This window comes from Pleuronectes platessa, chromosome 1 (genome assembly GCF_947347685.1).
Source record: "Pleuronectes platessa chromosome 1, fPlePla1.1, whole genome shotgun sequence".
NCBI lineage: Eukaryota > Metazoa > Chordata > Actinopteri > Pleuronectiformes > Pleuronectidae > Pleuronectes > Pleuronectes platessa.
The window spans coordinates 10073638-10145726 of NC_070626.1; the positions used below are offsets into that span (position 1 = coordinate 10073638).

The window sequence follows — 72089 nt, forward strand, 5'->3', positions numbered from 1 at the left end:
CCGACCCAAGCCCGATGTTTTCCATTTAGAGGCACGCACAGCATATCAATCAACATGACCCAACCTGACGCGAACCCAAACATTATTCCACATTTGTGTCCATCTTTACATATTTTTGAACCAGTTCCTGCACATAAAAAAGACGAGTTTGTGGTCTCTGAGATCACATTTTATTTTCCATTATCCCTCTCTCAGTATTGTGAATGAAATACTGTGAATTCATTACACAGCAGAGCTCAGTCTGGTGCGATCACACTGTAGAAGTTTACTGAATCAAGTTTTGCACATTCCACCTCTGACATCTCTTTGGAGAGCGTTTCATTTTTTTTAAGGGGCATTTTTAAGAATTATGTCTTTTGCAATAGAAGAAGATTATTTGATTCACCTTTATAGGTTGTTTTTTGTGCTGTGGCTGTTTCATCAAGTTATAGCTGCTTCAGCTACAGGGTAGAAAAACACAGAGAAACACAAATGTTTATTTATGTCTTAAAGTCTTTACACACTGTGTTCGCATTTTTCAGGTGTTTTTTTAATCCTTCATCCAAAAAAACCTTGCACACTGAGTCCCATGCACTTTATTATTCCATTCGCTCTGAAAATTCTTTTTCTGAATAAGGAGCAGCGAAATGATCCCAAACGCTTCCAAGTCTGTTTCAGGATGTGATCGATCCAGTTTGGTATGCTACGAGCACTGAGGCCACATTTTGGAAAAAAGAAAACACATTTTGTGATCATATTGATCATCAACTCTCTGGAACGCCTTTGATGATTGCGAAAAACCTGCTCCGAATTAATGAGGGACAGAGGTTTTGGAGTCAGTGTGTAAATGTTATGGACACAATATGAGGTAACTAAGTTTTGTATATTCCTGCACTAGACTGAGGATACAGCCTCATCGTCCTTACCAAAGATGAGAGCCCACCGTTCTGTCTTGTCTGTTCCCAAACTCTTCATTCAGCATGTGAGTCTAATAGAGTTATTTTGTTTTACATCATATATTGTGTGTAGTGGTTGCACTTTTAAAGACTTGACTGAGACTTGTGTAAAAGTGGTAAAACAGCATCAATGGCATATACAGTGAAACCTCAGCGATGGAGGCTTAACCCAGCCAGACAAGCCTCCTGCCCGTGCACAGCGCGGTGCATGTAAGGACTCACTCAGACTAACACAGCTCGTATCACTCGGGGCAGACAGGCAGCAGATAGACTCTCACACCCCTTCACTTTCAGTAGAAAAAGCCACAGTGCTCGCTTGAAATTGCCCGGTGTCCCTCTCTCTCTCTCTCTCTCACCTCCCAGATGGGTAATCTGCTCTGTGATGGCGGCGAGCATGTAGCGGAGGTTGGCCCTGACACCTTCTTGGCAGAGCAGCAGAGCCTGGCTCCCAATCCCATTGTCAAAAGCCAAGATGCCCAAAAACCTCTCGACACAGTGTTTTGCTTCGCAGCCCCTGCTGAGTGCCTGGGATCTCGTGTCAATGAGCATATCAGAGGGTTTGACATGAACAGATACATACATAGAGTACACTCCAGATATGACATGTCTCACACTGAATATCTGGCAGATAAGGTGTCATGACTCTATGAATGCGGCTCTAACAGACCAGTAGAAGGAGAAGCAGGAGGAATGCACATGTAGAGACTATTTACCCTCATGCAACGATTATGTTTCAAATCATAATATGCCGCTGAGTCTGAAGTGGTCATGTGATATTGCGGTTAGTTCAAAGCAGAAAAAGTGTGCTTTTGTTTGATGAGCTAAGTAGTCCCTGGCAAAACTTAAGAGCCATCAACTTCATGCATGATATGAGTGTTTCTATGCATGTCTATGCGTGTGTGTGTGTATCTCCATGCGTGTGTGTGTATGTCCATGCGTGTGTGTTTTTGTAGTTCCTGGCTTTTGTAAAGGCACCGGGAAGTTTGAGCCGTGCACCCAGGCATGCCTGTGCAGTGTAACCAAGGCTGACTGGCTGACCTCAGACTGTGTGGGCCCTTTAGCTGAAGATGAAGGAGCTTTTTCAGTGAGACAGGAACAGGAGGTATCGCCTTCCCTTTGCAGCAGCACTCATTCATGCCAGACACAATGCGTTATTATTGGTTTTGAATTGAAATGTTAATTTTGGGAACTGGGCAAGTGGGCCTGAGAGCTTGCCCTCATTTCTCATTTTTCACTCGGCTGAGGTGGTCTGTTTGGATGGGGGAGAGTTAACCCTTCACTCACCAGGTACTGCAGGACCTCGGCTACAGAGGACCAGGGGCCTGTGGTTTCAGAGCCTGCACCTGACCCGCATGTTTATTTTTTGTTTTACCAATTACAGAATGGTTATAGATTATATAACCAGTCTGGAGAACGTGGCCAACCCACTGATCTGGACCTGTTCAGACCTGACTTGCTTGGGTCGGGTGTCCACACTCTACTGTGGACTTGGCCACACAAACGTTTTAGACATTTAGAACTGATCCTGGAAGTTGACATTGGCTCCATCATCACTAACACGTAGGAGCTGAAAGGTCAGGGTTAAGAGGTGATATATGTAAAACACTGTTACATACCCACAAAGCAGCCACTATTGATCATGAGGCCATGGAGGTAAAAAGCAGCTCTTTCAGTGCGGCTGGCGTGAGGCACGCAGGTCAGCACTCTGCTGTACAACCTCACTGAAACGAGTGCATCAGCAGGGCCCGGCAGATCTATATGACGGGAATTAAACAGCATAATCAAATTGTTTGCGCAACCATTTAGCATCTCATTCCCCTGCTGCCCTGGGCCAGACTGACCACTGGAGACGGGCCATCCGCAGCAGTAACAAAGTGGGGCAATAACTAACAGCGATTAAAGGAATATTGATGGCCTGTGACACACAGCATCCTGAAAAATGCTATTTGGTCAAATAGCCGCAATAATTAAGTATATGAGGGTCGGTCAATTTTATCTGCTGCTTTTATTTGGATCGATTATTTAGTAAACTGGCCGGACCTCCGAGAGCATTATTGCTGAGTGGGGTGTTGATTTCATAGAGCGTGTGCTTGAGCCAAGTCACAAAGTGGCAGTAGAAGCTTTCAGTTATTACTCTTTTTTATACTTTAGATTTGATAGATCATTTTAAAATGTATACAGTCACACAGAACAACAAGACAAACTGTTTTGTGTGTCAACTGGTGACAACTGTCGTCCTTTATCTGTTTTCAGACAGGACGTCCGGAGGAAGTCCAGAGAATTGGATCTGGACTTTGTGCAGAGTTTGCCTTTCACACAGAAACATTCACAAGAACACAGAAGTCTCCGGAGAATAACAATTTTGATATGAGCCGAAAATGACCTTTCATCTACTGTTGACGTCGACCTTGTTCTGAGATATATGAAATCGCTTCTACACCATCATATCCTTTAATTTCAGAACATTATGTTCCTGAATCCTTTCAGATTTTTTTACAGACAGCAAAACAAGCAGGCCTGGAGTCAGATGTTCTAACCGCGTACTGATAAACATTAGCTGAGAGCAAAAATAAGGAGTTCTGGCTGCATAAACCCTCTGTGCATTTAATGTGATGCAATGGTTAAAAATCAACTCGGCCATTTAGACTCTCTGCCAGTTAATTGATTAAACATTAACCTGCAGGATATGGGATATTTCTTATTAATCACAGGTGGCACTGACTTAACTGAGCATGAGGGAGGAGGGCCACTCACACTCCCCCACACACACACACACATACACACACAAACACCCTTTTACATGTGCATGACATTGTGTAATCATAACATAAGCCATTTAGTAGCTGCTCTAATGTGATGCAGTCTAAGCGCTGTGGGAGTCAGACGTGTAAGTCTGGTGGTGCAATTGAGTTATACACACACACGTGCACACACACATCTCCATATCAAACAGCACATTGTGGGAATTGCCATGACCTAATGCATTGCTTATCTTTCATTTGATTGCAGGTTTCACGGAGGGGAACCGTTTTCCTCTCGCCTGTGCAACATGACGTCCTATGAGAAAACCAACCTTGACCAAAGGAGCGAGGAGTCTTTAAAGGAGTGGGTGGCAGATCTGTGATCCTGACCCGTCAGATACTGTACACTGTACAGCGGCGCGAGATCCCATGAAGACAGTAGGACGGAGCAAAATCTCTATCAGCCCGTCTTTATTTTCCCACAGTCAGTGACTGGGTAGGAGAAGCTATCGCAGTCCAATAACGTCACTGAATATTCAGCTTCTGTAGCAGGCCATTGCTTTGATCTCTCACTGATGTGGGTGGCCAGTATCCACAGCTACAACAGTCTTCAATTTGAGTCTGACAGAGCACAGAACCTGCCTCTTCATTAGCCACGTTCTTCTTGCCGTAACCCTGGGTGACTTTTTTGTGCTTTTTATGTGAAAATTGACAAAGTAAATTCCCTTTTCAGCCGTTTTTCCTGATGCCTGATGAATAATGTACGCGCAAGCTGAAGGACTTGCTGCTTTCATAAACTAAACAAAATTCTAGAGCTTCAGGGTTGTCCCTGCCCATCATGTGTCATTGCGTGATGCGAGTGGCGGTCCTGGCGTTGGGGCTTACGGCAGCACACAGGTGCCCTTTTCACTCCCAGGCCAAAAATGACAAATTCAATAAACTCAAGACACATCTCTGCGGAGCACCTATGGAATCCCACACACCTGACAAGGGGCTGAAGGGCTTCTCCGGAGTCACTCTGACATCCCATCTTGATGCCCAATATCAATATCTCTGTCCGCAGCCATCGCAGTGGAATATCTTTCCATCTCACTAGCATGCTTTGACACTGTGAGAAAGAATACGAATAAGTGTCAGAGGTTGTGGGACTGGAGGTAAGACTGTGATGAGGAAACAGTATCTGTGAGATGACATTAACAGAGAGTGTCCCCAACTCTGTGTGTGTTTAAGCCCCCGAGCAGACAGGCCTGGCTAAGGTTACCAACCGTAATTCTGATGGTGAAAGGGCTACAATCAGCCTACTTAATCTCAAAGCTGTTCTTTAAAACCAAAAGAAAGACGATATGTCTCCATTCTACTGTACGAAACAAGGAAACATGTGATTCATCTTAAAATGGAAATGCACATTAAATTAAATTTGCCTTCAGGGGCACTGAGGACAACCCGTGACTCCAGTTTTTTTTTTTCCTGCGATAACAAAAAAGGTGCTTGTACTCCCGTCAAAAGAGCCAGTCTCATAAACCTACTCGGACCTGAAAGAACACACCCCAGACATCAAATTTTAAAGAATTAGCATCACAATGGGCTAAATGTCTCCCCTGTAGTAAAAGCCCAGTGAAACGGCCCTGCAATTTCAGTGGTGATGATAAACTGGGGGACGCTGATAGCGGGAGCACTGTGCGTGAGACAAACCCTCACTGTATGTTCATTAGCATCCCTGAAGGTTCCCATCCGTCGATGAGGGAACCAGAGCACTGTGGCCGCTCTGCAAGCATGAGTGCCTTATTTAAGAGTTTGGTGAGTCGGCTCCACCAGGAGCTCGCATTAGGGCTCCCACCTGTTTGTCTGGGTACTCCTTTGACACAATAGGTCATGAAACGCAATATGGGCCTGTGCCTCTCTTTCTCACCACACAAAAGGCAAAGAGCGGATGAACTGCAAGATAAATGACCTTGACATTTGGACAGTCTCCAGATTGCTGCTCCATAAAAATAAACCATGCAAAGACTATCTCCAAACCCTCATAAGACCAAAGCATAACTTAGAGGGAGAACAAACAGGAGCAAAGTGAGGTCAAAAAAGAAGTATCAGGTTTTTGGGGCTGGATGGATATTTCCTAAAAGACTTTGATTACTGGTGTGTGATAACTGTGAGAGTGTACAGGCCGTAAAAATCCTACTTCCATGTTTGTACTTACAATCTGGAGGTCTTGTCTTCCATCCAGCTGTGTACACGCTGCAGACAGGCTCCATTTTCCACAGGAAGCACAAGGAGAACCACAGGAAGATAAAACCAGCATGAAATGGCTGGAGGAGAGTGACGACGCAAATTAGAGCAATGCTTACGGAAACATAAAATAAATCCAATAATCACATTTCTGTTCAATAAACTGCGATTTCAAGGCATATTAGAGGGAATTAAAGGCAGCACAAGCCGGTTAACTCTCAAAGATAAAAACACACTAAAGAAAGAGAAGCAAAATCTGTGTTTCATTGGACACGTTAAGAGTAGACGACACTTGAACATGTTTTCTACTTGTTTTTTTCCATAAAAATATGTATAAGCACCAAAGAGGTATGTTCCCACAGAGAGGAGGCCTCTGAGCGCATCCATCACCTGAGCATGACTGACAGTGTGGGCAGGTGTGGAGGGGCTTTAAGGGAGTGGGAGCTCCGGCCGCCATAAATGAGGCTCACCATTGTTCTCGGCGGGTCTTTTGATCTCCCAGCGGTGGGCCGGAGCCTCAGTGGGGAGTCCAGGCCAGGCCCGCAGGCTACAGTTTGTATCGACTCAGGAGGGCTGACAGCACAACGGCGAGCATGTGGGAGGGGGGGCGCCGGCTTCCCAAGATCGCCTCTGTGCAGCCCAGCTTCATCTCAACTTGACCTGCACATTGAGGAACCGCAGAGGGAAGAAATAGAAAATAAACAGATTTTTACTCCTGATTTCAACTAAGGCTGATGCTGCTGAAGAGCTAAGGAGATGTGTGTTTTATTTCTACTTTATACTTTCACACTCACACACACACACAAACTGTTTGTCAGCTTTTTATTTTACTAATTGTTTTTTCAATCCTCATTTGTCCTTACATAACATGCACTATAATTTCAAAATACCTAAATAATTAAATATTTTTGACAAATAGCAAAACAGAAAGAAGCTCATCCCCTCAAGTTCTGATATGACTAATATTGTGCAAGAAAATAATTCCCACCACACGTGAGCTCACACTGGAAACAAATGGTCTTATTTTTGCAGTGTGGCAGCTGTGCATACAGCCCTCACTAAAGGCCAGGCCTGTAATGAACCTTCAAGTGTACAGTAAGTGGACAGGAGTGGCTTACAGCTAAAGAGCATTATGTTTCTCTGCTGATGATTACAATCCTACCCAGACGCTGCAGAAAGAGCCAGTGAAGCCTTTTAACCCAGAGTCAAAATAACTTGAACATTCAATACAAATTCAAGATTGAATCCAAATATGCAAGTGCGTAAAGTAGTGAACAATGTGTGTGTGTGTGTGTGTGTAGCCCTATGTTCATCTTGCCTATGAGTGTTTTAATGGGTAGTGTGTAGAATCTCTGTACCCTGAGAAAACACTCTCAGGGCCACGGAGGAGACTCGCAGTGTTACAATAAATAGTGACAGCGAGCAGGACAGACTGGGGACAGCCCCTCTCGGTCTGTGGCGATTGTGTTTCAGCGTGTTCGCCCCGGCTCTTCCTGTGGTGTTCTGTGTTGTGGAGCAAAAAGCCACTGCTGGGAGCCACAGTGGAAGAGATCAATTGTACACATTCCTGCCACCTGAGATTCGAGTGTTTCTGTAATACTGCACAGCTCAATCGATACTGGAGCGAGGAGCCGACTGGGAAGAGCCCACACCAATGATGCTTACTGCTGGGACCACTCACACAAAGATAAAGCTTGTATTTATACTCCTGTATATATATACACACCTACGTATATGTATGTATGTATGTTTTTTTATTAATTGATCTATATACGAGGAGAAATTATGCAAGCAAATAATGTCTTACTTAGTAATATAATATATATATATATATATATATAGTAATATATAGTAGTACGTATAGAACAAGAAAATACACAAAAACACTATTAATTAAATGTGTTATTTTCTATAACTCTTATATAATTCAAATATTTGTTGTGCATTTTCTTTTCTTAAGACATGTAAACTAATATTAAATATTAATAAAATATATAAATTATAGTATCCACAATTATGACAACTGCATAAATAGGCAAATTTAAAATATTTAATAATATTTAATAAACCCCTTTATATTCTAACGAATTAAAGTGTATTATTATTATATAATTAGCAATAATAAATGTTGTAGCACCCATAGCATAGCTGCATAAAATGAACGTTTTATTATTTTAATTAATATTTGATAAATACAGATATATATGCAATTAATTAAAACGTTGATAATAAGAAAAATAATAATGTGTATACGTGCAGCAGTTGTATTTTAGTCCTCTGCAGGAATGTGTGAGGAAGAAGCCGATGCGCAGCACAAAGCAGCAGCAGCATAGCGAGTGAGTGTTAAAAAGAAAACAGGCTCTGTGGGGAAGGATCATTTAGCTCCGATGTTTTGAAATATAAAGCGTAAATATTGGTCAATTCGGCTGCATGCGAAGGAGGAGGAGAATGAAGAGGAGAAGGGGAAGGAAGAGGGGGAGAGGAGGAGGAGGAGGAGGAGGAGGAGGAGGAGGAGGAGGAGACCGGCCGGGCTGACATGAACAGATCCTGTGTTGCAGGATGTGCAACGATGTGTTAAATGAAATGCAGCTGTTGAAATACAAAAGAAGAGATTTCTTCAGTTTGAATAAAATATAAGAAGCGGATGCCTTCAAAGGTTTGATCCGCTGTAAGCGTGTGATCGTTGTGACAACTTCTTTTCGAGCTTTGTGGAGACGTTAACTAGATCGTCGCTTTCTTCAAGAAAAGTAATTACTCAGAAAAAAACGATCACACAGCGGTGCCATCACAGCGAATTGTGTCAGCATACGAAAATATTATTTGTATTACTTTCCCCGTGGAGACTTTTGTATTCTTATCTATTAAACACGTATGGATGATGAGAAGAGGGACGCTTCTCCCCTCCGTCTTAAATCAACCTGATTCACATGATCAGCGATTAACCGGTGATTTCAGGGAGATTATTTGGTTAAAACTGCGAAGGTTGGAAATGAAGGAGCAGCTGAATCCTCCGTCTCCGCTGCTGCTGAGTGTCGGTGCTCACAGAGCTGAACAGCGGCCACCAGCACAAGTCAGTCACCAGGAAAACTTTATTTCACTTTCATTTTGCTTTAAAATGCTTGATGAGTGAAAATATATATTTACATATATTTCAATGATAAGACAAAAAAAAAACTGGGAATAAAAGCACACAGACACAACCATGACTCTTTTGGAAAACTGATGTATTTGATTATTAGAGTAAAGAATTACAGTATCTTAGTTGTTAGTAGGTATTAAAGTGTAGAGAAACTGGACCCATAAAGATCTTCCAACTTTCCAAGAAAGTGCATGTAACAGTCCGAAGGTTTTCAAACCCAATATATATTTATATTTATAAAAACACTATCATTTTGTCCCCAGGCCTTGATGGACTTCTCTTGCGTGAGTTATATGTACATTTTTCTTGCAAGGGAGTTTGCATTTCCACATCTGAATGGATTTACCAGAAGCTTCGACACAATAACTTTGCACTTGATGTCATTGAGGATGCTGGGACTTAGCAGCAATGTGGAAATCCAGCTAAGAAAAACAAAACTAAAGGAGAATCCTGCTCATTTGATTGGCTGTATCAGCTCCAAAAAACCAGGAAATAGGCCAGGCCGAATGTTCCCCTTTTAGCAACTGTCTTGCTTTTCAACAACACCAAAATACGAGCCACAGAAAAGAGAGAAGAGATCAAGGGGAAAAAATGGAAGTAAACAAAAAAAGTAGAAAGTACAATACACAGAAACAGTAACAACAAAACAAGTTAACACTAAAGAAACCCTTGAAACATAGCAAACTTCAATGTTTTGTCTTCCTTAAATAAAATACAAGTAAATAAGATTTGGAAAGAAAGGAACTACAGCATAATTTAGTCCCTTGCCTGATTTTCATTGTTTTGTTTTGATGAAGGGCGGGGGAGCATGAACACACAGATGTTAGACCATCTACAGAAGATCAGTGTACATTATTTACAGCAAAACGGTTTGCTTATTACAGGGCTAATGCATCACATGAACATCAACAGTTCGGTTATAGCTACTACAGACAGAAAATAACTTAATGCCAAGGTAAGGATATCTACCCAGATATTCTAAGTTTCAAAAGCACATTTTTAATCCCCATACATACCCATTCTGTCTTTAAAACAAACAAAAACCTAACTGTTAATGCTGCCACTTGGTTTCAAGCAAGGTTATAATCACTAATAAATAAGCTCCTTAAACTATAACATGTACATTGTACAAAAAAGCAACATGTCTTCACACTTGTGTTCGTAAAGATTCAATGGTCAGCGAAGCAGTTCGGTTGATTCTGTCCCAGTCTTGTTCTCTTTTTTTCCCTCTTCTCTGTGTGTCTACATGTGTGTACAGTATGCCCTCAGGCATCTTCACGTGTCTGTGTGCGGCTCAGGACAAACACTCTAACTGGTGACGATTTCTTTATTGTCCTCCATGAACCGTGTGAAACGGAAGTGGGACCCGTTCTCTGTGTTGGCCATTTTCTCAAGACCAGCGAGAGCAGCGTTGGGCTCCATGCTGTGTAGCTTGTCTAGGCTGCCTGTCAGGCCGCCGATGGGAGAGCTACCCCCATTTCCCAATCCACCTGACATCGGTGGCATGCCTCCATTCTGGATGACCGAGATTTCATTTGTCTTCATCGCAAGGCCGTTGGAGAAGGCTGCAGCATACTGGTTCCAGAAACTGGCCGGGTCCCCGTGGCTTGCCCTTGATACCATGTCCTTCTGGAAGATCTCTGGAAACTTAACTGGGTTGGTACCCAGGAAGGCCATTGGGCCGTCCACAGAGAGCCTGCGGCCTCGTCTGGCAGGAGCGCTGTTCCACATGTGTGTGCCCATGTGAACCTAACCAGAGTGAGACAGAGGGAGAATAAAGGGGAGGGAGGAGAGAGACAGAGCAATGAGAGGGATGTAAATTAGTGATGTTTTCAAACTTAGCCACAAGAGCTTGCCATGAGATGATGCAATGGAAAAAATAATAATAATGCTTGAGTCTGAATTAACAGCTTCACACCCTGTATGCAGCGGACTAGAGCGGTACCGGCATGATGTAAACATCTTATTTTGGCAAGACCGATACAGGCAGTTTAATCTGAGCCTTAATTTGCTCATCTCACAAAGGGACCAGGGGCCCCGGGGGTAAAAAAGCTCCGGCCAGGGTTTCATCTGATATCAAACATCTGCCAATATCCATTCCTTGATAAAAAAAAAGTACAATGACAGACTCACAAAAGCTCAGCTATTTCTGTGTAGAATTAGTATCAACTAACAGCTTGATTTAAAGCAAAATAATAATAATAACAAAACACATGTCTCTCAAATTCCTCACTATAGATACATATTGACCCAGTCTGAAAAAAAGTCACCTTTTTCGTTTAGTCAACATTATTTTCATAAGTTTTAGTAGATCACTGAGCAGATGGGTTTCTCAAAGATTTCGACCTGCAGCATTTTTTCTTGAAATCTGATATGGCAAAAATTTCGATTGACTTGCTTACATTGATTGCCTGTGATACTTAATTCTGAGAGGTGAGTCATTACCAGCCAACCACACTCTGGAGTTTCTATCCAATAATCATATAACTTGTGATTCAGCCTTTCCAGTACGGCAATTTTTATCACAGGGCTGCTCCTTTAATTAATTATACAACATTACCACCTCTTGATGCCTAGTGCACTGACACGACATATGAATCTAAATAGCAGCTTGGAGACACATTTTTCCTAAACATTCTCAGGCACCAACTTTAAGGAGACCAACAATTTTCAAGACTGTTTCGACATTTACCTTGAGGTTTCCTTTGGTGGTGAAAGCCCGACCACAGATACTGCAAGCAAAGGGTTTCTCTCCTGTGTGAGTTCTCTCGTGGATCTGCAGAGCACTGGAGGAGGAGAAACACTTTCCGCAGGTGTTGCAGAAGTGTTGTTTGGGTGTCCTGCGTGGTGGAGCACCGGAAAGCACTGGGGAAGAGGAGGCAGATGATGTGACCAGTCCTGGTGGCATTTCCTTGTCAGGTTGGAGGCAATGGAGGAAGCCATTGATCTCAGGCTTGTTAATAGAGACAACAGAGAGGAGAGAAGGGGTTGGGCTGCAGGACAGGCTGGTGTTTGACGGCTCAAACAGCTGTGAGGGCAGGTCTCTCATTTGATGAGTCAGCATGTGCTGCTTGAGGTTGCCCTTTGTGGAGAACCCCCTGTTACAGGCCGTGCAAATAAATGGTCGTTCTTTGGTATGGCTTCGATAGTGAATGTCCAAGGCACTCTGACAAGCAAATGTCTTCCCACAGATGTCACATGATGTGTTCTTGATGATGCTACGCTCACGAAAGGGGAATAACATACCCATGGGGTCTTTTGAGGGATTGACAGATGTCAGGTCCAAGGCTCCAATGTTAGAGGGATGAGAGTGCAGGAAGTTTGCACTTGTGTGCTCAAAGGATAAGGCCCTCTGCTGCCTTTCTTCAAGGCTGGGGGATTTATGTGGTTGGGGGTGCATGTTAGTGGGGGATGGCGCCTGCATGGAGGAGGTAGATTCTGACACAGCTGGACTCCCGACGCTTTGATTTTCAACATCCCCTCCCAGTGACGAGGAGTCATTGGTGAGGCAATCCCCCTCGACTAAGCCATTTGCCATAGCCTTCATGTGGCTGGCATGTAGCTCCTCTGTTTCATTACTGTGAGCATTACCATTTCTTGCCTCCCCCTCCTGGCCAACCATTTCAGGGGGAGCTGGGGAGTTACACAGACTGTCATGGTAGGCATCAGCTGACCTGGGTGTGTCTGGCACACTGCTATCAGGGCCCTCCTCTAATCCTTCCATGTTGTCATCAGAGAAGTTGTCCAAATCATCAAAGTTTCTCTCCTCAAATGAGCCAGTGTCAGAGACCATGGACTCCGGGTAGCTCTCTGGCAGAGGGGTGTTGGGGATATGTCCCCCCATGTGCATGCGAATATGTTGCTGTAGAACCACAGCATTTGTGAACTTCTTCTGGCAGATGGGGCAGGAGTGATGGACTCTGAGAGGAGGCATGGCCCTATGGACACTGTAGTGGGTCTTAAGATTCCCCTTGGTGGTAAATGCCCTGCCACAGACTTTACACTTAAAGGGCCTTTCCCCAGTATGAGTGCGATAGTGCATTTTCAGAGCACTCTGGCAGCTCAGCACCCGGTGACAGATGACACATTCGTTTGGATCTGTCACCTTTCTGTCAATGTTTTCCACAAGCTGCTGAAGCTTGGAGGTCTCTGACCCATGGAGAGGCTCCAGAATGCCTCCAAAGGGGAACTTAGCCCTGAACTGATCAGACATAAGCGGCATAAGTGGGTTGGTCATCATGGGCGGGCTGTTAGACGTGGTGTACTCAGCTGTACTTTCTGAAGCAGAGCTTAAATTTGTCATGAAGCATGAGGAGTGGCTGCCTTCTTCGGTTTTCTCATTTGAGGTAGGCAGAGTCGCACCTTCGCCCTCTTCAGACACTCCATCATTACTTTTAGCCGAAGGCTCAGCAGAAACTGAGTCTCTCTTTGCAGTAATAGAAGGGCTAGTTATGGCTATTGAATGATCTTCCTTTTTGATGAAATGTGGAAGGCTCGGCATGGTTGGTGGCAGCAGCATACCGACTGAGGAAGTCAGAGTGGGCAAAACTGGTTTGCTGTCCAACCAGCTGGTGACAGGTTTCTCAGGGGGCATAGACATGCCATATGGAATGCCAGTGCTGGTCGGTATGTTGTCTAAATGCTCAGGAACAGGGTAGGGGTTCATCTGGATGTGTGGGTATTTTTCTTTATGACGCTGGAAATGTACCTTCAGGTTACCACGGGTGGAGAAGCGGTTGCCACAGATATTACACTTGTATGGTCTCTCGCCAGTGTGGGAGCGCAGGTGGATTTGCAAGGCACTGTCACTCCCAAACACCTTGCCACAAAACCTGCACTTATGCTTGAAAAAAGATTCCTCAGAGCTGCTCTTGTGTTCAAATGAGGTGACATTTGGTGGCTTGCCTTTCCTCTGCTCGGCCAAAGCTGCTAAAGAGTTGAGGTCCTCCACAGTGCTGCCCACACTTGGCAGAGAGCTGGAGAACATGGAGTTTCCAGAAGGGGGCTGAGGTAGAAGGGGATTGACTGCAGAGCTTAAAAAGCTACCTATTCCAAATGCTGGCTTGGATGACTTAACTAGTGAGGAGTTGCTGAGCTGAGAGTGGAGGCTACTCATATGACTCGGCCTCTTGTCAGAAGACTGGGCATTGATTGTTGATGGCCCCAGTGTGCTAATGCTTTGAGATGTCTCACTGGTTCTTGGGTTGGGCTGAGGTAGCTGTGCCGCTGCAGCCAGTTGCTTTAAGCTGCTAATACTTGCTGACTGACTAGCCAGGTTCTGCGCTAGGCCTGCGGCTGCAGCCAGCTGTTGGGAGAGATGTGAACTGAGTGTGGTCAGTGGGCTGGCAGCAGGCCCCATTGTGCCTGGAGCAGAAGTTAGGGGCACCTGCATTTCTGGCGACTGGGAGGCCAGTAGCAGTATCTGATGGCGAATCTGCTCAATAAGCTGCAGCTGGTGAATCTGTTGCTGTTGTAGGGCCATGAGTTGCTCCATCAGTGCTGGCACTGGCACCCTGGGGCCCACAGTGGAACGGGCCTCTTGGGAGAACTGGGCCACAGCCACTTTGGTGCTCTGAAGATTTTCAATTATGACATTGCTGTTGATCATGGAGAAGTTTCCCAGTTCAGTCAGGTTACTGAGCTGAGGTAGAGGGGCAGAGATAGCTGAAGTACCTACTGCAGGGCCAGAGGTGACATGGCCACCATTGATGACTGTGTTGATGGGACTCCCACTCTCTGTAAGACTGCCATCCTCTTCATGGCCACTGCTCATCCCGGAAATGTCCACGTCCATGGATTCTTCTCTTTCTAGAGGGTTATGCTCCAAAAGGTCGCTGTACTCTGTTTCATCAGTGTTATTAACTGTGTCATTCATCTGGTCATCGGGATTATGGGGAGGAGACCCAGGCGAGAAGGTTCCGGTGGGGGAGGCAGGATTTTCATTCACTATCAGAACTAACTGATTCTTAGTGCAATTCCTCTGGTGTTCTTCAAGATCTGATAGTTCAAAGAACTCAGCACAACATCTGCTACAGACGTGGGCGTCTGACTCCTTGCAGGGGGGGTCCTCTGAGCAAAGTTCTGTGTCCCCTGAAAAAGAGGAAACAGAGGATTAGTGATTAGAAATGTTTTGCAGCTGAAAAAGCAGCTTTATCTCCTCAAATTCCATTGTTGTTAATCTTAAGTTAATCAGTTTTACACTTATCCCCTTGATGCGCTCACAAAAACAACGATCGAAAGGCAACAATAAGCCAAAAGAAATGTGTAAAAGCCTTATTCAATGCAGTGGCCTCTTGAACATGATAAGAAGGGGTACAAAATCAATGGGAACTACTCAAATATTGCTTAAAAGTGATCTTTGAAGGTGTACACATCTGGGTCTCATCAGTCCAACCAAAGGTAATCATTTTCTCCAGATAATCCATCAAAATATAGAATGGAGTGAAGTGAGGACATTGGTCTTAATGAAATTTCATAGAAAGGCATTGATTTCCTATATTCCATGCCCTTCAAAGTCGACTTGTCCACTCGGCGCAAATCAAGCATTTGAAGGACTTATTAGACTTTCAATTTGCTGTCAACTTTGCTCATTTTCAGCCAACTATGGGCATCTTGGACAGGTTATCTATGTCACTAAACTAATTTGTATCCACTCAGGCTGCAATCACAGTGAGACATGAACAACAGAGCCTGTGGCATCCAGACTGTTAACTCAAAAACTAAACACCAGCTGAACAAAAGAAGAAAAAAAAAAAAGACTTACAAAATAAATAGTGACTTATTAAGTATTTATGACATGGAATCCTTTTCACAAATTAAAATGTTTGCAATATAATTTTAAAAAACAACAAACATTTCTTTTGTGAAATTGTGAGTAAACTTTGACACCCAATCCTTCATCAAATACAATAAAGCACTCATCAGTAAATTATTCGAGATAAACAGCAATGGAAAAAAAGTTTGAAATAATGGCTTAATCAAAACTAAAGAGTAGGGTGTTTCATCAGAGTGCAGACATCACAAACTGATAACTGGACACACCAGCTCACAGATCACGAAATACAGACACAGCAGCTTCTGTGGTCACAGAGATGAAGATTCGAAAGTGGTCACGGCATTAAAATGCACATTCTTATACACAGGACGAGTCAGGGAGTGAAAAGGCAAGACGACACCCGGCCCCCAGAGCCACTGCTGTGCTCCAGAGTTTCCTTATTCTTTCACCTCTTTGTCACACTAAAATCTTGCTGTTTAACATACAAGTTGATTTACAAATTGTATTTCTCTATGAATCCCTTTCATTGTGGCTCTGGCCCCTCAACACTTTCATCAGAGCCAAGAATTCATTTGCAAATGAAACCCAGAGAAGTGCAGCCCTGCCCCACAGAGAGACAGGATGCCTTCCCATTGTTCGCGCAGCATGGGAGCGGCGGGGATCGTCGGCACAGCCTGGCCCTGCTCATCTCAGTCGACTCAAAGCAGATCCTGTTTAATTCAGGGATTATCTCCCTCAATGTTTCTCTACTCAGAGACATCAGATAACGCAAAGTTGCCATGACAGTAAACCCTGGCCCTCACACCACCAAACCATGCAAACAGGGAAGACTCCACTTTAATGATAACTTTTTATGTTAAATCCCCCCTGCCACCCACCCACCTACCTACACCCAGCACTAATTTTGAAAAAATGTGTTTGATTCCTAGTGTGAGATATCTGAGGATTAAATACATTTTTTTGCCTCTTTTCTCAAGATTGACTGTGAAATAAAAAAGACAGTGAGTGGGTGAAAATAGCAGACACACAAGTAAGAAGAGAACAACTTTTGTCAAACAAACTTTAAGAAGAAGCCACATTGATAAATAAAAAAATATGCATATGTGTTTCTGAGTGTGTGTGTGTGTGTGTGTCTGTGCGCGTGTATGCTTCAGTATATGCAGAGCATTGCAAAAAAATTATCATGTTGCATATATTTGAGAAACAGTGGTGAACGATGATATGAAATTAATTTACAATTTCATTTCTACACTACAGGGCATACATTTGGGGCTTTAGTTTAAACAGTTTCTTAACAAAACATTTTTTTATGTGGCGCACATTTTCAAAACCCTTAAAATCAATCATAGATTTTCAATCGTGCTATTATTGACATGAAAGTGCCAAGAATTCCAAAATTAAAACTATCGACGAAATAAATAATTACAGGAAAACAAATTAAGAGAAATCAGAATATTACTGAGATATTTTGTGGATGTCTGTTTTAATAATTAACTGGAACTCGAGCGAAACATTTTCCTCAAAGTATTGTAATGCACTTGTGTACAGTCTCCTCTTCAGACACTCTATATTATGTTTGAAATGTGAGAGAAGAAATTAATAACTAAACTCATGTTACTGTAAAAAACGATAGCTGACAATGTCTGGACGAATATCTCACAAAATAACCTAAATCTTTACACCGCTACAGATTTTCTAATCTAACTGTACAACACAGTGTTTTCCTTTATCTGACCACGAATAAGGATCGAAATGAAATTCATGCATGTCTGAAAATCCACTGTCCACATAAGACTATTAAAGCAAACAGCGCAGATGCTGGCAATAGGCTTAATTCCAAAAATAGCAAGGATTAACTTTGTATTAAAATTAAGTTAAAGTCAAGCTGGTATGAAGATGGTGTCTGTAAATCTTCCATAGAATCTCTATCAAAAGCACAAGGTAAGCAGTGCACAGGGCTTCAGGAGAGACAAAGAGCAGAGGACAGAGCCTAGAAAAGATTGACCAAAGTTTGAATATGAGAGGCGAGAAAGCGAGGATTAGTCCAAAAAGTTGACGGAGAGCTTTGAGAGTTCCTACATTCTTTTTTCTGTGAGCCTCTTGACACTTGTAACTTCAGGAGGATTTCTGCTCACATCGTCTCCAGCCCTCAGGACTCATCCCAGTGAACACTAGATGGGGTTCCACTAAGCTGCCGTGGTCCAGGACAAGACTCCAATCTCAGAAGCTCTGCCCGGTGACACGCTTAAAGCTTAAGGGGAGGGAAAGAGGCGCGACGAGTCCCTCCGGCTACACCTGGACTCAAACCACATAAACACTGGCGTAATGACGAGCAGAGCGCACTCTGTTTGTTGAGAGCATCGGTGCAAAGGGGGCTGCCCTGCCAATCTCCCCTGTAGGGGGGCCGCTCTGATAGGGTGAAAGGGGATGGCCACAACATTGATAAGGCCTCACACTTACACACACACACTTGAATAAAAAGCCGGGGCCTTGCTGGGCCGCCTGCAGCTCTGATCAGCAGGGTCAATGGCGTGGTGGAGAGAAACACACTGGGCCCTGAACTCCCATCACCTCTGCATAGAGGGACACTGGCAAAGGTTAAAACAGCTCAACATCCCACCCTCTGTGGCTCGCACTCCGACTTCCTAAAGTAACTACAGCCCTAAGCATCACTGACATTCACCTACTAATACAATGACTTTCTGTTTTTCATTTCCGGGCAACCACAACCCTCCAGAAGCCAAACACAGCACTGTCTCGGCTAGAACACTGCCAATCTGAGGACAACGTGTCCCTAACTTTATAATTTCACACACACAAGAGACATTGAACACTTTTAAAATGCAGCTTTGTTTTGGACACAATATATCATTTTGCAATCTGCAGTTTAACAGGGTTGGTGACGTAAGTAACAGTTGATTAAGTTGATCAGATTTTAAGGAAAATGCAGACGAAAACAAGTCCAAGGGAAAAAACTCGATTTTTGCATTAATCAAGTTCCAACACAAATCACGTGAAATGGGCAGAAAATACCTTTCTATGCAAGGCTTTCCCCTGAAACACACCAGCACAGGCTGTTCAGGCTGCACTGAATACACTGTGACTTTTACACACATTTACATCAGATTTATTACATTTACAGGCCTTATCCAATAAGTGTATAAGCCCAAAAAAAAAATCTGACTTGAGCTGGATTTTTTATGTATTGCATATTTTATATTATTATTATTATAATTCTATGTGTGGATATATTTTTTCTGGTGACATTTAAAATACTTGCAATACAATTTGATCCCATTGCATGACAGACCACAGAGAGGCCTTCATTCAGGTAAAGAATAGTTATTTAAATTGCAGACATTTTTAATAAGTATTATTTTCTTGGTGATGAGTAGAGGAGTCGGTAAGGCAATGTAATACGTAGCAACGCAACGTCGTGTTACGAAATTAAAGGGTTATTAATGTTAACCTACAATCTATTCACACCGTAGTTTTGTTGACGTTTTATTTTCTACTTTTTAAATAGACGTGATAATTTACCATCTCGCTGAGCCTCGCCTGTGTTTCGCTGGCCTTTGTAAGAGCTCCTGCATGGATTTCCAGCTCTGAATGGCACTTTGTACAAACTGATTTCACATTTTAGGCACAACAGCACCAGTAAAAGAGAGTATTGTTCACTTTACCAACAAAACATCGCACAGTGTTTGAATTTACAGCAGGCGATGGCTCATCCAAAAGAGTGGAACTCCTCTAAAGTTACTTTAAAGGAAAAAAACGAAAACGTCTATTTTAATTTTGGTGTAGGAAACCACACATTATTTTGTAATGAAACAAAAACGGTTAGTGTGTGTATATGTGTGTGTGTGTGTGTGTGTGTGAGAGAGAGAGCGTGTGTGTGTGTGAGTAAGACGTGACTTCTCTAAGCTGCTATAACAAAGTTGAGCAAAAAACGTGTAAACGATGAGTAAACCGAGCGGATATTTCCAGGGTGTGGAGAGGTTGTGTGTTTATTTGCGCTCTTCGCAACACTTTGACCTCCTTTCATCCAACTTGCAGCAAAACAACTCAGCAGTGTGTAAACAGCGAATTACTAATAGGAGCGATTTCTTGTAAAACACGTGGGGGGAGATATTGTAGGATTTTCTACTTGACAAAAATGCGGATGGTTTATCTGTGGGTCCGAGACCCAGGAAAAGTTGGAGAGTCCCCGACAGGAGCGACAGGGTGGTCCGTGTGGACGCACCGAGAGCGAGCACCGAGCGCAGGGAGAACCTCGGGGAGGACCGCGAGCTGAACCGGCTGCTGCTCGTAACTGACTTTATACATGACCTTAAAAACACTATTTCAAACTGAACCGAAGTTTTGAAACTTTTTTACTCACACAGTGCGTAAAACTGAAGAGAAACACTCCCCGTACGGTATTTATTATCTTTAATAACTAATTTATCTTTTATAGTAAAGTTTGTATAAAAGCGAGCATAAAGGTTTAATTGTGGGGTAAATAAAATAAAAGCGTTAAATCATCTTCTTATCTGAAATACTGTACATTTATGGGACATCCTAAAGTTTTCTGAAAAGTGGCAAAGACTTTTATCAGAAACACGATGAAATTTGGAAAGAAATAAAACCAATGCAGACAAGTATAAAGCTCAAGACTTAAAGGAGGAACTTTTACGCTCGTGTTTCACCTCAAATAAGCTGAAACAGTTTTTAAAAGTGTGTAGAATTCATAGTGGAGGTAGAAAAGGAGCGAGAAGCAGCTTGGACTCACCATTGTGTTCCGATAAAGGCTGATGAGGTTCGGATTGGAAGTGTTGCGGCTTCGCTTGTTTCCTCCGCGACATGCTGGCTGGCACATCAGCGAGCGCAGAATAAAAAAATGACTACAAAAACCCTGCTCAAAAAATTACGTACAATCGAGCCCATCCACCGCGCATGTGCCGCGTTATGATTATCAATAATGCTCTGCGATTAATCATACAGGAGGGGGCTTCTTTGAAAGGCGATTGGCACCTCGCCAGCCCCCCTCCTATTCAAATGAAGTCTCTTTAATCAATTAGCTCCTGATTTGCTGGGGACTCTTGTCTCTCTCTCAGCTCCCACCCAATGAGTTGATCCGTACGGGGAAGAAAGGCTGGCTCTTCCAAACTCCCTTTGGAAACGGGTTAACCCCTTGTGTTAGCCCGAGTCAACGCTTATCTCGACTACTACAGGGGAATGTCAGCATCTCCAGTCCATGCCTGCGACAGTATCTTTCAATCTCTCACATTCATCAAGCAGCGATCACACTTTTTTCTTTCTCTCTTTCTTCTCTCCTCCTGTAGATGCGGACCGACCGGACGCTCCGTGCGCTCGAGCCAACTTTCTCCTCTTCTCGCAACTCGGTGTAGTCCGTCCTCCGTTGAACTCGCTGTGCGCGGTGCGCGGACACCTACTCTGTGAAGAGTTTCGAGCGGAGGTCTCGGTGCGCCGAAACGCAGCGCCGCGCCAGCATGTCCCCGTGCGTAGAATGGCACCGGTTCTCGTCCCCTTCGTCCAGGAAAAAGTCCACGGTGCGATCCGACGTCCCAATCAGTTGCATTTGATCATTATTAGTAAGAAAAAATACGTGGGGGGGTCACTTACTAACACGTTTTCATCGCGCACTGCATTCCGCGAATAAACAAACTTTGCGGGGCCCGTGCAGCGCTGGGACAAATGTGGAGCCCGGCCCATCGAGGGTCTGATTGGTCACAGGGCTATTCAGTCATGCTGCCATTCACCTCCACCTCCTCCCTCCCTCGCTCCCCTCCCTTCCTCTCTCTCTTGCTCTCTCTCTGATTACGCACAGCAGATCCAAACGCTTTGTGCGCACCAGGATGAGCAGTGGTGAAGAGAGCGGAGAGAGGTCTGTTTGTCTGAATAGGGATAAATAAAGCTTTCACCTTTCTGCCTTAAACATTTATTTCCCCCAGCAAATGGAGGCCTCACACACACACACACACACACACACACACACCTCATGTGAAACATTTACACCACCTTTTTAACTATTAAATAACAACTTTAAAAAGCCTAAATGTCGTCGCCATCAAGTGGGATGTTTGTACAGTAAAACCAGTTGGAATTGATAAACTGTATTTGTATAAGTTGGATGCGTTGTGGGCCTGTAGATGCCTTCTTTTTAAAGGCTTTGATAGGTTTTCAAGGCAATGCTCCTGGTAACTGTACAGCCAATAAAACAATGTGTCCATCAAACCTGTAAATAAAGTTATGGGCCTGTGCACCACGACACACTATTATTATAATAATTATTGTTTTAATAATAATAATAATTCTTATTGTTATTATTGTCACCTGACTAAATAATGCAGACTAACAGTTGTGCGCCTTCCTTCAGTGGGCTGGGATCTTTGAAGAGGGCAACATGTCCCAGGAGCCTGACTCCCTGTGAGTCGAGTAGATTTATTACGTGAAAAAGATAAACGAAGCTCTCAGTCGGCTTGATTTTGAGAAATGAAGATAATAACGTTACTATAGGTGATGCCTCGGATGCCATTATTTTTCACTGAATATTTAAAGAGCAGCTGCGGGCTAGATGGATCTGGTCCTCTCTTGTGTCAGCTATCTTTTAGTTTCGACGAGCCTCACTATTTACTTATTCATGAAAAAAGGGAAAGAGCAAGAGGAGGAAAATCAAATACTTCTGATGGCTCTGAGTGATCTGCTTTATCAATGCGTTCTGACAAAATCATTTAAGAATTTATGTGTGTGTCTATATATATATATATATATATATATATATTGTGTGTGTGTGTTTGTGTGTGTGTGTACATTTTTATATACATATGGTGACAATTGATATTTGTCAGGACAGTTTAAAAAACTGTGATGGATCGAAACGTGGGCTTGGTCTAAACAAAAATCTAACAGCAAGTGATCATTAATAGAGGAAAACGTGCGCGTGTGGGTGTGTGCGCGCGCACGCGCCGTTTAAAAAGCCCCCCCCCCCTGCAATTACGTGCACCAATTTTGAAACTGCTGGGAGAGGAAAAAAAGGGGGTCTGCAATATTGTAATGTCCCGGGCGGGAAAATCAATGGGCAGTTAATTGATGTGAGTGTTGGTGTGAGATTGTAAACAGGGTGATTTGCAGCCCAGCCGAGCGGGAGACATTTTAAATGGGATTCACTCGGGACGGTGAGGATACAGTGTTAACAATCATGGGCTGAATGACACGGCGGAGACGGACACAGTTTGGAGACCCAAGCACACATAAGTCACACCCAGCAGCGACTGGGAATAAATAAAGTTTCAGCTATGACTGAGGAGATTGTTCAATTGTTCATTTTGCAGGATGCAATATTAATGATGAAATATGAATTATAATATCCAGCACATAATAATCTGTGAATTATTTATTTCATGCAAGATATATATGGTGTCAAAAACCAGCAAATAATATACATTTAGAGTATTATCTGAAATTAACAATTATTTTCAATTGAAAAAAATATGTATTTTTTTATTAATATAATTATGAGTTAATTAAAAAAGCGGTAGCTTATGGATCCATCTAATCAATCATATTTTACTAGTTTTTTGGGGGGCTGGTTTTTAATCAAATGTTTGTTAGACGAGCCTTTTGCGCATAAAGAGCGCGCATTTAGCCTGTTACGCGCAATCCTTGCATATCACACCGGGTCCGGTCCGCGTGCCTCCGTTCATTACCGCCATCGACATCCAGTGATGGATCATACAGCGCAGGAGAAGTGCGCATTTGGCCCCATAACAGTGACAGTTAAAGCGGCGGCTCTCCCCAAACCGGAGCCGTTAGTGACCCTCACTCACTCAGCGTGTCTGCAGCCCGGAGAGCCCACTCCTCCGTGTCACAGCGGATTCAACACGTGGTGGGTTTCTGCTCCCTGATCCACGCGACGCGTAAAGAATGACAACGAGCTGGAGCAGGGCCTTCAACTGGGTCAGCTGCACGTGTGTGGGGGGGTGTGTGTAATGTGTGTGTGTGGGTGTGTGTGTGTGTGTGATAATGGGAGCCCAAGTGGCAAGAGGAGAGAAAGAGGAAAACGTGTAGGTTTAGGCTTTATAAGGATTGTGTGTTAGCACAAGTGGAGGAGTGATTCATTAATTCACATGACTGCTGCTACTTGGGTCATTATTACACTCCATTATTATTTAATAGGTTTGATTTACATACCTTCAGTTAAAAACAACATTTAAAGCCCCTTTGATAGAAAATAATCAAAGTTATAGCTATAGAAATAAGAGAGGCCATACATTTTAATAAAGAGAAAATATGTAAACTCACACAGACAGCAGTACATTACCTACACGTCATTTTCTAAATTAAATATTAAAGTGTATCATTCTATCTACTCATACTTGAGCCTTATTTTCGATTTACTGTAAATACCGGAGACTCTGACCCTCGTGCTTCCAACACATATGAAGAAGTGCACGGCCTTATTCATGGCATGCTGACGTCTTGCAGGATTAGGGGCTTGATTAAACGGATTGTTGTAAGCTGGCCTTATGCTCAAAGAAATAAAGCGATAGGCCCACATTTCCTTGTATCGAGTCACACACACACACATGCTGTCACTGACTCTTACTAGTGCCATGTAGCTTTGGGTAGAGGTGTCCAACTGCAAGAAACTGTAATAATATTACTTCATTTAAAATGTAGACATTTCTCTGAGTATCACTAAATCATCATTTTCAATTTATTCATATTAACAAGATACCAATTCACAGGAGTGCCTTTTAAATGATCAACATTTATAATGTAAGTTATCAATTGCTGCAGAAACTATCACTTGTTCTAGTATGAAAATAAATCAGTGTGTCCGTCACATGATCAGAATGCAGCATTTACAGCTCCGTGTTGCCACTAAAGAAACCCCATTGAAAAATGGCCTGCATTAAAATTCAGTACCTGCAGCGGCAGAGAATAGCCTCCATTAATTAAGAGATCAAACCCTCTCTATTGTCCTCCAGCAGCCCTGCCACCACTTGTCCCGCAGATTGTCTCCCCCCATTGTGGCCCCTGACAACTTCCTGCAGCATCACCCGATATCAATGGGCCGTGTTTGTTTTTACATTATCTCAGCTGCAGTTACAGACATCCCCTTTCAGTCCCGTCTTGTTTGAGGGAAAACAAGCAAACATTCAAGGGTGTCACAGAGGTGCTGGAGGTCAGTGGTCCGTCACACACACACACATGCACACACACTCGCACACACACACACACACACACACACACACACACACACACAGCCTGCTAGTGTGCTAGTTGGCGCGTGTGTGAGTGTAGCTTTGCATGTGTCACTAATACAGTGAATTGAGACATACACACACTGCCCACACTGTGTGTGTGTTTGTGTGTGTGTATCAGCTGTAACTGGCCAGGAGCAAGTGTACAAGTGTCAGGAAATATATACCTGAGGATCCCTGACTAGCGTCGTCCTCCCAGTCATTAGTGAGAGAGGAGAGGATGCACCAGTGTCTCATCCTCACTGGTGTCACTGGAGGGCAGACACCACAGGCGGTGTGTGTTTTCGAATAGAGATCCACAGTCACATCTTGTTGTACAGTTTGCACACTTCCGGGAAAAAATACATAGAAACAAATTCATTGATAATAATGATAATGTAATCTGAATATAATATATACAGATAATGTAACTAGTTATAATAATTCAAAGAAATAAACAATAAATCATTCAAATGATGGCAAAAATCCTAATATTATTTAAATCTGAACCTAATAGGTTATTTATAATTTTTCTTTTCCTAAATTTACATTTCAAATTGTACCGTATACAATAAGAAAAATCAATACGCGCTCAAACACACAATAAACATTTCTATTTAATTTCTATTAGTTACAGTTACAATACTTAATCTGTTTCTCATTACCCAGCACCCAACGTGTTTTGTTTTTCTGAATAGATACTTATATTCACAGAGTTGCAATCATTAAGTCCTCCGACTGTTATGATACAAATTCACTTGATTGTATTTGATTAAACATTCTCGCTTGAGTTGCATTAACGAGAAACACCACAGCACTGGACGACCACCAAGACTCCCATTTTGGCTCCTCGGCATTCTTGAAGAAAAAAAAAAAACACATTCTACTTTCATATGACATTGACGAATGATATTTGGATGAAGGGAGATGCTGAGACTGTTAGATGTTTCGCAGAACGGAGCCGGATTACACTGACACACATCACTAAGAACTGGAGGTTACCGAGGAACCAAACACACCAGACATCTTGAAGAAATTACATCACCCCTCCGAAAGCTGAGTGTTTATGTATTTTTAAGAACCTGGAAGCAAAACTCAAAATTACACATTGAATTATCCCTGCATTACTTTGCGTGATCGTAAACACAGAATGTAAAGAGCATGCACATGTGATGTCTGCATCACAGCGGCGGAGCAAGTCAAGGGAGAAGTGAATGAGCACACAACAAAGCAGCGTGCAGGTAACCACCGAGTGTTCAGACACGCCATGTAAAGCACACACACACACACATTCTTACAGTAAATACAGCCACAAAGTAGAAACATAAAGTGGTTTATTCGCTGCAACTCTGGGCACAAGATGTTTATCAACTGCCGCCAGACAGCTGGGTTGGTTGGCCAGCGGTTAACTGTGTCTCAGACAGCCCCTTATTGCTATTGATAGTTAGCATCAGTGTCCCGGCTGAGAAATGGGGCTGCTATGAGCAAACGCAGAGCTATTGATCTCCGGCTTGTCCCCTGACCAGCCTGGAGCTAGAGGGGGGGGATTGGGAGCCGGACGGAGCCTCCGAGACGCTCCCATAAACTCACTGTCTGCCACCTGGAACAGATACTGGTGCCGTGTACAGAAAGTTATTGCTCCTTTCTGTTGTTGCTGTTCATTCAAGCTGATCACCTGCATCCATAAATAGCACCACAATGATCAAATCAGTCAGTTTATATGAATCCTGTCACGTTTGGAGCAGGGGAAGCAACACATTTCTTATTGGTTGGTACATTAACAAGTTTATCTTGAGCCCAGGCCGGACTTATCTGCTAGCAGATATTAAAGGGACATATGGGACTTTCTTCTCAAAAGATGGAGATTGTTGTCTGCAGTGCCTGCAAAACAAAAATAACAACATCTATAGCATGTCCTATTGGTGTCTGTGTTAATGTTTGCCAATAAGTGCCAAAATGAAAACTTTATATAGCTTAAACCACGCGGTACAGATGTGAATATATGTTAGCATTTTACACAAGAAAATTATTCCCTTCTTTATTGAAGGTTATTTATAATAAAGTTTATGGTTAAACTGTAAAATATTCAGCCTCATTACATTTCTCTGCCAAAAGGTTTGATAATGACGTCTTTAAGAATCATAGAGTATATATATATTGGGATATCTGGAATTTTTCTATTACTTAATATCGTTATCGGCATTGGGCCTCAACAATTCCTAGTGGTCGGGATCTACAATTTTAGGTTAACGCCAATAGTGTTTTACCTTTCTGCAGAATTCATCCTACCCCTTCCTCTTCTCTTTAAGTTACTTCAGCTTGCCCTCTGCTTCCTTCCATATTCCCAATAAAGAAAATATGACGCCTTTCTATACTTAATTGCTCTTTAAAACAAGCACAAACACAGAATAGACTGCACTGAGGTTTCCGTGGTAAAAAAAAAAATCAGCAATCTGTTGGAAAGAGCTTAATGTGAGGTCCTCATGTGTTTGCATGTGTGTGCTCCTCAGCTCCTTGTGACCACACAAGAGAGGGGCTCTAAATGTGTGTTTGCGTATGTGTGCGTGTCACAGGGAAGTCTCCTTGTGTGCGTGTCTGTTTTTGTAAAGTGTATTATTTAGCTAAGCGGTGACCACACGATGAAACACGAGGGATAAAAATTTCGGTATAAATCTGGCACATCCCTCAACAAGCCAAACAGGGAGGAGTGTGTGTGTGTGGGGGGATGAGACGTTATTTGGTTAAAGCAGCATTGTTGCACAGACACACACACACACACCACGTCTGCACTGGTGAGGGGAGAGGGCTGAAACCTGCCAGGAGGTTAAAGTGGAGGGGTGGGGGGTGCTGAGGTGGGGGCTTGTCATTCTTTATTTACCCCACTTGTGGAAGTCGAGTCAGATACGTTACGTCAGAGAAGTTAGGTCCCTGATGACTGGCGAAAAGACTGCCCTCAGGGGGGTGTGGGGTAAACTCAGTGAAGTTCCAGCGCTGCCACCACTTCAGATTCTTTCTCTCCTTCACTCGTCTCCTTTTGTGACGACGGGAAGAAAGTCACTCTTTCTTCCCGTCGTCTGCTTCTCTTTCTCGACTTCCTGTCATTGCCACATTTGCACAAGACAGAATTTTTTCGGGGCATGCATTTATGCAAAACACTGGACACTTTGGTACCAACTCTTGTGTTTGTGTGTGTGGTCAAAACAACCAACTATCTCCTCACTCTCTCCCTCGCCCCCTCTCTCCCTCTCTCGTAGCTCATTTAGGCTGCACGTCAGACAGAACGGCAATCAGACTCTCTCATCAAACTCCACTGCACTTTTTTTTTTACCTCCCCTCCTACCTCTTGGCTCGTCTCGTCTGGCAATTTGCTGCTTTGTAAACTCCCATCAAAACGTCTGGCGAGGGGGACACGGCACAGATTTCCTTACCTTTTCACAACAAGGCCCCTGAGAGGGATCCACCCACCGTCCGTGATGATGTCACCGTGTTTAATCATTTCTGTCGGTCACCCTTCCATGAATCAAAAAATGAAAGTGGGTTATCTCATGTCAAAAACCTCTGCTGCAGGTACACAGGCTAAACGTACACAGACAAACAGCTGCACACAAACATGCATATGGTCTCACTCTCTCTCTTGCTCTCTCACCCACACACACACACACAGGACTCTTTTCAAAGAAGTTTGCTTTTTTTATTACTTCCTCTCCCATTCAGAAGCCTCCCCACTTTTCCAGAGTGCCCTGGGTGTGCAGTGAAAGAGCCGTGCTTATTATGTGCTCCGTGTTCTCCAAACCTAGCTTTGTTTTGTCCAGATAGCTGGTTTTCTCTCTCGCTCTCTCTCTCTCTCTCTCTCTCTCTCTCTCCCTCTCTCCCCTTCTCTTGTCTCTCTTTAATATTCAGAGTAACAGTCTTGGCTCTCACAAGACGGCTGTTTTCCCAGTTTTCTCCCCTGCTTGCAGCCAAGTGTGGCCCATGTGAGTGTAAACACGCAAGAGGGAGGGACATCTCCTGACAAATATCTCAGAGGATGTGCCACCCTGCCCCGTGTCATTCATTCTCTACCTGGCACCACAGCTAAACTGTTAACACCGAGGTGTGAGCGCCCGAACGCTAACAGACTGCCAGCCACTGCACTTGTCTGGTCCACTGAAAATCCACACACACATATGATCTCCATAAAAGACAGGATGCAGTATATGAGCACATCATTGTGTTTCTTAACATTAAATGGCTTTTGGTAGGATTCAGACACTTGCCATGTTCATTTTCTTTTACGTCTCAGTTTTAAAGGCAGGGTTGGTAACTTGTTACTGATATATTTTTTTAATTATTTGTTGAAATTTACTTTACGATATCCATCAATAAGTAAAGTTGTCTGTTTCTTTGGGCCTCAGAGGTATAAATATGACTAATCATTTCATTCGGACCAAATGGAATACCTGTCTGTCACTAACTGACCTGCTTAACTGCAAAGACCTTGCCTGTTCCCTCACTGTGCATGACTTGTCTTCAGCCGGAGAGACATACACCACTGTAGCAGAGACGAGAGCAGAAGTTAGCGAGCGAGTCAGAGAAAAGTCAGCCTCTAGCAGTTGTCAGGCAGTGTACGTTCTTGTGTTTTGGGGGCATAGGTCTGACAAACAGGCTGATGGGAGTGGGACAGATCAATCAAATTTAAAAAGAAACTCAAAATTACACATTGAATCGTCCCCGATAAAAAATTTTTAATATATTTTCTGGGCTTTGGCCTTTATTTTGATAGGACAGAGAGCTAGCGATGAAAGGGGGCAAGTCAGACGCGGTTGTATTTTTAAAGTTTAGCAGGCTCATACTAGCTTTTCCAAGAGTACCAACCCTAGCTTTAAAGAATTTGGGCACACAACATTCAGCCATATGCATTATATATGCAGTGTATGTTAAATCCACTTTAAGCACATGTATGTCTTCTATTGTCCCCTTTGCGCTGTTGGAAGTAAGGAGGTGTTGTTGGCCTTGTGTGTCAGCATGTTCAGTCAATGCGAGCTGTGAATCCTTTACATTCATCGCACTTGGCAGATAGGGGGATTCTCATTTGGACTGTAACATTTTACAGTGGCCCTTTGTTTAACCAGGTGGCTAACACCCCTCACTGAGCAGATATCTGGAAAGACTTGCACCCTCTGGAGAAAATTGTCATTACGTTGTAGCCCAGTGATCCGCCAGTGGCAGCCCAGCGCTAGCAAACAGCATGAATTAGGAGTGGAGCCTATACTTACACAGAAGATACACTCCAAACATTGATAAGGCAGCGCAACGCATGGCAGTCAGAGCCCTGGTGATGTTAACAGCACTCTGCTATTATCACAGGTGTGATCGCTCACCAGCCCACAGCCACATTTACATCTTAATTACCAGCCTAATCAATGGGCTTGCACTTTGACTTCATTTGTGACATTCATGAAAGCTCATTTAAGATGTAAGAATAGGCCATCGTAAGTATTGGTGCAAAGAGAAAAGCACCTATTTTCAACAAGGCATAAAAGGTAACAAAGGAGATTTGAAAGGGGGCCGACTCCTGAGTTCTTGCAGGTCGGATCACAGCAAACTGTGCGGTTGACAAAGTGAGTGCAGGGAGATATTTATGATAATTGCACGCTCCTCCCAAAATGACAAAGCAAATTGTTGAGATGTGCAGCGCATGACAGAAAACGGATGGCTTGCGGGAGTTGAGTCTGGTGATTTAAATGGCAAGTGATTGAACAACAAACTCGCATTAAGACCGTATTGATGAGTTCAGTGTTTCATTTGGGATCAATAAGACGATTGGTGGAGCCTAAAGCCAATACATGCAGCAGCAGGGAGAGAGTGGAGAGAGAGAGAGAGAGAGAGAGAGAGAGAGAGAGAGAGAGAGAGAGAGAGAGAGAGAGAGAGAGAGAGACAGAAGAGAGAGAGAGAGAGAGAGAGAGAGAGAAAGTATTGAACCGTTACGTCGAATAGGGCTGGGATTTTTCAACAGGAGGCCTTGGAGAAAACAGTAACTACATGCAAGACATGATAAAACTCTAGGGTTTTATAGTGTGGTTTCGTCATAGGAACATACTAAGGATTTCTTATTTTTTTAGTATTTAGTAGTTTTCATAATGGTTGCTACAAGTTAATGGTAACAAATAAAAACAGCACTCAGCAGAGTTCGTACCTCTGCCAAGGACCAACTGTCCCCTTAAAATCAATTTTGCTGAACCAAATGGCACACTGATAAATATGTGTTATCTTAGTATGCTTCATTTTTTTCAGCTAGATTCATGAATTACTCCCTGGAAAATTGGGGGAAATGTCAAAAAATGCTTGCAATGTCAAATTAAAATGGTATAATGAATAAATGGGTAAGACGTCTAGCAACTAGAAAAAATGTCAGATATTCTGACAATGCAATCAACAAAATATATTAAAGCATCGTTTTAACATACAGTTTTTACACTGCAACACATTCTAAACCTGACTGGTTGTATGGCAGATCTGAGGATGTACGTCAGACGAGAGAGGATTAGGAACTACTGATCTAAACCACTGAATATGCAGCAAAAGGCCTGTTTTTCTTACACTGAGTGTATGTGTGTGCAGTAATAAAATTAGAAATTAATTGTGATGATTAATCCAGACGTTGTGTAGCTGGAGCAGGCTGTGTCGGGGAAGAGGCCTGGTACTGTAGAGCTCACGCAAATCCCAGCTGTTTCATCGCTCTCCTCCCACAGTGTGACAGATGATGCTAACAATGAACATTTCATCTTCAGCCACGCTGCCAGCTCCGATGCGACAGAGATGAAGTACATCCGGCCAGATGAATTACTGCACAGTGATTCATCATGATAGGGCCAATAGAAAAAAATACAAATGAACAATTAGCAAATTTAGCCTTAATTAAGCGCTCGCAGACAATAGATGAGCTTGTAGAGCGTGTGTGAACATGCTCTCAAAGAGTCAAAGCACACGGCTAATCTTCATGTAGTTTGTAGAATATTAAAATGTTAATTAGGGTTAATTGCATAATTTCCCTCGCTGCTTACTGATTATGCATGTCAAACACAAAGAGGCTATTTGATTAAGCAGAATGCTCTCGATAGAAGATGTATGGCTAATGAAGAAATGTGAAGCTGAGCTGAAATTCCCATACAGAGCGAATGGAAATCTAAATGTATCCTTTAAAAAGGTAAAAGTGTGTGAATAAAGACAGAGAATTACTATCGATCCTCAAAAAAATAGAGAGAGAATGTACTTTTATATATATATATAAAAAAAACCTCCTTTCAATAACACAACATATTGCAGATGAAATTAAATAGTTATTTAATTCTGCAACAACGCAAATGTTTTCAAAGTGACGCAGTACAAGTCTGAACAATTATGTGCTGTTAAGTTTGCCTGGTTTGAACCATACTCAGGTCACATGTGTTCAGTTCTTCACTCAGCGCCTGATTCGAGAGCATGTCGCTTCCCACACCGTCTCCTCATGAGTGATAATGCAGTTTAGCACACAACACAGTACCGTGTGAGACCTGGACGACATGAATCCCTCGTCTCAACACTGGCTCAGACATTAGGACCCACAAGATCGTCATTGTTACAAAGCATGCACACACACATACGCACACAGGCAGATGCCACAAAAACAAATTAAGACATATCTCATAATTCAATGTCACCAAATTCAATTGCAATCAGGAAAACTCAATTTGTCCCGAGCCCTTGAAATAATGAGTTGATTTGAGTAGAAGTTCTAAAAATATGATGTGTTGGTGGACAAAGCATTTTTCTGTTTTAACACGGTGCAATTGAGGAAGCGCGGTAATGTCTGTCTCTAATGCCAGTGCAAGAATAGGATCTCAATTATAGCAGAGAGATGCTTAATTCAATGGTAACAGAGGTGAAGAGTTGCACTGTGTGAAAATGACATGATGCTGTTCACAGAAAGAAACCCAACTGATAGAGTTTAGGCAGAAAGAGATATTTGGATTTTCCACCCCCTTAGTATGTGTACTTTATACATCCTGGTTGTTTGTGTGTCTTTCTGTGTGTGCTTCTGTGCATTTGTCCCAAACGAGTGTGTTTGCTTTGCAGAAATGGGATGATGGCATCATCCAGGGAGTTGGCAGCAAATATCTGCCTAACAAATGATGATGTGAAACACGGGCTCATAAGCCTATAAATCAGACTTCCCCCCCTACAAATTAATAGAGTTGTTGACAGTCGAAGGCTGAGGAGAAAAAAAGAAGTAAATTATATCCGGCACATTCCAACGGCACAACAACTGGAGAGAATACCTGTCACAGAAGAGTCCCCCGCCTGTTTTTGAGTTTTGCTTTCCTTAACATGACAAACTTACCATTTAAATAGATAAATGCCTTGTGGTAGTATTATAGTCGTATAGATATGGGCATAAATATATTTGATCAAAATTAAAAACACCAATAACTGCACCTCATGTCCTCTTAATGCTTAATTTATTATTTATCTACTATTATTTTGTATTAGGCTTGTGACAGAGCAGCGACACATCCGTGCACCCGCATCACATTACAAACAACTGTGAAGGAAATGGCAGTGCAGACTTATTGTGAAACGGCATGGGCATGACAGCGAAGATGAAGGAGGAGAAGTCAGTAAAAAAGAGGGAAAAGAATAAAAAGGGACAGCGGAAAACAAGGGAGAAAAAGAGGGGGAGGATGAGAGGAGGGCTAAGTACCAGGGAGCATGTCAATGTGGGGGGCTAATGGTGGGGGTACCAAGGTTGCAAGCAATTTCTCTTTGTTATCAAGTGAAATGACTCTGCAAATATGACAATAAATCACAGTGGAAATCAATCTGAGAGGAGGCGACTGTGAGCCACTGATAATGCATCAATCAATATTTAATGTTTAGACTTTAATTAATCCACAGGCGCCAAGCATTCTTTAAGTGACAAAGGGGGAGGAGAGGGGGAGAAACGAGCGGGGAGTGCTTTTGCATAGAATAGCTCTTATATCAAACGGAGACACTGAGCTGAGCGGCCCCCATCAGTCGATTTCCCACAGCTTCCCTGTGTTGCTCCAACGCCTATTCTCTTTTTCAGGGGAGCTTGGAACCTGGTAGAACAAAAGCGTTTGGTTAAAATAAAGAGGCACATAAATAAATGTTATGTTTACATGATTTGTTTTGTCCTGCTCTAAGATGAATCCAAGCTCCTCTATTGATGTTTTATCAAAATGGGATCTGGAGTGACTCCAAGTCTAGGTAAGCCGGGAATGGGTCACTGATCTCACTTGTTCCTCATTGTGTTGCAGCTAATTTGAACGACTCAAACAATGGGTCCCTAATTATTTGGGAAATGAAACAGCTGTAGAAACACAGTAAGGATTATTAATGCATGAGTGAGCACAGCTTACCTGGTTTAGGTCAACTTGTTGCATAATACAGTAGCTATAACAAGGCTATATTGACCTTTTAGGCCTATGAGCCCAGGGCCCCCATCTATCCCAAAAGACCCTTTCAGATAGAAAATGATTTGCACTGCACTGGCGGCTGGGTTTAACATATGGTCATCCACCACCCTGGGTTTTGTGCCATGCTGGCATCTGGGTTCAATGCAAAATAGAAACGGATTTAAGTAGGAACTATGTCACTTTATATAATCATAAAATATTGTGTATAACTATACCATATTTCCTAAATCAGGAAAAGTGAATAGGTCTGTAGAGCTACTTGACTCGGAATGTGTTTCCATGTTATGGCTTTCCTCCAGACGTCTTGATATACACACAAACTCCTGTCATATATTTTCAGGATCTCAAACACTAACAATATCAGTTTTTCACTTTAGGCCGGGCTATACTTGAAAAGAGGAAGGTCCTCTGACCACATACTCAGGCCAAATTGTTCATAGTTTTATAGAATTCATAGAATGACCATAGAAAAGAATCCGGTAAAGATCCTCAGGTCATAGAGGGTATCATTTTTAACTAATATGTTGATGCAGAGTAAATATGGACACACTTTCAGATGGTCTTCTCTGATAGGCCCTCGTTTTTACACCCAAATGTGACAGAGCTCAATTTGACTAAACAAAGAGAGTGTGAGGGAGAAGTTCAAACTCTAATTACTTTGTCATATACACACAGTTACAGAAAATAGTGGAACAAACACACTCTAACCTGGCATTCAAAACGTGAGACATTCAACTTGAATTGACAACTTGCGTAAGAAGATTTATTTGAATAATACAGGACAGGCTCGACAAAGAAAACAAAACACTGTAGCAAATAAAAAACCACAGATTTGACCTCAAGGGTAAATCTAGAGCTCATCAACTTCACTTGATCACCCATTAATGCTGCAGGCCCTGATATTCCGCCTGTCTCCTCTGCAGAACTACTTTCAAACTTTTAAAAGCTCATACTTTTTTTTCTGTCTTGGCAATTGTGGGAATGCAACTCTCGAGACTGTGAGAACACTAAGACCCCCCTCGATACACCAGCTGCCCTGGCCTCCATACCCGCACACTGCTGACACCGCTGTGACGTCTGATTTAGGGGCTCTATCGAACAAAAATCCCTGTCTGCACAATGCAACCACAGGGCTGTTATGAAGGACCGCTTGAGCATGGAGCCATGCTTAGCCCTCTGATCACACTGACACATCCCACAGGTACTAATTACTGAATCTAACCCGCTGAGGAGTTGTGGGAGAAATTACATGGAAGACGCTTGACATTTGGATACCTGCTGCAAGATTCACAGGGATAATTGGGACACAACTGAGAAGGAGGTCCACCAAGTCTGATTTAGTTGATAAAGTGGCTTTAGGTAGCTCTGCGAGTAGAGCGCATCACCAAAAACATGACCTGTGGAGAGCACTGAGTGGGTTAGCACTGGAGGACCATAAAGGAACTTGGCCATTTCAAGTTTAAAAAGTAGCAGTTGGAGGACAATTATTGGAGGAGTTCCTGGAGATGTGGATAAAAGGCTTACACACAAGAGCTGCTGATATTCTGTACCACACATATTGCTCTTGAGCCATTGCACCATTGTCCACAGATTTTCAGGTGATTTATCTTCAAAGAGGATCCATCTGAAGCCGGGGAGGATGAGCTCACATCAAAATGGAACAACATGTTCTTGAAAATCAGCCACTTAAATGAGAATTGAGAAATTGTTTCTGCATTGAGTGATTTTGAATGTGTTTATACTCTTAAATGATATTTCACACAAATGTCTTCAGAAACATTTTGTCAACAAAGAATACACAATGCTGCAAGAAGAGAAAAATGGATATGTCTCATTTCAACAGGTATCGATCGGAAACAGAGAGCGGGGGTATTAACCGACTTTGGTATTTAGTATTTAACTGACTTTTATGACAGTTGCTAAGTCATTTCCTGCAGCAGTGGTTTATGTCGTTGCAATAACCTCCATGAATGATGTAATGAGAGATTATGATACTTCCTCCCTCTTTTATGATCTGTACCTCGAGCGTCATGTCAACACACTTGTGTTGTGCGCTCCCACAAATCAGGTTAAACCAATATACGTCCAGTATTGTCCTTAAATTCATGAAAGAGATTTACTAGATATTGGTCAGACTGATCGAATGCAGGTTTACAGGTGAAACAGGATTAATGAAGGCAGTCTAATATTAGATTTTATTTTCTGATTTTATATTTGATCTAATTATAGTGAGATTTTTTTATCCAATAATTTCCAGTCAGTTATGTTCGGGCTCTTTCCACATGCAATATATTATAATATTATCAGATTATAAAATCTAAGTAGTTCCATTATTGGTCTATTTAATGCATTTTGACAATGCTGTTATACAGACTGTCCCCATGCCTACAACTGTGAGTAATTGGTACTTTAACTGAAAACAAAATTGACTGTCAAACCATCCTAGAGATACCACCTTATGAATAAATGTAAACTATAGTCTTTAATCATGTGGACACACAATGCACAATCAAATACAAAAATGATACAGAAACATTTTTAATGATTTAATGATTTGAAGTCGATTTGCCGTAATTCAATTCAGCTCTGATTAGAATTTGATATTTTCCCTCTTTTAGCATTTTTTTTACAAAAATATACTAATTAGTACTTCATTTGTAAATTCTAAATGTCATCTGCCACATAGATTTTTTTTTTGATCTGTATGCCGCTGACTGGTTTCCTTGGTCTGTGGGTTCTTGAATATGACATTTCCAGAATTTCTGACGGTTTCTGAGAGTACACTCCGTCCACTCAGAAAACTTTCCTGGTAGAAGCTATTGAATCCACCCAAAAAGAAGTCCTAATATAATATTGGCATATTTAAAGGGACGGTATTTGGTGGAAGCAGCATCATGCTATTACTAGAATTACCTTACCTGCCTGAACTTCTTCATGTTGGTTGTCAGTACAGACACAAGCACACAAACAGAAATGATTTCAATCTGACATCTCTTTCAGTTTGGGAATGAATTATTTATTGAGGAAGGTATGTGATTAGAGAACGTGAGTTTCACACACTCACACATGGATGAAAGAGAGTTACTTGATATGATTACCTTTTTAAAATCTAATGTTTTTATCACATTTCATGCAGAATTTGGCTTTAATTAATGCTTTTGAAAATCATGGATTCACTATGTTGAAACACTGACAGACACTGGTAATTACAGACAACATGAAGTTGTAGATGGGAAGTCACAAGAGACATATTTACAGAGTGTCACACACAAGTTAAAAATCCAGAGGGCCCTCTTAGTTTTTATTCACAATGGAGCAGTGTATGAGAGGAGTGAGACAGTTGCCAACAGAACATATCCAATCGGTCATGGTCATTAAAAAAGAGGGACTAAAACAAGCTGTACTGAAAGTGAGTTATTTGAATGGGGAGACGGCAGACAAGTCAGAGGATGATATATTATGATGTATCAGTGTGAACCGCAAAGTGAGCAATGAAATGATCCACAGTGTGAAATGCAGCAGGCTGTGGACAGACAGGGCCGTCATTTCCAACAGGGAGAGGAAGACATCGGCCAAGAACAGACAGCCCAGCGTCATGTATGTCTTAATTCCCCCAGACATATGTGAACATGTGTAACTATATTATCAAATAGCCAGAATGCCAAAGGCTGACATGTCTGTAGCCAGGATCATGTCTGAGAGAAGGAGGCGATAGTAGCCTGCTGTCATCTCCTGTCACTCTCACAGAGGGAACTGACAGACAAGACGCTTTCTGCTGAGATGACACATTACACTGTCTTTTGGGTAAATACACTTTAAAAACAACAGCAGTTTAGATATGACAGGGTTTGACTTACATGTACATTGTGATGTGGAGAAGAATTAGCATGTTATTTAATTCACTTTGCATCTCTGTGACACATCCACAACAACTGTGATGTAAGGTGTCAATCTCATACATGAGAAATTACAATATGTTCCACATGTTCATGTCCTTTTCTGGTGTCTTTAGAAAATGTTGGGCTATACATTTACAGTTTAAAAACCCTTTTTCCTCCACCATGGAGGTTATGTTGTCATCACTGCTTGTATGGCAGTTGGTTGGTTTTATCAGCAGAATTACGCAAACATTACTGAAACAATTTCCACGAAACTTGGAAGGATGTACAGTGCCTTGCATAAGTATTCACCCCCCTTGGACTTTTTCCCATTATGTACTGTTACTAACTGGAATTCAAATAGACTTAAATAAACTTTTTCCCGTTTGATCAACAAAACATGCATAGTACTTTGGAGGTGCAAAATAAATTTTATTGTGACACAAACAATAATGAGAACAAAAAAGTTGACATCTGTTGGGTGCATAAGTATTCACCCCCCTGTGTCAATACTTGGTAGAACCCCCTTTCGCTGCAATTACAGCTGCAAGTCTTTTGGGGTATGTCTCTACCAGCTTTGCACATCTAGAGATGGAAAGGTTTGTCCATTCTTCTTGGCAAAAAAGATGAAGCTCAGTCAGATTGGATGGAGACCGTCTGTGAACCGCAATCTTCAAGTCTTGCCATAGATTCTCTATTGGATTGAGGTCTGGGCTTTGACTGGGCCATTTTAAGACATTAACATTCTTTAATCCAAACCATTCCTTTGTAGCTCTGGCTGTATGTTTAGGGTCATTGTCCTGCTGGAAGATGAACCTCCGCCCTAGTCTCAAGTCTTTTGCAGACTGCATCAGATTTTCTTCAAGGATTTCCCTGTATTTGGCTCCATCGTTCTTTCCCTCTATTCTGACCAGTTTCCCTGTACCTGCTGAAGAGAAGCATCCCCACAGCATGATGCTACCACCACCATGTTTCACTGTTGGGATGGTGTGCTCAGGGTGATGGGCAGTGTTGGGTTTTCGCCACACATAGCGTTTTCCATTGAGGCCAAAAAGTTCAATTTTGGTCTCATCTGACCAGAGCACCTTCTTCCACATGTTTGCTGTGTCTCCCACATGGCTTCTGGCAAACTCCAAACGGGATTTTTTATGGATCCCTTTCAACAATGGCTTTCTTCTTGCCACTCTTCCATAAAGGCCAGATTTGTGGAGTAGACGACTAATAGTTGTCCTGTGGACAGATTCTCCCACCTCAGCTGTGGATCTCTGCAACTCCTCCAGAGTAACCATGGGCCTCCTGGTTGCTTCTCTGATTCATTTTCTCCTTGTCCGACTCTTCAGTTTGGGTGGACGGCCTCCTCTTGGTAGGTTTGCGGTTGTGCCATATTCTTTCCATTTTCTTATGATGGATTTTATGGTGCTCAGAGAGATGTTCAAAGCTCTGGATATTTTTTTATAACCTAACCCTGCTTCATATTTCTCCACAACTTTATCCCTGACCTGTTTGGTGAGCTCCTTGGTCTTCATGATGCTGTTTGTTCAGTAATGATCTCCAACAAACTCTGAGTCCGTCACAGAACAGGTGTATTTATACTGAGATTAAATTGCAGACAGGTGGACCCTATTTACTAATTATGTGACTTGCAAATGTGACTTGTGAATGCAATTGGTCGCACCAGATCTTTGTTAGGGGTTTCACAGTAAAGGGGGTGAATACATATGCACTCAACACTTTTCAGATTTTTATTTGTAAATAATTGTGAAATCCATGTAATATTTCCCCCCACTTCCAAATGATGCACTATTTTGTGTTGGTCCATTACATAAACTCACGATGAAATAAATTTTAATCTGTGGTTATACCATGACAAAATGTAGAAAAGTCCAAAGGGGGTGAATACTTATGCAAGGCACTGTAAGGATGGGACTTGGGCCAAAGACAAGTCATCTGGTGCAGATCCGGCAGATCCACAAATCTTTTATCACTTCCTCTGACACTGCAGAGGAAGTGGGGCAGGTGTTTCTGGTCACTTTCACATAATTACAAGTGAATATTTCATGGATCTTGATAAAAGATCTATAAATAAATGTAATAAATGATATATAGAAGAGGACTGGTATTTATGAGAGTGTGGAAATTGGTGCAGCTTGATTGGATTTAAGGGGATTGTTGGGCCTTGATACAAATATGTGCTTTACTCCGTGCCATTACAGTTCTATAAGTGCATTTCACTTATGGCTTTATGATAAATCTGTTCACATTTTTTTTTGTTGCTGCTACCTATAGCCTTCAAATCAAACATAAAGACAGATTTTTTTTTTTTTTTCTGATTTCTTCACACCATGGTTTTCCTTTTTTAACTACATACTGCTTCTCCTTCACAACTTCCCTTGACCTAGTGACATTTTCCATCTGGGTCAAACAATAGTGGTTAAAGGAGATTATTTTGACTGTTTGACCGCAGCCCTGGTCTCACCCATCCTCCTGATACCGGCACAATCCCTGTGTTTACAGTAGGTAACAAGCCCACAGTCAAAAGGTTAAGTGGTAACTTGCTGGACAGGAGCCTGACAAACACTATTTAAGACAACTGCTCTCTGCAGACTGGTCATGGTCTGAAACTGAGTGTTTCACAGGTAGCATTTCTTCCTCATAAAAGACCATAACAGGGAGGAGGAGGAGGTGAAAAGAAGCAGGGGATGGTAGCTGCATTCATTGTCTCTAGCAAAACGTCCAAGCTGCACCTGAATCTGTGTGATGATCTCATTCATTTTAACATCCCGTTGATTAATCCTTCTGTCAATTCGCAGCCCAACCTTGCTGCTGCGGATTTAAGAAGGCACCCAAGCAATATACGAGCTGATTGCAAATAAAGTCATATATTTGGTCATGGTGGAGTGCATGTCTATGTGTGTGTTTGTGTGTGTACGTGTGCGTGTGTGAGTCTGGGTCAAGGAACTTTAGGAATGCTGCTCTGTCCTTTTGTACAGACTTGCCCCTGTGCCAGGACGAGGGCCTTCTCTTTAATCCAAGCTGATTTGGTAAACACTGACGTTAAGACCGCTGCAGGCTAACGTCTAATTCTGTTGTTTTCTCCTCCAAAGAAAATGTGTATTTCATTTGAGATGTCTTGAAGCAGATGGAAATGTAGGGTTAGATTTAATCTGACTAAGGCTCATGCTTTGATTGGACCCCAGATTAGGATTGCAGCCTAGTATTTCAATAATTATTCTCCAGTTAAATTAAAACGTATCCTCTTAACACGAAAAACATACGCTTGCCGTGCATGTCTGCCCGAACATCTGTAGGATCACTGCTTTTAATCTCAAAATATTTATTAAGCAAAGGAAGAGCTCGGCATGCGCAGAGAGCCACATACATGAAATACATTCGGCTCCCAGTAGCTGCTCTTAAATAGATGTAACACACAATTTTCCTTGAAATCTCTTCAGCTGAACTTAATTCCTCCTCAGCTTGTATGACACAAGGGATGGGATAGTTATGTTACAGCTTTATTTGGAACATTCAGTTGGCTGAAATCATCTGGAGACAAGCCATTTCCTCTCCCACCTGTTGTTGTCCAGACACTAGTCTGGAGACTTATCTCTCAGCTCGCTTGCTCCTCACTGTTTCATAATAAAACACGTATACCGTTCTTCTCTTTTTGTCTCAGAGACAATCCAACCACTGGGCTTGTTTACTAATTGATGGCAAAGTGGTTGCGGGGCATTCATGCTCAGACTCCCTCGGTTTGTAGGTGTGGAGCCGTGGAGGCCCCTCTTCCTGTGGTGAATTAGTAGCACTGACCCAGCCCCGTTAAGTCTCATTGTTCTTTCTATCACAGATTATTTTCATAAATCTCAGGGGGTAATCTCCCAGTGCCGCCCACCTGACACTGTGTAAATCGCATGTAAAAACAGCTACCTGCCACAACAATGGCTAACTTTATCTGACAAGTGTTGACAAAGGAGGCAGCTGCCCAACTGGACACGAGGTCAAGCTTAACTACCTGTCCCCCACCTCTTCCTTCTTCAAGGAGGGAGTAGGAGAAAGCGGGAAGAAGAGGACAGGACAGCAAGTGGGTTTTGTTGGGCTGGACAATTCACTGTTACCTCTTTACATCAAAATTAACGTGTATACGCAGGTTTTAAAATGGGTAATCCCGCGAAAAAGACGAGCTTCCTCCTAAAGGAGATTGCCTGTCTGTGTTTTCCCCCGATCAACGTCACGAATGCGCTGGAAACTGAGAAGCTCTCTCACCTGTCTGTCTCAAAAGTGTTGCATCTTGTACAATACAAAGAAAAACGTTTTTGTTTGACGTTGTTCCCAAAAACAGCAAGTACACAAACATTCATGGCTATTCATGCCCCAATGAACAAACGTTCAATGCACGTCATACAATTACAGAAGACGAAAAAGGTTATTGTTACATATTATTCAGCCGGGGTGTCAGGTTTCCATCAATGCCAATTGGAGCAATAGTTGATAAAACCTTGTGTCCACTGCAGAGTAATTTGACCCGGGAGTGAATGCTAATTCTATCCATCCACATTGTGGACAAAAAAACATGTTGGTGGGTGTTAGTTGGTTTTTTGACCCGTTGAAAAGGGGCTGGTGTTGCCTTCCTGAGGACCACTGTAATTCAGTGCATCTGTGTGTGTCTGTGTGTATTTGTGTAAGCATGGTTTAATAAAGGGCAAAGAAGCTCAGGGCTGCAATAAAGCAATGAAAAAAAGAGAAAGATTAAAAAAGCATATGTTTTAGAAGTCATTAAGAGCGACTGAGTGGAGCCTGCTGTGGACTTGATTTACACTGGCTGGTAAGCCGTTGATGGGTGTAAATAATGTATTAATTTTTAAAGAGATTTTTTTTCTCTCTCTTCTTTCAGCGATATAGAAAAAAAATCTCCATCTGGTCAAGTGTGAAGTAGGACAGCGCTAGATTAGAGAATGTTCTGTGTTATCTTATCTGAGCATGGGCTTAATGTCGGCACAATCAATGCTCCTCAACAAGTGGTTCATTAAAATAGAATGGCAATGTTTAATTCCATGTATTGCAAATGTGAGCTGGTATAAAAAACTGACGAGAAGGAGATGAATACACATGACTGTCATGAGCGAATTCACAGATGGAAATACAGTACCTGAATCAGAATGATCTCGCTAATTATGAAGACACTAGGAAAATGAAGAGATGGAATTAGAGCTGAAATTATTTGTTAGTTATTCAATTAGTCTACAAAATTGAAATCCAACAAAATAAAATACAACTATGTCTATAAATGTTTAATTGTTTCAGTATTTTTTCTTCAAAAAACATTTATTGGTGAAATTAAGATTTGCTGCTTTCAGAAAACCATTTCGCCAAAGCAGTTAATTTGAAGACGTTATCTTGGGCTCTAAGGAGTTATCATGAGTAGTTTTTACATCTTGTAGACTAAATAGTAGATCCATAAATAAATAAAATATGCTGCGGATTGATAGGTAATTCAAATAATTTCAAGAGAGGGAGTAAAATGAGCCCATGTGAGAATAGAGCAGGAAATCCTTACGATTTACAAGGAGGCAGAGGATGTGTCGATTACGTTTCTATCGCACGACAGACACAAAATAAAAGATAACATTTTTTTTATGAAAAAGAGGCGTCATATATGTGTAACATCGACTGACGATGATGTCAACTTGGAAAGACAATGAGATTCGAGGGATTTTGGTGATAAGGGCCCAAGCTGTTGTTGATGTACTACAAAACTAAAACCTGTGATCTCTTCAGTGGAATTTTTACTGCTCATGCTGCGCCACCCCTCGGTTGAACCCTCTGAAGATTTCTTGTTGTGAAAGCGTCTGACCAGAGAATCTCCTGCTGTGGTCTTCATTGGTGAATGCTGGAGAAAGTTCAGACCACATTTTACTGACAAAAAATGGCAACCGCAGCAACCTTGTCAATGGAAAAAGTATAATTTATACCCTTTAATGACCACCTTTCAAGCTGAGGACCTGCATTCTTAAATAACATTGGTGCATATTTAGGCCTAAAGTGACATCAGCAACTTCCTGCCGCTGCAGTTTTTTTCCATCACACTAACATCACAAAGTCAGACTTTTAAAAGATAGTCTTTAAAGCCCCTTGTAATGGATCTATTTGTCAAAGACACTTTAAAAAACACATCTGACTCGCCATCAGCAGTCAACAGCGTCAAATGACAGATTCACCTTTTACTGCCGATGATCTGCTGCAACACAGGACCTGCGTTATTCAGCATACCATCATTAATCTGTGGGAGCATCAACATCCAGCAGGACAACAGGAACAGCAGTGCATCAGCCAAGCCACATCCTGTCCCGCGTGTCCATCGCTCACATGGCCTCGGCCCCCGATCCTTCACACTCATATCTATAATTCATGAGAGTCCTCTAGCTCCGCTCTCATGCCACTGCCAGACTCCATAAAGGAGTGCAGAGGTATAAAGCTGTTAGGTGCCAACATTTTGTCATGCTCAGAATTGCAATGGTTCTGTCCAGTCTTTATCCATCACGTGGATCGAGGCGGGGCCAAATATTATTAAAAACTTTAAACCTCTGTGCACCCATAAATTTGGAGCTAATCACAGACGCTGCCACTACGCGGGGACAATATATGGGCTGCTTTAGCCATGGAGTAATTACACACTTAAAGAGGAAGCGTGGCTGAGCATTTTGCCATGAAGAGAGTGGACAGAACAAATTGTGGAAAAAAAGGAGGGAAAGATTTGAAGTTGGGTTATTACAGTTCCGGTTGTATGTATTTAGGAGGATGGGACTGGGGACTGAAGATTACCACTTTGACTTCCTAGGCTTTCTGGGAAAAACTGGGTGGGGTTAAGTGAATGAGTAATGTGTGTCTCCTTTCCCGTAACAAGTAGTGTTGACATGGCCTCAGGCGAGGGACTGCTCACTAGCGGATAGAAGACAGTGGAGAAGGGAATATTTGGTGCTGCCTAATTTTTTATAAAGATGGAAAATAAAAATAAATTGTATATATTATTCATTCACTAGGTCAGACCAACCTGGTTGGGGAACCACTGCCGGAGACGGGGAGACCAAACATCTGTTATTAAATGCAAGCAGGCTGCAGTGTGACATGTTTGCAGTCTTGTCCTCTTCAGATGTTTGGCCTAAAGTGATCCACTTCAAACACTTGGCTTGTTCTGCTCTCTCTCTCGCGCTCTATCTTTCTGAGCCTCAACTGAGCTGCACCACTGATACCCTCTTCTCCTTGACTCCTTCATTCCTCTCTCCAGTATCTGTAAGCTGTTTTCTTTCTCTCTTTCTCTCTGCTCCGGTTTGTGCACTCTCTCTCTCTCTCTCTCTTACGGGTTCATCCTCACTGTCACCTTTCCTTCCCTCGCTAACTTGGCTTCCTCTATGTATTAACATCTCTGAACCTTCGCGTGCTTGGTGATGATGAGATCTGATCCCCCATGCTGGATGATCCTCACCTGATATCCCACGTCAGGCAGATTCTTAAGCAGGTTAACTTCTAAGTCTTAAGAGGAAAGGACACACTGCTTCATTTTTCCCCTCTTGAATTCAGTGCGACGTAGGCTAAGCTGGTATTAAAGTTGAGCAATGAGCCCATCAAACTAAGTACTATGTGACAGCGCGCCACTCGACTGGGATCATGTTGTGTTCCTGCACAGAATGTAGCTGTTATCATAAGGGGGCTGTATAGTCTGATGATAAAAAACTGAAAGACAAAATAACAGACTGTAAATTGTGAACAATGGGATGAGAGGATGAGGACATCAGATCCCTGTTGAAAAGGATAAACAGGTGGAGCTAGGCTGGGGCCACCTTCCAGGAACCGGGGGTGGGTGCTGGGTGAGGCTGGTGAGGAGCAGCCAGTGATAATTGACGAGACATCTGCTGAGCTGCAGGTGTCCGTTACTTCACTCGTCTCACGGGAGTGAACGGATGACTTCACCCAGTGACACCATGCTGTTTATAGCAACAGTACAGAACAAGCATGAATTAAATTTCAGTGACATCTAACAAATACATAACGTCCCACGAGTGCTCAAACAAATCCACTGTTCAAATATTTTGCAACAACTGAGGCAACAGGACATTACGATTAGTTCTCGTGCTTGATTAATCTCTCAGTCTATACAGGGTTTGGTTTGAAGTTGATGTGCAACAACAACACCATGGAACTGAACCAGAACATGTTTATATTTACATAATGCACTGTTTTTTTTAAAACATTCATCTCATTGAACAATCAGTTATGGCAATTCTGCACTGAAATTACCTTTGTTAAATCAGGAGTGCATTCCACATCAAACGTTGCCCGGTACCTTATGATGGTTGACAGATTTGACGCAACATTATGGGACATGTTCCGGAATAGACTCATATCTCATGCCCAGACAAACAGCTTTAATGCCCTCATCATGACTTCAGAGGAAAGGCATCAGCAGTCCTCACATGAGAATGAACCTCCACGCCGCTACATTCACCCACAGATGAAGAAGAAGAAGAAGACATTATTTTTAAAATACAGCTGGCAGGCAACTTAAAAGGGCCATTAGACTGTTCTTGTAATTGTTGAAAGATAAGAGAACAGAGAACTGGGAAAAATGCAACCAGGACAGAGACAGGGGAGTGGGTTGGGGGGGGGGGGGGGGGGGGGGGGGGGGGGGTTCTTCAAAGCAATATCAATTTTGCCATTAGTTCAATTGGAATAGATTTTCTTCTCTCCAACACTAAAAAACAGATGCTAAGATGCTTTTCTCTACACCGTCTCCAAATGTAAAGCCGCAGAAAGAAACTAAGAGTGGGTGAGAAATAGAAGGAAGGAAAGAGAGAGAGACAAAAAGGAAAGAGAGATGGAGAGCATGGAGTTCAGCATCTCTTTGATTACTATCTCGGGGCTATACTGAGCAATTACTGGCTGGAACTTTTAAAGAAGCTGATTACAGGCGGTCAAAGACTGTGGAGCAGACAGACAAACCTGGTCTCAGGTATCACTCAGCTGTCTGCCGGCCATCCTACCACCATGCACCACATCGGCGCTACCGTTATGGCGCCTTTAGATAGAAACGCCAGCACCCAACTGCTGCGGTGGAGCTCCTCAATTACTACGTTTTCAAACTAAAACGATCTTTGTCCACGAGGGCGTTTTGGCTCCCTATCTTTTTAGTCCCTGTCCATTCTAACACAAACCACATGACCACTCACATACACTGGACAGGCATGTACTGGTGTAAACAAGAAAGTGTGCAAGAAATGTTGTGTTCTAAACTGGTAGCCAAGGCTAATGCTGATTCTTTTCCTCCAGAAGGAGGTCATAAAGCTACGTTGTGACTGAAAAGACCCAATCAGCAAGGAGTTGTGAGTGCCTACGTCTTGATTTCCAATAATTATGATAGACGTTTTTACCCGTCTATACTAAAACACAGCCCCAAACTAAAACGGGGGTCAGCAGCGTTTTCAAACTTTTCTGTTTTGGGTTCTCTAAAACTCCGGAGTAGTGTAGATGCCAAGCGTATCTGGAGGAGATTTGACGTATATTCAAATGAAAACATAGTATTATGGATGTAGCCGCAGTCTCTTGAACCTCCAGACCCCATGCTGTAGACGTCGTCCCATTTTCGCCCTACAGTTTCATCTTTCATTGTCCCTGGAAGTCAAAGGCGGAGTCCGACAGTGAGATAAGGTGTTGGAGAGAAGAATGGTGAGAGAAGGAAAAGGGTAGGGGAAGGGGCAGGTCATTTGTTTCCAGTTTTCTCACAGCTCCAGGCCTGGCACTCCTGCTTCTGTTGATTTACAGCCTTTCTCAACACGACCACATCTGAGAGAGGAATAATTAGAAGGCTCTAAAACTGTGCAGTTTAGGGCTGTTGTAATGAAATTTGTTGGCCTGCAGTCGTGTTTTTGAGATGGAGTCAGGGCTGGGAGGTAGTCGGGGGAGAGACAGGGGAAAACGTAGGTGAGTGTCTTAGATTCCAAACAGTCCTGTGCAAGACAACCAGGAGTCATGCATGCTCATACACTCGCTCAGATCTCACCCTCTGCTTCCCACAAACTCTGATCCAGCTTGTTCAGAGAGCTTTGTAGTGCCTTTACAAGATCATTTTATTCCTACCAACTCCTTGTTATGGTGATTAAATATATCCCCAGTGCAAGGCATCAATTACTGGGCAGTGGAGCACCACAAAGGGGCCTGGCTGGGAACTGGGGCTGGGGAGGGGGCTTGCCTGCCTGGCTGGCTGGCTTGGCGGCTGCTGTCCTGGCTGCGATGTGCAACAGGGAAGAGTTCCAGGCCTCGTCAGTCCCCAGCCAGGGGAGAGCAGGGAAGTGCTGCGGGGCCTGGCTGAGGGGAGCCCTGGATCGGCGAGCAAGCAGCTGCCTCCTTGGCTCCAATGATACGATGCAGCTCCTGAGGGAAGCGAGAACACCCCCCGCCCAGCTCTGTTTTATTTTGTCCCCCTCAGCTCTGAGGTTAGCTGCTCTGACGTAGGTGCTTAGGACAATAACCACTGCCCCATAAACAACAGCTCATCAAAAAAAAAAAAAATTGGAATGGCTAATGGCAGCGACAAAAGCCTGAAGGTGGATGCAGCGGTTACTCCATCAGTTTGATTTTGTTGAATTACTTAACCTTCCTCAAGGCTGAAATGACTATGTCAGACATCTCTCTGGAAGATAAGTGAAACACAACAAAAGAATAACGGCTATTACTGCCGTCCTCTACAAACAACTATAATCAGGTCTACGCCATCAGCCCCAAAGCTATTTCCATTTATTCCAGGTCTTTTTATTTTGGTGAGTGAGTCGTGGCCCTTGACCACTACTTCAACAACATACATCAGCACCCTGCCCCAATCCCCTACTTCAACAAGAATAACACATTCATATATGTTCTGACACCCAAAGGTGAACGCACTATTCTTCTTGAGCAATGTAGTCCTGCTAGAGACACTGAGCTGGGTGACCCCCCCGACATAACTAGCAGCAGGAATGGCAGCTATGCAGGCTGCCATTCTTTGATGGCACCTTGCCTCTTATTTACTGTTGCTGGGGTATGCATCATTTACTCTGAAGCTATTGGTTTTTGTCCACCTGTCACCTGACCCCTTCCACCACTACTGGAGGGGGCATGGGGCTCAGGTGGCGAAAACAAAGGGGGGACATGGAGGCCATCACTCACCCTTGGTGGTTGTACATCTCAGACGTCAACACTGCAAAAAATATCCCTTTTGTATTTATATCAGTTTGTGTAAACATTGTTTATGTTTGTTAAGACTTCTACATGACATATTGGTACTTGCTGGGTTGCATGACTTGTTTAAGTCGGAGTAAAAAATGATTTAAAGATGACAAACCATGTAAATGGTGGTATGTAATGTAGACAGGGATGGAAGCAGGAGAGGATGCGAGTGGATCTGAGGACAGAAGGGAGGAGTGCTGTGGTGCCCTTGTCACTCTGGGCCTGTCAGAGCATGAACTAAAGTTGGGCGCATGGAAGCTATACTTAAATCCACTAAAACAATTAAAACTACTGTAAAAACATATATTATAGTTTGTCTATTCAAAGGAATGGAAGTATTAAGTCAATGTGTTATACACAGAGATTTAAATAACGCAAGGATTTGACGTTTTAGGACGAGAAAATGTCCACTGCACATGCACTGAGAAATAAGCTCTTCACAGTGACTTCAATGGCAGGACTTTCTGATGAGTCCAGACTGACACGTCTCCCTGTAAGTCTACTCCATACAACAGCGCAACACTTCATTGGACCCTTTCTGGTCCAGGCAGCCTTTCCCTGCTCACTTTCTAATCAGGGGAAGGGAGGGTTAAGGGGCGGCTGGCCAAGAAGACTGAAGAATCTTACTAGGATGTAATCCCGTCCAAGTGGCACTGGCTCTTTCTTCTCTCTTGTTAGGGCTCCTTTGTGAGGCTCCAGAGCTTGGGGCCCGGAAAGGAGCTGAGGATGTGCAGTAGATGTGGCAGTAAGGCCCGGGGAGAGGTGAGGGTGGGGGTCAGGGTTGGAACCTACACTGCAAAAAATGCCCACCCTATAAGAAACTGTTTCTATACTCCAGAGATAACATACACGTAATTATGTATTTTAATATTGGTGATGTTAAATACTCCCTTTTTAATGCTCTGATCTGTTTATTTATTATATCAAACAGGTACCTGTTGCTGACAGAAATGTGGCTGCAAATAGTCATTATTAACTAATTAATTGATCATCATCCATTTGATCAAAATATGTATTGATAGCTTATAAACTGGCCCAAACTTTTAATTATCCAACAAAGAGTCCAAAACCAAAAGAAAAGCATCCCAAACTATTTAAATACTGAGATTATATTTCTTTTTTTTAAGGATATATGTAGAAAAACAAACTTTAATACAAGGTTAGATTTATTTTACTAACATTGTTCTGCGGTTTGAATTCCGGGCCATGCTGTTAGTCAACAGGTGCAACACTGGTGCCTACACAGCGTTTAGTGTTCAGAAATGAAGCTTATAAATCACAGTAGGCTCTTATGTGGTGCGTTTCCAGCGAGGGAAGACACGCCTAGCCACTGAATATCAGTGACATGAACACAACACTGGTTTGTCATCTGGAAATCATTTAGAAACCTAGTGATCTATGACAAATGTGTATGTACCCCATTAAAATAAACACATTGGAATCCAAAATCCATAAATGTGCTTTTTTCCTTCTTCCCTGCTTCTCTGCACATCTGTCTCCCTGTGTATGAAGGATCCACGTGCACATATCCTCCTTTGAAAGTGAATGGCGTATACATCCATACCTATACATGTGTATATATCTTTTTTATTGAGGCCTGTTTGTATGACAGCAGTGTCACTGGACCATCTGTGCATACTCAACGTGACAGCGCCCATCTTTCTGCTCCTCTGAAGTGAAGCTGCCTAGTTAGACAGTAACGGGGCGGGGGCTCAGTAGGAATGCTGCTCTGTGTATTGTTTGTAAAAATAAACCATCTGGACAAAGATATTTGAAGGGAATTTATATTAAACAGCTGCAAAAGCAAGCTTCTGTGTGCGGAGGGGCTGACGCAACAGGACCACACCACAAGTCTGAATCTGATCATCTCCCAGGACGAAGGAATAAAGAAATCAGGAGAGGAGAATTTGTGGCTGCGACCAGCTCTGATGTCTCCCTCAAAATACTCAGATCCTGTCACAAAGATAGTGAAAACAGGAGAACGAAGAGGGAAGGGAGCGAGCAGGGGGAGCAGCAGACAGGTGAAAGTGGGGAGGAATCCCTCTGCAGTGGGACAAACCTCGGTGCACAGGGAAGCTCTAACAAGTAAAGCTCAGACACTCGCCCAGTTGCTGGCACATCACAAGGAGCAGATGTGGAGGGCCAAGAAGCCTGCTCCATGCAACCGGCCATCTGGCCAAGCTAAATATTGCCTCAATGCACCCCCATTCTATTTGCCTTTGGCGCATTTGTATTGTCCATGGTCACACATAGGTACACTCCAATCACTGTCGACAGGGAGGGGGATTTATGGAGGTGCCATCAGGGCGATTAGTTCCACTGGTAAACAATGGCCTACCCTTGTTGTGTTTGACTCTGTGCGCTCTACAGCAGGCGTGAATGGCACGCAGCAGAACAGCACTCCCACTACTCAATGGTGTCTGTCTCTTTCTGCTAAAGTAACATCAAACAAACACTGCAAACAAAGAGGGGCTACTAAACGCAGACACAGAATCAAAGGGTTGGTGTCTGCACAGAGCCACCGCAACACTTCACTGGTTCCAAACTGCCTCCTGCACAGGGAGGCCAACATTTCTGGACACAAACAATTCAGTAAAGCATAGCTGAAGAGGTGGGCCAGCTGTATCATACAAAAGGAAAATAATAACCACTTGTTGCACGCCGTTTGAGATGTCTGTAATGAAAGCCAAGATGTTTTCTGTATTATTATCGGAATCACACCAAACTGCTGCTGTTCTGTTTCAGACTGCAGCTACACATGGTGTTCCACTGTTAAATTATGATTTAACTGAACAGGTGTCAGCTGAGCCCTATAATGAAAATGAATAGTGAACAACTATCCACAGCATGTAACCTTCAGAAAACACTGATAGATAAAGTTACACGATTTCACAAGACACTTTATAAAAAGAAAGAAGAAAGAAAAATGATTTGTTGATTAAACAAAATCAACATAATATAGACAACTGTTATTTATAAGTCCACAATTTAATGGATTTACACAAAATAAACTTCGAGCTATGAAACTCTGACTGGTTTTAGTGCAGAGTGAGCTCTTCTGACTTTTTTCAAAGCATGTTTCTCATTGCACGTGGTATAGATAATGTCTTTTAAGAGAGGGGTGGTGAGCGTCTGCCACATATGTAGCCCATACGAGTTTGTTCTGGCCTGTATGGCAATTCACTACAAACAAAACTCAGAAATACTAAAAAGTCTCACAAAAGCATTTCATGATTTTCTGCAATCTGTCGGGTCACTGTCAGGGTCAGCTGAATGTTAATATTATGGGTCATTGTTGAGATGACCCATAATAACAAAGGCATGATGGTGTGTGTAAGCTTGCTGTAATGAAAAAGGCCAGTGTCATTGCAGCTGGAAACTTACACCACTTACACATTTATGTGAAAAAAATATAGATGGGGGTCCCTCCCACAACAACATACTTGAAATGTATGTTTAAATGTTAATGTGTTCTAGGAGGAATGTGCATGTTATGAGAATCCAGGCCCCACAACTGTCCTCTTAGTACAGATATGAGGCCCGCCGGAGGTGCAAGCCTCTACTGTAGGATATAGACTTATCTGAAGACATTAAAAACTGCATCCGTCATTAGTCTCACCTTGGTCTGCTTGCATCACAGACCAGGCATTCCATGTCCTCCTCTAATCATCCGAGGACCAATATCCTGCAATTAGTTCAGTTTCCACACTCTGCCCTCGGGTCCTGCTCCAGCCTGGGAAATGGGATCCAGTCCCCTCCTAAGCCTCGGCTTTGGTGCTGCAGAGCACGACACGCTCCCAGTGAAGCCTGCCAGCCATGCTGTGGTTGTTATCTCATGTTTGCATGGGAACCACATGTAGTCAGTGCTTTCCTTTCATATGTGGCATGTTAGTTAGCCCAGACAGGGTGGCAGCGCATGCTGAGGATTAGAGACACTGTCCTGTAATGGTTAAGTTTGGCTAAGAGTAATGATAAAGTTCCTCTGAGCAAGGTATATGTGTGGGTTTATTTCTGAAAGGCAAAATGTCTCCTTGCTATGATGTGGTCAATTCTTTCTTGATAGGAAGATATGAAAAGCAGGTAACTTCTCTCATGTTCTAACATGCAGTTTATCAGAGAGAGAACATGCTATGAATCAGTCGACATGTGTGACTCTGGGGAATTAACAGGGTCGGTTTTCCAACACAAGAACTTGATGACCACTGGATTTAGATCACATTAACTTTAAATATCACAGAGGCGCACTTGTACAGTTACTTGTATGATAGCAAGTGTGCACGCATGCATCAGCGGGGCCCTGCTTATCCCATCACAGAGAGTTAATAATAGCGGCAGAATACTGCTCTTTAGAATGTGCTTTTAATTGGTTTATAAATTCTGCCAATTATGCCGCGGAATTCCCCTCGAGGAGTCACCTTCACTAATCTGCTTCAAGCCTAAGTGGAATCAAACAGGCCGGTGTCATACAGTCAAGTCGCGAGAGAAGGCTGTGGACAGTGGGCGTGTGCGTTTGCCCAGATATATGTGTGTGTCTGAACAGAAGATGGCTGTCCTGCATCCTGGCAGATCATGTGAATACGGCAGGCCAATTGGATTACCGGATTACCACAAGATTTGCCCTATGACCTCTGGAAGGCACTCATACAGCCATGTATTTGGCTGACGTTGGTACAGGCTGTCACTTCCTCCCACACTTATACAGAGTTCATACATACGCACACTCTGACCCTAACTCCATACTTGTACATCTTATTGAGGACACCCATCGGAATAAAGCGTTCCCTAGCCCCTTACCCCATTGTGAATTATTTGTTAAGCCTGTCAAAAGAAGAATTTATGTCACTTGGAACAGATAACCAATCGATCTAACCTTAACCATCAAAACAAAATGCCTAACCCAACCTAAACCCAATTCTAACCCTAACCCTAAAGCCAAGTCTTAACCCTGAAACAGCTCTTTGAAAGTGGGTCAGAAAAGTCCTCACTCTGTGGGTTGTAGGATCAAAATGGTCCTCACAAAGATATATTTACAAGTACACACACACATACACACACATACACACACACACAGACACACACACATGCACAGGCATTGTAATGGTGTAACCTTTCCCTGCCTGGAAGGACAGAGATAAACAGGACACAATAACTTAATGTTCCTGCTTCGGGAGGATTACAAGTATGAAGGTGATTAGCCCATCCACTACAACAATAAGCTGGGTTAAACCCAAGTATTCTCAAGTGCCAACCCTAATGCGCCAGTATTAAACTGGAGGTATAGGCCATGCTGAGACTTAGCTGAAGCTCATAGGACTGGAGTTATTGGCGTAACAACCACCATCTCATATTTTATTTTTACAGGACTCTTGGGGTTTGAATTTACTAGTTGCTTTCAAATTGTAACACAAATGTCAGGGAGTGTGAGGTCTAGAAAATGAGTCTAACAGAAAAAACAACACTAACCAGGTTGTGTGCATTCTCGTTTGAGAGGTTGAGAATGAGTTACATTTTATTCTGTATTTCCCTTATTACGTTGAATTAAGAATATCTATATTAGACGCTCTGATGCAATGATGATGACAGAGTGGAATGGTTGTTTCATTCAAATTTAATAAGAAAAAACACGCCAGGAAGTTTTATTTGTTCAGTTTTGTTGTTGATGCAGCTACTCTGGTTTCTTTCTAATTGTCTTTTCTAATGGTGTCCTGTAAGCCTGTTTTAGGCTGGGCACATACTGGCATTACACAATAATACAAATCGTTCAATTAAAGTCAAATTATCCATACTAGTCCAGGGCTAGTTCTAGTTTGGAATGAACTGTTTTCTTGGCCTGTGTTAATGCTCCGGAGCTAATTAGTGTGTCCTCTTTATAAAGTTCTACAATCTACTCTCACTTTACATTGTTTATTTGCTGGACGTTGTGTGCAGAGCTTTTTTTATTAAGAGTCTATGCTGAAGACTGAAGTTAGAAAACTTTGCCTTCATCCTACCGGGTTTATCTGGAGTGAAGGTTTTATCAATAAGGTTTTTCATGAAATGAAAATATTTAATGCTCGACTGGGAAGTCATCTAGATAAATAGTTAGCAAGATATCATAGGTAAGCAAGTAGACCAGTTATTAGAGGAATCAAACCCTCCGCGTCTGTACAAAGTTTCAACAGTGGCAATCCCCCACATCATCCAGTACAATTATGGAACATACAACCTGCCGGTCGAAAAGCTTTAGGCTGTCGTAGCTCCTGTCAAACGTATATAAGTTCAACATGGGAGAGATTTTCTTCTATAGTAATCGTTTTAGACACACTGGGGTCTGTACAGTAGGTCATGCATGGCTACTTGTGGTTTGAAGCCCACCTCCCCTTGAGAATAGACCCAGCAGCTCTCATGTGCGGACACATTTTCTCCAAGTCAGCTCGCCGTACACCTGATGACCCACAGATCACCCCTGCCACTCACTGATGTATTTCACTTCCCAAGTCTCTTGGCTGACTGACAAACGCAGGTTATTCACACATGTTGCTGCCGTTGTTCCTAATCCATTACACAGCTCACATGTCCAGGTTTGCCATGAGCTGCTCTCTAAACAAGCAGAAAAGACATAGCGCTGCTGTTGCCAAAAGCCTTTGAACAAAATTACTTCCTCTCACACGCCACGGCTTTAATTATATGTTGGGAAACATAAAACAGGTCGGACAATTTGTAGTGGGAAATCATATTTCCATTGAAGGGGCACAGGACATAACCAATGATTTATAAGAGGAATGTCATAATTATTTTTCTCCACCGAGCCAAGGATCGGGTTTCCGCTAATGGCTGTTGAGCTGAAAGCACTAATTAGGTTTTGTAGTCGACTGACACCGGCAGAGAAAGAGAAGGTGCCACAATAAATAAGTTCTCACCGTGTAACTCAAAGCCTGTAATTTGAGTCGATGCTCCTGTATTAGGTTGTGGGAATTATAAACGTCTCAACAAAATACAGATAAGTAATTGCGAGGTGTCTCACCCCTACTTTGGCAGAGTGGAGGGGCTCTGACAAGTATGATTACTGGAATAAGCCTGGAACAAAGCTTAGTGGGGGCTGCTGTATGAAATTAAAAAAACAATGACATTTTACACGCTCTTGATTTTCTTAACAGTGGCTACTGTACTGCTACTATATGAAAAAACAACCCATTTTTCATCATATATTTGAAGTATATTACATATTGTATTAAGAAAGACGGGTATTATATTTCCATGTGCTAAATCAACACACTAAATTTCAGATCTGGACACATTCCTCTCTGAGGAATAATAGTGATATTTTTTAAGGAAATTAGGACCCTGTGTAAAGATGGATTGTTCATAGTTGTACAAACATGACATAAATCACTGACTACCTCTGAGACACATGTTGTTTTTGTTCTTCCTGCCCGACACACAAGCTATAAAATTACACAAACATAGTCTGGAACCTTTTTCAGTCTTGCATGAGCAAACAAAAAGGACTGGTGGCCTGAGTGCATGACATCCAGGGTTTGGAATTCTCCATTTCTCCTTTAGAAGAGACTTAAACATGACAATTACAGAGCAGATCACATGACCTCTTGATTCATGGATATGCAGTGGGAGCTTGCACATACATAAAACTGTTCCTTTTGGCTTCCTGCAACGTGAAGAAGAACTGGTGCGGGGTGCCAGCCAGGTGCTCTCAGCAGGCTGTCATCTTGTGAGACACACTCAATAGTCATTAGGGATGAAGGAGGCCCTATCTCTCCATCCAGACCCATGGCCCTTAGCAACACGCACTCACACACACACACAGCCAAGTGGCACGTTCCTGTAAACAAACAACACGCAGCAGCGGCAGGACATGGCAGCGGCTCCTCTCTCCCTCCCTTCACAGGGCTTATGTCCCTCATGCATTAGTGCTCTCCTCTGGCTCTGAAGAGAGAACCAGCTGGGCAGGCCAGGACACCTGATGGTTGTCAGGTCAGATACTGCCAGGAAGGAACACCTTTCAACCACAGTGCAGGAGAAAATGGCTGCAGGCGATACCTTTTTTTCTTCTTCTTTTAAACAAAAGATACAACAGGGGGTCGTAAAACTAAAACAACAGTGTGCAGAACTCAGCAATGCAGGGTTTCATTGTCATGTCAAGACAAAGATGGGATCTAGCACTGATTTTATGAATGTGAATATGCAACATGAAACAAATGTAATATCTGTATAGCTCTAAGTGAGACCCAATGTATATATATACATAAGTTTCTGGATTTTCTACTGCAGCCAAGTGATCTACTTCTGTCAAATCACAACTGTCTTTAAAGACAGCAGATACTGAAGATGTTTTAGTTGTATTATAATCATTGTGAGATGAAGCTACAGTGTTATTTTATATATAACTGTGGTAACTGTGATATTGTTTCAATCTAGCTCTTTTTACGTTGGCTTTAAAGCTCAATTACTGTTGAATAGTTTTAGCCCCATCACCAAAACAACACCAAACCGCACATTAAGAACCCCAGGAAACAAGGTTTACATACTGAATAAATGCCGTGGTGAATGGAGAGCGAAGAAATGGGACGTAAACATCTGGATGATGAGTTCATCCATTGTAAGATTGGCTTCTTCTTGATCCTCCTTTGGATTAAAGGCTGAGAGAGGCAGTGGAGCGGGACAGGCATATTACAAAAGCAATAATAAACTAATCAGGTACCTCACAGTGCAGGTCTCAACTGATTATATTTGGACATAATTTTGTAGAATCTCTCTGTCCCTAATTATTCAAAACAAACAGGTACATTAATTCAATTAACTTCTTTGTACTTGTTTAAAAGCATTTACACTGATTCATACTGATGAATTTAGAGAAGCTGATTGGCCACATTACCCACGTAAAAAAAAGTCTGTTTCTGCCAAAACAGCTCCTGTAACAATCCACAACAGTGTGGAGTGACATGGTCCATATAAGACAGAGAAAAGGGCCCCAGACCAACAAGGTAGATGAGATGTCTGAGAGAGAAGAAGTTATATATGTGCAAATCCACAAACACCCGAACCCTCACAGACACAAACACACACAGAGCTGTGCCCTGTTTCGAACAGGCAGCAGAATCCCTGGCCCCTGTCATTCATTAGTTTACAAAAGCTGTGTGAGGCAGACATGAGGTCACTGTGCCGCTTTGAAGACTGAAACACACAGACAGTGTATTAGAAGGTAAAGAGCATCTGACTGGGAACAAGACAGAATACTTATTAACCCGGTCAATGAGTGCTGCTTTTGTGTCTCCTCTCACCTCCCCAGCAAGGAGGAGCTCCACTGAACAAGACACTGGGTGTGTGAAGGGCCAGACGGGTCAAATGCTTTCCCGCACCGGGCTGAATAATGTCTCCCTGATACTCTGAGAACATGCCGCTCCACTGCAGATTGTGTAAATATGACCGCTGATCTCAAACAATTTGTGCAACCATGCAAAGTTATTCTTAGAAGGCATAATATGTGGACCGATGCATTCACACACATGTAAGCTCCCGCTCGCCACTTACACGAACACACGAACACTCAAAGAAACACACACGCACACACCACGGTGGCTTGCTGAGTCAGTGTGTGAGGTTGCTGGTGTATGAAATGAGGGGAGTACCTTTCATATCCTCCCCGGTTCTCCTCAACTGCCAACAGGAGTGTTTGCCTCCCTACTCGGCTGTTTCAGCACGTCACTGCTGTGACTCAGAGCGAAGAGAGCAAACAGGAAGGATGTTAATCGCTGTGTGACACACAAGTTCACACACACATATAGAACATGGCCCAAAGAAGCCTTAAAGAGTAAATGGAGAAAGGGGGAAAAAGTGAAACAACAAAGGTCTAAGTGGAGCAAAAAGCAGCCACAAATACATAGGACTGAGCACATGACACGTGTAAGTACACAAGCGCTTTCATGTTTGCACACAAGCTCATGCACTCAAGCGCACTCGCACACACAAATACAGTGTCTCTACCAAAAAGAGCCCACACACACTCTTGTCCTGTCAAAGGCAGGGAGAGAGTTCAAAGGTGTGACAGAGTGTGATTGCTGGTGAGACGAAGACGTGAGAGGTGGACAGATGGAGAGAGGATGACAGTAAGAAAGACAGACAAAGAAGAAGAAGGGGAAAGCGGGGTTCGGCTGAGTCGGTCCGATGCCGTCACTCACCCCCGTGCTCACCTGGTAACTTTTCTGTCACCTCATGCCATCACCTTGTCACCCGGCGTCCGTGCCACCCTGTCACCTATCCCCTTAGCAACTGAGGCTGTCAGCCCGTTGTCATGCGACCAGGTCGACCCCTGACCTCTTGTTTCTTTCATACACGCTACAGAGAAAAGAGCCGAGGCACAGGAGGGAGGGCCGTCATGTCCGGACATGCCTATCACCTTAGATCACAGGCCAGCGACATAAACGTTACAGGGGCCACAGATTTATGAGGCGGTGTAATAATGTGGGTGCACTACCCCCACGTTAGTTCTGTTACTAACACGAGGGAAGGATGTCTGGTTCCTTCGCACACACACAAACACAAGTACACACACACACACACATACACATGCAAATGCCATTAAAATTACAAATTGAAATTACAGAGGCCTCTTTCTCTGAAAGGAAGAACTTTTGTTTCATCTGAGTGTGGCTGATTGTGCATGTGTGTGTTTGTGTGCTTTAATATGTATATTGTTTATTTTTCACAAAGGGAGAAAGTAATTACATGACTAAGCGTTACTCACATTTGCGTCAGAACAACGAAGTGGGTTCTGTGGCTTGTGCTAATGGCAATTTGGGTGGAAAAAGATAAATTAGGACCACAGACTAATGTAAAACTTCAACATGATAGCTGGGATATGTCAATGTTACCAGGCCCTAGTTATGTAAACAGTCTCTCCTGTTGACTATTGTTGTTTGTGGTCTATGTAAAATCTGTATTCTTATGATATTTAACGTGAGAAGCTAAAAGGTTAGAGAAGACTGTAAATGAGTGGAAACATGCTGTTTCAAATTCTGTCGAGATGGTGGTAGTGAACAAGGAACCAAACCACTGCAGTGCTATTCCTTTGTCAACAGTCAGGGTCTGTGCCTGAACTGGGTCTTAAAGTAATTTAAGTAAGTAAAGGTTTCAAATCTTGTAATTGTACAATTGTATGAATAAGAATGACAAGATGTAAGCAAAATGCTCTGAAACTATTTGTACCTTCCCGATACCAATTCTGATACTTGGACATTCCGGATCGACCAACACAGAGGAAAGATTTGATGGTTTGGGGAAGTCTTCGTCAAAATTATTGCATAGTTCTATATACATCTATATTAGGTAATATTGTGCCAAAAATACTCTGCACTTAGGTACTGTACACGTGTAATATATGTTTTGTTGGAACCGAGGGCAGGGTCTAAGTCTAAGGGTCTTATGTCTAAGTTGTTTGGGGAGCAGAGAAAATGATTCGTATTTCTAACATCTCTAACTTATATTTCATTGTTCCACTGTAGGAATAAAATAAAACGATATTAAATCATCATGAAAAAGGGGTAGTGTGCACACAGCTACACTTTGCCATAAGCAACAATCCTGTTTCCTGTTTCAAAAGTAATTTCCTCAATCACCTTCTTATGCAATATACCAAAAATTTGATAAAGACAAGTATCTCACGTGAATTCTTCACTTTATTCAAATTCAACTTTATATAGGGATGGCAATTTTGGAAATATGTTTATGTAATATAATACGGTTTAAATTGGAGTTAACCTTATTTAATTGTTTATGCTCTATACTTTTTACCTATGGCTGAACGAGTAGTAACAACTTAGTACTATTTTTCACATGTCGGGGGGTATGCTGTTTTCTATGCATTGAAAAAAAAAAATTGGATCAAGGGGAGGGTCTTGAAGTTTTAAACTGAAACTAACATTAGCCAGACTCCCCCATAAATTAAAATTTTAGTACAGTCCCGTTATTCATCCCCAAAAGGATCTATCCAGACATATTTGAAATCATGAGGCTAATGATAGGAAGAGACAACAGAGCGAGAGAGGAGCCAGTCTCAGTGAGTCCGGTCAGCAACACTGAACACTTTGCCACGAGGGCGGCGAGCCGAGGAATGCATCATGAAAACAGAGTGCAGCAAGCTGCACATGTCCAATCAGATGCCACGGAACATTACCCATAATCCTCTCGACAAACACATGCATCTGATACCATAACAACGCTCGGCCAACACTTTGGAAGGGAGAGTGTGGGACACATCCTTAGCAACACACCATAATTACAAAGAGAGCTAGGGCTGACTAAGTTTAGAAGACCAAGTACCAAGAACCCCCCCCTCTCCCCTCTTCACATGCTCCCACACTGATATTTAACAAAACATTAATCTTCTTGCCAGTGGCTCCAAAGAATACTGGTGATGTAGCTCCGCCGCAAAGGCTGGGCTGATAGTAATTCCATTGTTCTGCCCCTTTATTTATGCCTTGGCTCAACCAGGCAGATGAGGTAAGTCTCCTTTTTCATGTTATTATTCAGAAGTGGTGATACATAAAGCCAGATTACACAAATGTCTCTCTGTTTCACAGCGCCGCCACCTCACACCTCCCTCGCCAACGCTTAATGTCCCCCCCACCCCCTCCCCCCATCCCTCCACTGGCTTTCAATAGCACATTTCCCCTTTCTCCCCCTCTTTTCTAAATCACCCTCAACATTTGCATGTGAATTGCTTGTATATCTTCTTTTATATGATGCACCGACAACACTGGCTTTTGAAAAAGAGAGGGGAGGGGAACTGCCCCAACTATACCCCCCTCCCATCACCTCCAATTCACATACACACACCATCACCAACTCCCATCAAAAAAAAAACAAGATGTTACTTTAATTCCCCTCCCTGCAGGATTGGCATAGCAGCAGTTCCATTTAAAAAAAGCAGGGGAACAGTGCAGGTTTTATGATATGGAGACAAGTTCTTTTGTGCTCTCTAGAGACAAGCCCTCTGTCTGTCCATGTTACTGGGGCGATAATCCTGCTGGAATTTCTCCTAAGCACTTTTACTGACATTTTCAATTATCACCATGCCAGGGCCCGGTAAATGGCATTTAAGGGGCCCCGTCATCTCCATGTTGAATCATATTTGTGAATCAGAGGGGGCTGGAGTTGGACCTTGTTCTGTTTGCCCGAGTGTGGGAGGACAGTGTGGAGGTCAGAGTAGCTCCTGCGAGCCAGTAGTCAGGGACAAGGTGAAGTCAATGGGTCCAAGTCCAGGTTCACAGGGATCAGATGTGCCGCCTCGTAGATTTACACTGGCAAGTCTGCGCACACACGCGCACCTACACCCACGTGTTCACGCGCACACACACACACCCACACACACCCACACACATACAAACACACCCACACACACACACACAATGGTAAACTCTTCCAACCATACCTAGTAATTTACAACATCAGCATAGGCCATCCCATTTTCAAACGGGGCACATGGTCCAGAAAACCAAACAGACGGGCTGACCTCCCCAGTGCACAGTGCAGAGTGCACGGGGTCAGACTTGTTTTGCCTCACCTCTGACAAGCTCCATTTACACAGACTCCAAAAGCACTCCACATCTTTGGCTAAGGTTACATACTTAGATCCCTGTAATAATTCAGACATGTATTGCAAAGAGATTTCCCTCTCTGCCCCTGTCTCCCCCACGTTCTGTTTCAGTGAACTCTGCTTTGTTTCAAAAGTGGATCAACTTCAAAGCAGTGAAGGGGACAGATTGATAGCTGAAGACAAATGCTATTTCATAAGAGATTGAGTTTCTCATACATTAACTCAACTGCTTTTTTTTTGGTAAGTGTTAGAAGCTGCAATGACAAACAATAAAGCCACGTAACCACTCTTTTATGCATCGCATGTTCAGATTGTTCAAATAATAGCTTGTCTCCTACGAATGTAACAAATGTTATCATTTAAAAATGCAAATTTAATTACACAACAGCTGTTAGAAAGTCAACATGGTCAGCAACATTTGTAACTTATTATCCATGTTGCGTTCCATACTGGAAGCCGAGGCTAAGGACGGTTGTTTTTTTCCAGAAGGGGGTCATGTGATAGGAGCCTGACAAATGAATTATGTTCTAACAAAAAAGACCAAAACAGTAAACAGTTGTGAGCAGGGATGTGTGCGAAAATACATCCAAATGGACATATACATTAAAATAAAAATCAAATACGCTAATTCTAAGTTTATCAAAATAAACTTGCTAAAATTTCCAATGCACAACCAACAAAAACTTAACATAGGCTAAGAGTAGCTAAGATTAACTTTGAAGTCTGCTAACTTGCTCAGGTTAAGTAGTTTGATACAAAGCTATGTATATTTTATTTAGCCGAGAATAATAAAATGAACACCAAAACCTAACGGCAACTGAATTTAGCAATTTATGCTAAAAACCGGCAGAGAGCTAGCAACCAACACGATTCTCACCGTATGCTTTTTCTTTGTGCTGGATTATACATTTTTCTGAACCTCAATTATCTGATCTCAACAAGCCTGGGCACATAAACTCCTCACTGAAAGTATTTTACAGTATTTTTAAACTATAAAACAAAACACAAACATGCCTTGATATGAAAATATTTATAAATTTTCATCAAACCTATCAAATTACAAAATACTATTTTGTATTTCAAATATGTATGTATCATGAATGCTGCACATCCCTGGTTGAGTGTCTAAGCCGTTGTATTCAAACTAACTTCTCTGTTTTCTGCTCGTTCAGACTAACACGCAGCCCCGGAGTTTTCAAACTAAAAGCAGCGTTTCCAGACTTCTTAGTTTTAGCGACTCTAAAGCAGAGTCCTTCTTTAGAGATCCTTGGCAGAGTTGATGAAGTAGTGAGGCTGTAGCATTAGAAACCATGTTGCTTTATCCAACCACAAATAGACTTACAGTGCACATGTAGTGCGGCGCAGAGGTGGAAGATGCAACTCCTGATGCTACAACACTAGGACTGTGCAGTGTGTTTGTTGAGTCTGCGATCACAGAGTATGTCTCTTCTTTAAGTGCGGGCATGTTTCAGTGTGTCAATCCAGTAGTTGTGTAATCGTCTTTTTTACACGAGAGGAACTAATTAACCACTGAGCTCAGTAACACTGTGATTCTGATAACATGACAAACACACGGCACACTCTGATATCCCACTGAACCACAGACAACCTGAGGACAGCTGTTTACATGCCTCCGTGCCCCCCCCCTCCCCTCCGACAAGCTGACATCATACCAGCATCTCCTCCTTCCTGTCTCTCTTTTGGATGGGCCCTGTTATGACAAGTTTAATTGAGGGTTGTCAAACCATAACATTTCTGTAAATATTAGACTTGCCAAGAGCGTCAATAAGAGGAAATGGCCTTACTGTATGTTGTTCTCTGCGAAGCACAATGTGTGCTTTTGTAAGTGGATCGCCACGAGGCATTTTGATACCCTACTTTTGTCTTCGTGAGCCTGCATGGAATTTAATTGTCATTATAGAACTGTACTCATATAAAACAGAGATATTCTTAAATACTCTCTTTCACTTGGAATAAACTGGAAAAGTGAATATAATAATGTCCTGGCAAATGGAAAAGGTTGCACCACTTATGAGTGCAGCTCAACTGAACTAAATACTAAACAATATTTGCTTCATGCAATGTGTTTAAAGCTCTTTAGGAAACTGATCAAAAAGTGCCTGGTGTGAGGATGTGGTTGCATTTGTTTGACTCACTTTATTCTATCAAGATGAAATGAGTGATATTTTTTGCATCGTCCAAGGATGGTAGCAAAGCTGACATCATCTCTTGTGTCTGTGTACACAAAAGCCTCCTCATTGATCAAGTCGATGACAACCTCGGCTATGAATGTTCATGTGTTATTCTAATCCTTTTCACTGTGTTTAAAGAGCACCTGGTCCGATGCACACTGGAGGTTATTTTGGGTTTCAAGAGGCGGCGATATGGAGGTATGGGGATGTAGAGAGGAAAAACACTCTTTGAGTCATTACTGAGGGCCTGTGTGATTTAAATGGGTATGGGTATGTGTGTGTGTGTGTGTGTGTTTTTGTGTGAGGCCTCCATTGTGTTTCCAGAGAGTGTGTTCCAGTAAGTGACACGGAGTCTTACTCACCTGGGGGGAAGGGTGTGAGTCAGCGTGCATCATAATTCATGGCTAGCCAGGCAGGGGCTTTTAGCAGAGCACTGCACTGATATTAATGAGGAACCTAGAGTGGTACATTTGAAGTTATAATAAAATGTGGTACAAATTAAGTTTATTATGTAACACTCCTGAAAAATGCACATTCTGGCCTTGAACATTTTCAGGAGTTTTGAATAAAATGGAATATATTTGGGTTTTAATGAAACGATATATATATTACAACATATTATAGACCAAATGATTCATCATAGTATTAAAAAGTCCGGTAAATTATTATATTCATTCAGTTTTAGGAGAAGACAGACCTGTGTGCATGTCTGCAATAATCTATTTTGAAGTATAGGGTTCTTCACAATAAAATGGCATATAGGTTTTGAAGGAATAAGGTGCTATAGCAGCAGAGATGTCAGGAGGGGGTTTGGGTGGATGGTGGAAAAACAAGGTGTACGATTGTCACACCAGAGGGTTCTCTCTCTCTCTCTATCTCTCTCCCTGTCTCTCTCTCTTTCTCTCTGGGGTTAGGTTTAAGCAATAAAAATGCTTTGGTTGAGTTTAGAGAAAGACTTTGCCAGAACATAATCAAGTAGGCCTATTAATGCTGATGTCATTACAAGTGGATGTTATACTGCAAGATCAGTTATTTAGTAGAAAAAACAAACGTGTTTTGATGATGGATTCTTGACCATATTTGTGATACTCCAAATACTTAAATTAACAACATTTCTTTATGACCTTAACAGAAAACATGACAGGGTTCCAATTAAGTCTCCTGCAAAACATATCTGCAGGTTAGGAAATGGGGTTGAAAAGTTTGATTAAATTAGTGGAGACAAATAAATGCTAGACCTCCCAAAAAGGTGCAGTGCGTGATCAAATTAAGCAATGATGCTCGGGGGCCTGCATGAAGATATCCTTGGATATAGGGGTCGTTGTTTGACATTTCAACTGGAACAATGACTAACGTGACGACTGTATTTAGATTTATAGGACAGACATCAGTAAACAGAATTGGAAACTGTGCTTGACAGTGCACATTTGTTAAGTGTGATGCTCATGTATTATTGTGATATATAAGGGAGGTTGGGAACACAGAAGATCAACTATTCCCCCGGTGACCGAAGCTGCTTTCAGATATGCACTGAACTCTGCAGTTCCTCCCTATTTTTTCTGGAGCAGGTGCATGTGTGAACGCAAAATGTCTGACTGAGAAACTCCGCAGCTTCTGCAGATTTTCTCTGCCTGACATCCTTATGTTAAGTCCGTAGAAATCCAGGAGAAGTTGATGTGTGAACACAGCAGGGGATCCCCCGCTGGATTCACCGCAAGCAAGTCGGGGGGTGTTGATGGTGCTTTTTTAATGAGAAATAGGAAAGGGGATCACATTACTCCGTTTTTAGCGTCTTTACACTGGCTTCCAGTATCACATTGGATTGATTCGATATTTTACTTGTTTTTGTGTCTCTTAATGGTACAGCAACCTCATACATCTGTGATTGTTTATCAGAGAATGTTCCAAACTGTTCCCTAAGGTTTTCTAATGCGGGCTTGCTCCATATCCTCAAAACGAACTACAACAAGTTTGGGGAGGCAGCTTTCTGTTGCTATGCACCAAAGGTTTGGTATTAACTCCCAACAGACACCAGACAAGCTACTTTTGTTGACAGTTTAAAAAAAAGACTCAAGACCTATTTCTATGATCTTGCTATTATCCAAAAAAATGAAAATAAAACATATCTCCTGGTGAAATTGCGGTGTGTCACACATGTCAATAGAGTTTGTGGTGATAAGACCCAACACCGATGTCGGGGTGCTGTAAACAAAATCACATGATGTCCATAGCGGAGTTATTACTTCACCTCTGTCTGCTGCACCCGGCTGCTCCACCTCTCGCCTGAATAATGCCGAGGATTTGATGCTGTTGTGAACTATTGTGCAGAGAATTTCGTGCCTTGTTGTGCATGTGTGAAAGGCAAACCGCTGGTAAAGTTCATTGCCAATTCTCCGGATTTTATCGGCTGAAAACGGCTTGAGAGTGTCAAAGCAAGACATGATCAGACTCTGTCAGCAAGAACAGTCTGTCTACAAGACACAGACCGGGTTTTATAGTAGGATTGAAGTGCATAAACCCCTTAGTAGATGATGGAGGCACATTTGAGTCTTCAGTGATAAAAAAATTATAGCCACTGGTCTACATTGATGTAGAAAACAGTGAAATTGTCAGATCAGCCTTCCTTTGGCATATTATTAAGTGGGTGAGTGGTACAGGCCTGACTGCTGGAACCTTTCAGTGTGGGGAAGCAGAAGCTCTGTCTAGGGGCTGTGGGGGGTATTTTTCTGAAATGGTTCAGGTCCACTTCTCCCCTTAAAGGGAATTATCACTGCAAATGAATAAAAAGTTCTGAGCACCTGTTTCCTCTGATTAAACTTTTCTATTCTGATTCGAGTGGTCTCTTCCAGGATGACAATGTCCCATCCTTAGGACATGATGAGTCACTGAATGGTTGGATGATAATGAACATGATGAGGATCATACACTTCCACTGTTACTGAATTTCAATGGGGGATTTTGATGTTTTCGACGGAGCTCTTCATTACCATTAAAACACAAAATGAGGGAACATGTGGAACAGTCTTTGGTTTTGGTTTTCCCATTAAATTTGTCACCTTCTGTAACTTCTTCAGGCAGGATGATGGTGAAGTCATACACTGTCGCCTAAAAGAGACTCTACAGCAAGAGGCAGAGGGATATTATTGTAGGGTATGTATATATATATCCCTAATATGATTAGTGATGGTGCAAAATTATATTAGCTGGAAAGAAGCAACACTTCAATTCTCTCCGCTCCATAATTTTCTCTCTTTACTTTTTACCAGTTTTCTCTCTTTATGTGCTCTAAATTTCCTGCTGGAATCCGAAAGAATCTGAACCGGTTTCCCCTCAAATGGCTGTTTGCACAAAAACACAAGTTCAGTTGTTTACACTACATCAATATTATGTGTGTTCGTGAAACTGAAGTACATATTTCAGCATCTTCAGTAAATATTCCCATCAGAATTATAATTATACCTTTCTCCAAAACTGATCAGAGGTGGAATTCCAGCACACTTCAACTCCACTTCAAACCTCAATGTCCACAGTTTTTTGAAAACATAATCAGAGATCTAGTGTTGTTGCTTATCAAAAGATGAGGACAAAAAAAACACAGACTTATCTTTGTATTTTTCTCTAAACCACTCACACTGGGATTAGAGTGTTCACGTGGAGTAAAATAAATGAAATTGTGTTGGTATTTGGAAGGATCAACCAATACTAAAGAGTGAAGTTAAACAGAAAGAGGGTGTTTCAGTATGAAAAAAAAAACTAGCGCAGCGCCCGTTCTAAACCTGCCTGTTTGGAATGGGCTGTTCTCTTGTCCTGTGTTCAGAGCTACTTCTGAATTATTCCTTGTCATTAGTGAGTCCTCCTCAACAATTCCATAATATACTGTCACTTTTTATTTCCTGTGTGCAGAGCTATGGTGCAGAGTGAAGTTTGAAAACTTTGTGTTCATCCTACCTGGTTTATCTGCAGTGAATATTTTATAGTCAATGTTCTTCATGAAATAAAACAATCTTTTTATCACTGTTCACGTTGGGGCTCATACATGCGTTGAAATGATTTACTTATTGGTGTTTTCATACATTTCAGCTCTGTGTGTTAAGGAATCTACACAATCTTTAAACCCAAGTTCACAACTTTTCCAAATAAAAGCCCTGTACTTCCACTCAAGCATTGCAGCAACAAAACAAACACTGTGCTTTTGCCTAGAAAAAAAAAATTCCAAACAGGTAGTGATTCTGTGAATGTGTGTGGCCATCGAGGGCAGCACCCACTGAATGTCTGTCAGTCCAATGTACAGTGGTTAAATGATCTGGTAGCGATTTTGAACAAAGGTTATACCAAGACACATCTACACAGACACACACACATACACACTTCTACAGAGAACTGGTTGCTTGTTTCTTCACATTTGTATTATTATTGATTGTATCACATGTCCAGATCGCGGCAAACTTACTACTGCTCTTCCCATGACCACTTACAATGCACGTTAAGTGTAAGGTTGATTAGATGAATGATTTGCTAGATATGCATTCCAAATAGAGAGAGACAGACATTTGTGGAATTAGTGGGTAGATCATAATGCTTTTTTATTGTCTGAAGAAATTTTTACAAGCTCCTACTTTACATTTGGAGAAATAATCATGTGAATTAATTCCTCTCCTCTCCTACTTGTCAGAAGTACCAGTCAACGGGAGCAGCTCGAGAGCCCTCCTTAACGAGAGCCTGCCACAGATATAACTCAGCACTCCCACCCCAATAACTGATGAAATATGAAAATTGACAGCGCCATCAGGGCGGCCATGCCACATGTTTACGAGTGGCTGTCTTAACTGGCTTCCTCTGTGCTCCATAAGTCATACGCAGAGTGCTCATCATAGAGCTGGGATTTATGGGGCCTGAGTCTGCATATGACCTCCCCCATCGGCTGCCTTGCTGCCATGGAGGAGGAATCATTATCTCGACCCAGCCACTATAAGCTTCATAGACTTACTCAAAGCAAATTGGCTCTGGGGTCTGCTACTCCTGTAAACACAGCCTGATCTCATGTATATGCAGGAAGTGCGCCCCGCAAAACACCCGGCATTGAGGATGAAAGGATATTCTTCTTTCATTTTTGTAGATTTTTTTTAACGTAAATTGGAAATAAGAGACACAAATCACGTAATCATTATAAGGAACTTAAATAAATAATATTTTTGAAACTTTTAGAGAGATTCTTGCATGTGCATTGTTCTGTGGGTCTTTTATATGCAGAGGAAAAATCCTTAAAGGTGTAACCCTTAAGATTTCAGTCCTGGATGCTTTGGTAATGCCTTTGGTTACCGTGGTAACAGCAACAGTGTTTAGTAATACAGCGAACACTAATTGAGCACCTACTTTGTCAGAAGTGCAACAGAAGAAGAACTAGTGTATCTGTTTACAGCACAGCCAAACGAACTCACGTTGCTTTAATGACAAAGTCGGTCAATAATTACTCTTCATCTCACAGCTACTCAGCTGCGGCTCGTTCTCACTCTTTTCTCCATAAGATATTTAAATCTGATCGAGTGAAGAAAAGTGCAGAGAGTAGAAATGTCTTATTTTGCAGTGATGTGACAAATACACTTAATTTCCACTGACTTTCTCACAATATAAGACATGTGAAGCAGCAAACCTTCTGTCTGCATTAGTATTCATTTATTGAAGTGTTGAGGGAGCAAACATTAAACAGGAGAGTTGATATAAAGTTGCATTGTTTTGTTTAAACCCTTGTGCCACTGAAGAAAATCTGGATCCATTTCTCTGACAATGAAAACTTTTATATAGAAAGATAATTACATTGAGCGGATGTTGTTGAATAGACAACGGCGAATACTATCAAAATATGGGTTTCTGTTCATGAGTAGATCAAAGGAAACGTTTCAATATATTTTTGTGGTTATAGTAGCCTTTTTTCTTTTTACTTTTCTAGGGTCGTTAATAAGCAATATAAATATAAACAAATTTCCAAACGTCCAACTATATGTATTTAACTTCTGCGTATCTGTCATGCAGTGTAAGTCTTTGTAACAGGATCTAAAACAATAATAAATCTGGCTCTCCTCTGTTGTATTCCTCTGGTGTCTTGCAGTCGAGCACAGCATGCAGGACTCCACAGTTTGTTTGCATATTTTGCACAGAGAATGTGTGGCATTGATGGGGAGTTTGGTGAAGGGAAGTGCTGAAGGCAAAGAGCCAGCAGGGACAACAGCTATTACAACATGGGAGGCTGAGGATGAACACTGTACACTGCCGGTCATGTTGCCTCTGGGCTCGGTCCTGGAGCAGCATGACCTGGATCTGAAACACAGCTAGAAGCAAAGCCTGGACTCATCATCCACAACCGCACAGGAAACACTTGCTGTGTTGTTTATTCAGGAGGAGTTTGTTGAACATGGCTGAGAAATGTAAAATCAAAATACTTGGTAACTTTTAGCAGTTATTACTAAAACTAGTGCAGTGCCAGTTTTTAGCCTGCGTGTTTGGAACAAAATGTTTTATAGTGAGCGTTTTCATAAAAAAATATATAATTTGCTGCATTACTGTTCACTTGTGGCTTATAAAAAAATATGAATGATTTACTTAATTGGCTATTTCAGAAGTCTGTTGAGCAATTCACACAATCTTTAGGCAAAGTTAAAACT

General features: G+C 42.3%; 1 protein-coding gene across 2 annotated transcripts; it reads right to left on the reverse strand.

Moving 5' to 3' along the window:
- Positions 1–9109: 9109 nt before the first annotated feature.
- Positions 9110–21475, reverse strand: sall1a (spalt-like transcription factor 1a). 2 transcript variants are annotated; one of them, XM_053422784.1, is made up of 3 exons: positions 20588–21475; positions 11734–15131; positions 9110–10790 (listed from the first exon to the last, which is right to left on the reverse strand). In XM_053422784.1, exons 1-3 carry the CDS (start codon positions 20658–20660, stop codon positions 10350–10352), a joined length of 3912 nt encoding a protein of 1303 aa, XP_053278759.1. In that variant the 5' UTR covers positions 20661–21475; the 3' UTR covers positions 9110–10349. The 2 variants fall into 2 exon arrangements, with proteins under 2 accessions (XP_053278759.1, XP_053278768.1); XM_053422793.1 differs by lacking the exon at positions 20588–21475 and adding an exon at positions 17896–18170.
- Positions 21476–72089: the final 50614 nt, after the last annotated feature.

Bases quoted from the DNA above. Each gene is read 5' to 3' on its own strand.
- sall1a (XM_053422784.1), bottom strand. From the start codon at position 20,660: ATGTCGCGGAGGAAACAAGCGAAGCCGCAACACTTCCAATCCGAACCT. The intron at 15,132-20,587 runs GTGAGTCCAAGC...CCTCTTTTTCAG, and splicing joins GCCTTTATCGGAACACAATG to GGGACACAGAACTTTGCTCA. The intron at 10,791-11,733 runs GTAAATGTCGAA...CACTCTGGTTAG, and splicing joins CCACCAAAGGAAACCTCAAG to GTTCACATGGGCACACACAT.